General features: G+C 36.5%; 5 protein-coding genes, 1 non-coding gene and 2 pseudogenes across 7 annotated transcripts; 6 read left to right on the top strand and 2 right to left on the bottom strand.

The window, feature by feature from the left end:
• The first annotated feature begins 1,053 nt into the window (after positions 1-1,053).
• Positions 1,054-4,410, top strand: LOC143617676 (putative trehalose-phosphate phosphatase F). Of its 2 annotated transcripts, none has more exons than XM_077090158.1 (10): positions 1,054-1,153; positions 1,239-1,704; positions 1,781-1,921; positions 2,487-2,684; positions 2,762-2,920; positions 3,013-3,090; positions 3,175-3,244; positions 3,851-3,921; positions 4,006-4,098; positions 4,202-4,410. In XM_077090158.1, exons 2-10 carry the CDS (start codon positions 1,414-1,416, stop codon positions 4,256-4,258), a joined length of 1,158 nt encoding a protein of 385 aa, XP_076946273.1. In that variant the 5' UTR covers positions 1,054-1,153; positions 1,239-1,413; the 3' UTR covers positions 4,259-4,410. The 2 variants fall into 2 exon arrangements, with proteins under 2 accessions (XP_076946273.1, XP_076946274.1); XM_077090159.1 differs by lacking the exon at positions 1,054-1,153 and having other exon boundaries at positions 1,248-1,332; positions 1,409-1,704.
• A 3,796-nt stretch (positions 4,411-8,206) lies between these two features.
• Positions 8,207-11,410, top strand: LOC143617672 (thylakoid lumenal protein TL20.3, chloroplastic-like). Its single transcript, XM_077090154.1, has 7 exons — positions 8,207-8,323; positions 8,412-8,592; positions 8,679-8,708; positions 9,644-9,750; positions 9,932-9,966; positions 10,104-10,232; positions 11,131-11,410. The coding sequence occupies exons 1-7, from the start codon at positions 8,215-8,217 to the stop codon at positions 11,320-11,322; spliced, it is 783 nt and encodes a 260-aa protein (XP_076946269.1). The 5' UTR covers positions 8,207-8,214; the 3' UTR covers positions 11,323-11,410.
• Positions 11,411-13,031: 1,621 nt separating this feature from the next.
• On the bottom strand, positions 13,032-14,896 carry LOC143617673 (NAC domain-containing protein 7-like). The gene is made up of 3 exons (XM_077090155.1): positions 14,725-14,896; positions 14,127-14,398; positions 13,032-13,559 (listed from the first exon to the last, which is right to left on the bottom strand). Exons 1-3 carry the CDS (start codon positions 14,882-14,884, stop codon positions 13,032-13,034), a joined length of 960 nt encoding a protein of 319 aa, XP_076946270.1. The 5' UTR covers positions 14,885-14,896.
• Positions 14,897-34,469: 19,573 nt separating this feature from the next.
• LOC143617675 (non-specific lipid transfer protein GPI-anchored 7-like) lies at positions 34,470-36,525 on the top strand. The gene is made up of 3 exons (XM_077090157.1): positions 34,470-34,804; positions 35,155-35,199; positions 36,313-36,525. Exons 1-3 carry the CDS (start codon positions 34,492-34,494, stop codon positions 36,402-36,404), a joined length of 450 nt encoding a protein of 149 aa, XP_076946272.1. The 5' UTR covers positions 34,470-34,491; the 3' UTR covers positions 36,405-36,525.
• Positions 36,526-45,254: 8,729 nt separating this feature from the next.
• LOC143617679 (WAT1-related protein At1g09380-like) lies at positions 45,255-48,101 on the top strand (annotated as a pseudogene).
• A 6,490-nt stretch (positions 48,102-54,591) lies between these two features.
• LOC143617678 (MYB-like transcription factor ODO1 pseudogene) lies at positions 54,592-56,980 on the top strand (annotated as a pseudogene).
• A 145-nt stretch (positions 56,981-57,125) lies between these two features.
• LOC143617670 (uncharacterized) lies at positions 57,126-60,792 on the top strand. The gene is made up of 3 exons (XM_077090152.1): positions 57,126-57,175; positions 60,090-60,201; positions 60,253-60,792. Exons 1-3 carry the CDS (start codon positions 57,126-57,128, stop codon positions 60,790-60,792), a joined length of 702 nt encoding a protein of 233 aa, XP_076946267.1.
• Positions 60,793-61,667: 875 nt separating this feature from the next.
• TRNAA-AGC (transfer RNA alanine (anticodon AGC)) lies at positions 61,668-61,740 on the bottom strand. Its single transcript has one exon. It is a non-coding gene; the product is annotated as a tRNA-Ala (tRNA).
• Between the last annotated feature and the right edge of the window lie 9,696 nt (positions 61,741-71,436).

The following is a 71,436-nucleotide window of genomic DNA, read 5'->3' on the forward strand; positions in this document are numbered from 1 at the left end:
ATAATAATAATTATTATTGTAATTATTAATTGTCTTTTCAAGTTTCAACTCACATATGATAGCACAGTAGATCCATGAAGAAATTACAGGTTTCCTACTTTATAGGGTCCACATCAGGGTCATGTGACAAGTGTGAAGACACTGTTTAACATTAAAGTGTTTGGTAGTTAATTCTTATGTGAAACAATTAAAAAAAGTATTGTTTCAAGCTTTAACAATTGTTTTCTGGTTAGTTATATCATGTTTAATTGAATAAACTTCTAAAACAAGGCGCTGGATGTGGATCTTTTAGCTGAGCAGACTGTTGTTTATATTATTAATGGAATCTTTGGATCCACTTCTAACACAATATTTAAAGTACAAAACATGTCTTTAATTCTAATTATTAATTCTTAAAACTCTTTTATTAAGGTTGTCTTCTGGATAAGGTTTCTAGATCAAGACAGTTCTGTTGTATTCTCTCTCTATTGTTTTGAAGAATTTTGAAATTGAAGTTAAGCAAAATCTTATTCTTTTGAAGCAAAGAGGGTACATGGTTTTGTGATTAAAAATATCTCCTTTTTTTTATATAATCTTGAAGTTTTTTAGTTTGTAATGAAAGATAATATCCTTTCACATGACTCATATTTTGAACCCACTTGGGAATCTTTTTATCATCATAAAATACTAAGAATTTGAAAGAATAATATCTTGAACTTGCATCTAATTTTACTTTGAAGTATATATATTATACAAAGCCCAAAGATTGGACTTTTATTGATCTAAAATGTATAAAAATAAAGAAATTTGGAGTTGGTACTTGGTACATCATTATGTAGCCAGTTTATATGCAAAGCATATGAATTTTATAGGTAATGATTGGATTATGACATCTTATTTAGTTTAAAGTACTTCCATATTCAGTTCCTTTCATTGTTCTGATGCTATTAAACCCAACTTTTACTTTCTGAAGCACTAACTTTGTGCTCAATGTAATAATTGTAACATTGTTTTCTGGTTAACTGTATTATGATGTTAAATATTCATGTTTTAGTAATATAAATATAAATACTTTCCCTATTGTATTTGTCTCTCAGGAAGGAGTACAATTGAAGTCCCTGGAGTTTGAAGAGCAAACATATTCCTTATTTAATGCTTCACCTCTGAAAATGATGTATGTCAAGTTCCAATTTCATTAACTTTTTTAAAATTTATTGTAACAAAATTCCCAATTATATAATATGAATTCTGCATTGCAGATTTCAGGAAGCTTGTGTTTAATGGAAAGCTCTACCAACACGAGTGACAAGAAAACGTTGAAGAGGTGGTTTTTTATCGATAAAAGGGTTGGGTAAAAAGTGATTCAAATCTAATATTTTGTTTTGATTTTGTTATTATTTATATAATAATAATAATAATCATCATCATCATCATATGGATTTGAAGCCAAAAAATGGTTCACCTGTTCTTACCGATCCTGCGATTATAAACAAATCTAGATTAGGGATTCATTCAAGTATGCTGCCTTATTCACAATCAGGCCCTTCATTCTCATCAAGTATTTTAACAGCTCCAAGAAAGAAGCCCATAAAGCTTGATGATGTTCGATCCAACGGTTGGCTTGATGCGATGCATTCTTCATCGCCTCCTCGTAAGAAAATAGTTAAAGATTTTGGGGTGGAAAGTGCATCTGATGACAGTGATGTAGTTTATAATGCTTGGATGGTATGCTTAATAGTTAAAAAAAAATCTCTAGTAGTGTATAAGTATGTAACATGTATATGTATGCTTAATGTTTCAGGTGAAGTACCCGTCGGCTCTTAACTCGTTTGAGCATATTGTTAGTCATGCAAAGGGTAAGAAGGTAGTGATCTTCCTAGACTATGACGGTACACTCTCGCCGATTGTGGATGACCCGGATCGTGCGTTTATGTCTGCTGATGTAAGCATTTAAATTACTTAATAATGTTAGACACACTTTATTTATCTTTAAATGTAACAAAACCTTCAAGGGGGGTGGCACAATAGTAGTTGTAGAGGTGTCAAACTTGTAAAAGGTTGACGGATTTCAGATTAGCATGTCGAATTCTCCAACCTGATCTGGCCCGATTAACCGAATCTGTCAAACAGGTTGATGGGCAGTAATCAAGTTGTAAATATTTTTATTGGGTTGGTGGTTTGAGTTCTTTAATTAATTAAATTAGATAAATATCTCAACCTGAAAACTACCCATTTAAGTAAACACGATCCGGTTAGTTACTTGTGCAAAAACATCAATAATAACCCGGTCAGACTTCTAATCATGTAACTCGAAGACGACCTGTTTGAAATATGTCAAGCAGGTTGATAGGTAATTATTTAATTATAAATGTTTTCAATTTTTCATTGGGTTGGTGGGTTGTAATGGATGTGCTAAACGGATGTCAACTTAAAAACAATCCGTTAACCCAAACACAGCCTGCCAAAAACATATATATCAAAAATTGAAAACGTCATATATTTTCCAGATGCGATCTGCCGTAAAAAGTGTTGCTGAGTATTTTCCGACAACAATGATTAGCGGAAGAAGCCGTGATAAGGTTCACGAGTTAGTCGGACTTAACGAACTCTATTACGCTGGTAGTCACGGTATGGACATTATGTTCCCTCTTCAGGACACATCATCTATTCACCATTCAAGTTACATCAGATCTACTGACAAACAGGTACTAATTGCATCATTTAAATTCCTCTTTTTAATAAAATAATACACTTTTACTCAAATTCATTAAATATTATATAGGGAAAGGAAGTAAACTTGTTCCAGCCTGCTAGAGAATTTATACCAATGATTGATGAGGTTTTTAGAACCCTTGTTGATGTTACTAAGGATATTCCCGGTGCAAAAGTTGAAAATCACAAATTTTGTACCTCTGTACATTACCGTAACGTAGAAGAAAAGGTTAGCGCGTTTAATAATATTAAAAAGTTTATGATGGTTTGGTTTATGGTTAATGAATAATGGCAGTTTAATTATTATTAAACTGATTGCAGAGTTGGCCTACGGTTGCACAACATGTTCATGATGTGTTGAAAGGTTATCCTCGGTTGAAACTAACTCATGGACGGAAGGTATGCGTTGTAGATTACTTGTGTGTCCAGTAAGGTTCGATGCTGTAAAAGAAAATAAACGTTTGTGATTATGATTGTTAACAGGTTTTAGAGGTCCGTCCTGTAATTGATTGGGATAAAGGAAAAGCTGTTGAGTTCCTTCTTGAATCTCTTGGTATGCGCTAGTTTTAGTTTATTTGTATCTCAAGCTGTTTTTTAGCTAAGTCAAATATACGGCTGTGAATTGTGTCGGGTTGAATCGTTTAACCTGAACAGGACCCGTATTTTTATTCGTGTCAAGTTTTAATCCTGACTCATGCACACTTAAAGTTGTGTAACCGAGACACGACCGTCTAGCCAGTTTATTTGATGTTGGAAACGTATTAGTTGGTTTGTTGGGCTATAATAATGTTTTAAATGGGTTAACAGGTTGACATGGTTAGTTAAAACGAGTTAAATAGGCCGACCTGTTAAGTTAAAACGAGTTAAACCTGTCTAGTTAAACGGGCTAAAAAGGACGATTGGTTTAGTTAAATGGGTTTAAAAGGCCGACCTGTTTAGTTAAATGGGTAAACCGGTCAACCCAAAGGTGGTCCGTTTATTAAATGGGCTAAATGACAACATGATCCGTTTAACCCATATATCAAGCTGTAAATGTATTAGTTGAGCTGGTGGGCTGTCAAAAGTGGGTTAAACGGGTCAACTGGTCGGCCATATTTTTAAACGGGGTTAAACGAGCTAGATACAACACAAAACTTAACTAAATATAATATATAAACAGGGCTAAGCAATAGTGATGACGTGCTTCCGATTTATCTCGGGGATGACAGAACAGATGAGGATGCATTCAAGGTACACTCAATTATATAACAGATGTTTAAACATAATTCATTTCAAATTACTGTTTTGACTTTATGGTTGACCTTGAACGTCTAGGTTTTGAGAGAATCAAACCGTGGATACGGGATTTTGGTATCTTCTATACCCAAAGAAAGCAAAGCCTTTTTATCTCTACGCGACACTTTGGAGGTTCGGTTATTGTACTTGTTTGACCCATTTTGACTTTTTAGTCAACTTCTTGACCGGGCTTTGTTTTACGCTTTATATTTATTTACTTGAATTTTTGTTTCAGGTTTCGGAGTTTCTTAAGAGTTTGGTGAAATGGAAGGAAGAAGTAGATAAGGAGTAAAGAGGGTGTTTGAATATGGGTTAATATGTTAAGATATGGGGTTTGGAGAATAAGTGGGAACTGCAGGCTTGTTTTCTAGTAATGCATGCTCGCGCTTATGTTCTTTTAAGTTGATTACGAGTCGTGAAAGCGATTTCGGTTTTTATGTATTTATGTGGTTTGGTCTATAGACCTTAGTTATGTTCTTGCTTTTGGAGTTCTCCTTGTATTTTGACTATGTTATGGATATGTTTCTATTGATTTTGACTAAGTTATATCTTGTTTGGATTAGTGCAACAATTACGTTTAGTCTTTTAATTTTAAAAGTTTAAATAAGGCATAAATTCAATTAGTAATGCAAAATCGTGAGTTATGACATAATCTTCGAGAAGTGGGCTATTAGGATGATTTTATGTTTGTTTGATTTGTTCATTTGAGTCCACGCAACAACCTACGGGTAACTAGGTGTCTTAATTCCATCGCTGTCTTAACTCCATCGCCATCACCATTGTGTTCACTGATTGTGTTGTCGTCATTGATTGCCATAAAACAAATATAATGAGTGGTTTAGTTTTGACAAAATTAATTTCTTTTCTTTTTATTGAATTATGTTTTGAATATGAATATTGGTAACAGTGAGAAGTTGTACATGATCGATATGTTATCATGTTTTAGTAAAATATCGAGCAAAAGTTTTGTTAGATTCATAACTAACTTATATTTTTTTTTAGAATGACGACTTTCATAGCTTATATTGAGATATTCATTTTTTTAATTGAGTGTTTGTGTTCATTTTTTTAATTAGGAGCATGAGGTAACGAAATATATATATATATACATCATATAAATCTTAATTTTAAATAAAAATATAAATTAGATAACCTTAGTTGCTAAAAATATCTAGTTCACATGACATTTTAAGCACAAGTTGTGCTATTTAAAATCGAGTTAAGTACTTCGTCTAGAATAATCTCAATTCTCAACAAATTATATTCTTTGAGATTTAAATAATAAAAGTCCACATGCTTTTTGATATTATAATATGACATGTTAAAATCACTTGTTTAAAAAATTATTTACAATATGTCGATTCATATTCTTTTATCTACTTGCTTATTTTGTATTTAAACAAATCTAAACAGTTTATATTCCATTTAAAATTTCTAATAGAAAATACGTAAGTTTTATTATATTTTCTTGTTCTTTATAAATCATGTGTATTAATTTAATACACACTAAGAAGATTTCCAAACTAAAAAAGCCATGTGTACTTGTGAATTATCAAACAATACCCAACACTCCAACACACATGTTTATGCAAACTGAGAAACGATATAACAATACGTCCCCGGCAACGGCGTCATTTTGACGTAGGCTGTCGCGGTCTAGTCAAACAATCAATTAAAAATACTTAAATACCTATAATAAGTACGGGTAAGTAAGGTCGTCTCCACTGGAACTCAAGGAAAGTGCTAATTTAATATTACTAAATTAATTATTAACTAAGGCGGACAGACGACGTCAAGTGGTTTTTAAAAAAGATTAATTAAAACTAAACAATTACTTAGAAAACTTTGTAAACAATATTAATAAAAAGCATTCATTCTAGGTTCGGTTAATGTGATATTTCAACTTAATCCCAGATTCAATTATCTTGATTACGCAATAATTACTAAACCTAGTAGTTTGATTATGATGCCAAACGATACCCTAACCGAATTGATGACACAATTGAACTCGGTTTACCTAATTACCAACTTATGTTTGTTAAAACCAATTAAGATACAATATTTGATGATAACTAGTCCAATGACACAAGAGCTTAAACCCTAAATGTTAATGAACACAACCAAACAAGTGAGGTATTAATTAATAATCCCAAACACAAATTGCTTAAATAATCAATTAAGAATTAAGCAAGACTAAGGCAATAACTCAATCAAGCTCATAAACATTAAGCATATGAATCTGGTCAGAAGTTAAAATACACAAAAACCTAGCCTAGAACGAACACGGGATAGCCGAGATCGACATATCGATTAAATGACTTATCTTGATGAACATGCAAACCCGAGATGAACCGGAAGCCTTGGAATGGTGGAAAATCGTCCTAAGCAGCCTCTTTTGCCTCTGGAAGTCGTAATAATCCGAATAGGGAGGTTAAGGGGTTTATATAAAGCAAACCCTAATTTTTGCGGACTTTGAGCATCTTCGCGTATTGCGAAGATGTTCTGGCTTGCTTCTTCGCGTATCGCGAAGGACAAAATAGTCGGGCTCTGTTCCTGCAACTTCGCGTATCGCGAAGATGCACTTTTCAGCAGAAAAATCCTTTAATTCACTTTAATGCCTCGTAATGCGTGCACTTCCAATCTTTCACTTCTAAGCCTTCATTCCAAGCCTGTAAATACCCTCGTTAAGCTCCATAACTTCCAAGTTCCTGAAAACACATAACAATGCTTGAAGTACCAATGTTCGTTCATTTATTTAACTAAAATAAATTAATTAATATATGTAAATAACTAACTTTTACCCAACCATCAGTGGCCCCATTCAAAGTTTGTGTTGACTTAATCAACTTAGGAGTGCAAACGAGTAATTAGTTCCTTGAGACCGACTCTTTAAAAGCTTTAGTAGAATGAAGCCATGATTCAAGGCAAATCACGTGTTTGTCATATGTGATTTGTATGCATAACTTAGATGAATTAAATGCTCAGCTTATATGCTTCTTTCTAAATAAGATTATTTTCATATCACAATCAAGAACTGCTAAAACTAAAGTTAAGACTGATGCGGATGTTGATACTTTCTTCATTTTCATCCATAACACAAGAATTAAGGTTGATGAAATTTGGCAAATGCACCACAAAGCACATGGATGATTTGAAACCGTAGCAAATTTAAATTCAAATTAAGAACACCTAAGTCTATCGTTAAAGATTGAATCAAATATCCGTATCATTCGAAAATTATTGATTAACATTAACAATTATTTTAGTTGAAAAGTATCAACGCTCGGACGAGCAACCGAAACAAACCAACCATAAGACATATTGTAACAACGAGAGATTTGAACCTTTTGAGAACATCAAATATTGTCTCCTAAACTACACTCTTATGTTTTTCAAAAATTTGTAAATAGTTTAAACTGAAAAGTTACATGTAATCAAACTGAGTCTCACAATTTGTAAGCTACTCTTTTACTGCCTATAAATATAGTATACTTGTATCTAGAAGTAACACAATTCAAATTTTTAATACTTTCTTTTGTGTTTTTTAATTTATATTAGGACAACTTCATATAATAGTAATCAACTTTAAAAAATGTTTCAATTAAGTTACTCAACTTTCATGTTTAATTAAATTAAAGGTTTTAACATGTTTTTTTTAGATTTTTGCTTTTTTGTTTCACAAAGTAAATCCTTTTATCTTTTTTTTATGTTGACGCTAAGTGGCGACGTAAATTTTATTTTCATTTATAAATTTTAATATAATTAACGTTTTTTTAATTTTTTTAAATTTAATTTCATATATCGCAAATTCAGACCCCCGCATCTTATCCTTCATTTCTTTCTTGACGCACAAAAAAATCTGTGAGACTTGATATGAAGATTAATAACCCGATTTGGGAAAAAGATGCAGTAGTGACCTAATTGAAACACTTTTGAAAGTTGGTTCCTATTCTATTAGATTTACCCTTTTATACATATGCTAACCGGATGAAGTTATTCATTTAGTTTGGTTTCAGTACCGTTACAAATCTAACAGATTGAATTCGTGTCACTTTTAATCATAAGTTATACATCTACCAATACTATTCTTGTCGGTTACAAATTCAATTTTTAGTTTAGCACCGGTACCATAACAAACTTAACCGACCCCAATGAAATTTATGCCGGCGGTATCACGTGCTTCTCACGCTGCCCTAATCCATTTCTGTTACACCTCCATCATCCGTAGGTCCGTACACACAACAGATAATGGCGCTCACTTCAGCTTCATCACTACCAATCAAAACCCTAACACACAATCCTCCATCAAAATCCATAACATGCCGTTTAAATCCACACAATTCGATCTCTACCAAAGGTATTCCAATTCAATTCTTCTTCCTAAACGAAACTGAATCTCAATTGTTGAAAGCATGCTTGATTGATCTTCAGGTGTGATTTTTCAGATAATACCAACCGTTCGAAGCCGAAGAACTGGAAGGCTCTGGTGTCCACTGCATTGGCAGCTGCCGTGATTACGTTCAGTTCCGATATGTCTGCTTTGGCCGATCTTAATAAGTTTGAGGCGGATGTTCGTGGTGAGTTCGGTATCGGATCCGCTGCTCAGTTCGGTTCGGCTGACCTTAGGTTAGAGCTTTGAAAGTTGTTAGTATGAAATGTGTTATTTTGATTGAGTGAATGGTTAATTGAAATGTGTGTGGTTTTCTTTTCAGGAAAGCAGTTCATGTTAATGAGAATTTCAGGTAATTTGTTGAATTTGGGGATTGTTTGTACATTGAATATTTAAGTTCTGTGATGATGTTAAATAATTAGAGATAAGAAAGATTAAGAAGAAGATGTAATGTCATTTGTTTGTTGAAATGACTGTTAGTTGAGCTTAAAACAGCCAATTTGGCAAACAGTTGGCTGTATTTTTATTTTAAAAGAAGGATTTCTAATGGTTAAAATGGCTGAATTTTCTATTGAGCGTAAAACACGCAAATTTGGCAAATAATTGGCTGATTTTTCATTAAAAAAGAAAAATTTATGGAGGTTTATATGGCTATGAAGTGTGAATTTTCTATTGAGCAAAAAACAAGCCCATTTGGCACATAATTGGCTGATTTTTTGTTCAACAAGAAGAATTTATGGAGGTTGATATGACTATGAAGTGTGAATTTTCTATTGAGCAAAAAACAAGCCCATTTGGCACATTTGGCACATAATTGGCTGATATTTTATTTTCAAAAAGAAGAATTTGTGGAGGTTGGAATGGCTATGAAGTATGAATTTTCTATTGAGCATAAAACAAGCCAGTCCGGCACATGATTGGCTGATATTTTGTTCAAAAAGAAGAGTTTATGGAGGTTGCAATGGCTATGAAGTGTGAATTTTCTATTGAGCATAAAACAAGCCCATTAGACACATAATTGGCTGATTTTTCATTAAAAAGGAAAAATTTATGGAGGTTGATATGACTATGAAATATGAATTTTCTATTGATCATAAAACAAGCCAATTTGACACATGATTGTTTTTTTTTTTTCAAAAAGAATTTATGGAGGTTGGAATGGCTATGAAGTAAACAAGCCAATTTGGCAAATAATTTGCTGAATTTTCATTCAGTTTCTTTCATAAAAAAGAAGAATTTCTTTTTAATCTTTTGTTTATGCTTACTTGAAGAAAATGTATGTCACAGGAGAGCAAATTTCACATCTGCTGATATGAGAGAATCGGATTTTAGCGGGTCAACGTTCAATGGTGCATATCTTGAGAAAGCAGTAGCCTACAAAGCAAATTTTACAGGTAAGAAAAACTTCATCCCTCAAAACAGTTTGATATATCAATATTGTTTTCAAGAAACAAATTTCAAACAAAAGTTATATCATTAGTAATTCTAACAAATGAATAATTAAAATCAGCCTATTAGACAAAAACTCGTGTACTCCATGATATCTAATTAAAGTCTTGATCATGTTTGCTACAAGGGCGGATTTGAGTGATACGCTGATGGATCGCATGGTAACCCCCTGCCTATACTTTGGCAGCATGAAATTATATTTCTATAAAACTTCAAATACAATCACAAACATTTATATTGTATAAACCTTGGTTTGTCTAATATTCTTTTTATTTCTGGTTTCTGGTTGTGGCACTAGGTCTTAAATGAAGCAAATCTCACAAATGCCATCCTTGTAAGAACAGTTCTCACCCGTAGTGATCTTGGACGCGCTGTTATTGAAGGTGCTGACTTTAGTGATGCTGTTTTGGATCTTCCTCAAAAACAGGTCAATTCTCAAACTGATTATGTGATTAATTTATAATTGTCATTATAAGCAAATCTAATACTTCGATAGTTGCAATTATTTGACATAGTTTATTTCTTTGGATTAATATTTTGATACATCTGATTATTTGACTTCATGGGTGGAACTAGAGGGTCGGGTGATTATGATTATGGGTATACGTAATACCTTTGGGCTTCTAATCGGTGCATGTTTGCGGGTTGACAGGTCGAACCGGAACACGACTTGAACCTGAATTGGGCTCGTTTAACCTGAAAAGAAGTTATATTTAACTTCTTTTACATATCAATACTCCGAAATTCTAAATTTATATTATTTTATATTTTAGAAGCAATGCGCTTAAACTATGGCAATTTATTTTTAAAGTTCTTAATTTGTCATTAAAGTTGCTAAAATGGTTTAACTTATTATATAAAACACATTTTAGAAAGACTGAAAAATTAAGTTAGTGAGTTAAAGGGGTCAAACCGTGAACCCGTCATGTTAACACGAAAACAACCAGTTTAAGTAAATGTGTTTGCAGGATCGACCAGTAGCCGACCAAAACCATTTAGAGTTTAGACTAACGCAAACCCGCAAATTTCGTGTTAGGTTTGTGTCATGCCAGAAACTCACACCTTAGTATACATGATATAATTTAATTTGGTGGTTATGTTTATAAAAATGTTGGTCAAAATGGCCATTCATATGAGTTTCCTGGGCTCGTTGACTTTAGTATTCAACGTTTGTATATTTCATGTAGTTTGACACTTTGACCTTTAAATTTTCTATAGAGTAAATTAGTTGACTCGAACCTAAAAAAAGTTTATCGTGACTCATGTTGAAAAGTTTTGATTCTCTCACTATGTCACGGTTTCAAGTAATCTTTGGATACTTGTAGGCTCTTTGCAAGTATGCAAGTGGAACAAATCCAACAACAGGAGTTAGCACACGAACAAGTTTAGGGTGTGGAAACAGCAGGCGTAATGCCTACGGTAGCCCTTCTTCCCCATTGTTAAGTGCTCCACCACCAAAACTTCTAGATCGTGATGGATTTTGCGATGATGCCTCTGGACTCTGTGATGTGAAGTAATTAATCAATTACTTCACTAAAATATCATGTATATTAATAATATTCAACACAAATTACAAATGCATACACATGGATGTTGTAACTTATAAATGATGATCAGTATATTATATTACCTTCTTAAGCCCTATAAGACTAGCATCTGAAGGTGGCTAGCTACCAAGTTAGACCAAGGAAGTCAAATCACACTAGATCACCTAAGATGGATATTGTGAATCATGTATAAGACAGTTCTACAAAGAATGAGAATGTGTACGTTTCCCGTGAAAAACAAAGCTCTAATTTTGTGGGTTTAAGCAAATCAAGGATTAGGTTGAAGTGTTGCAACTCATCATAAAAGATTACAGTCGGTGGTTATAAATTTTGCAAGTTAATCAATAATAGCAATTACAAATCTCTAATGGAAACTTTAGGCATGATTTGATAGACCTAAACCTCTCCGAAAACATGGTTGAGGATAGGAATTCGTGGAGAAGTAGAATTAAAGTTAAGGATTTTTAGAGAGAATTGAATACCTTAGGGCTTAGACTTAACTTATTTAGGTCACATACCATAATGGTATTTCCCTTACATATATTATTATTATTAGCTTTTAAATAGCTGTTAAACTGTGATCTTAATATTAATATTATTATAATTAGTAGTAGTTTTTATATAACTGTTAAACTTTGATTTCCTTTATTTTGCTTCATTCACATGTACTTAGAGCCGAGGGTCTCTCTGGAAGCCACCTCTCTATTCCTTTGGATAGAGGTACGGTGTGCCTACATCCCACCCTCCCCAGACCCTACTTATAGCTTTGCTGTCGGTGGGATTTTACTGGGCATGATTGATTGATTGATTGATATATAATGGAAACTTTATCATGTTAATATCAGTAACTTTATCACTGATAATCTATTTGCCATTGATGATCCTAGTTGCTACTTATCTTAGTTAGCGTTCGAAGGAACATTTCCATGCAACTCAATTTTTATCGGCCATGCATATAAGAAACAAATTCCAGGGGGTTATCATTGCCCCTTTGACCTCACCAAGAGGCGATGCTCCTTGGAATCCCCTATGATGGTTTAGGGGTTCGCTTCATAGAACCATAGAGGTTCCTAGGTAAAATAAAATCATAATAGTCTTGAATAAGTGTGCGCATACTTCACCCTTCTTATCTCATTACAATGTTTATTCTTATTTCTTTTTTTTAATCTTAAGTGAATTAAGTTATACTAAAATGACACGATACTTGTTACACTAAAATCACCAGCTGAACGGAGGATCAGGGATCTACCGGTGACCCTAAGTAAGTGTTAACCGGCTAACCGCCTAATCAGGTACAAATTTTCCATAAGTTGCTATTCAATGAAGTAAGTTTTCTGGATCATGTATCTTCTTGTACTCTTATTTCTTGTGTGTGCAACATCAATGTAATACTAATTAAATATCCTCAATGAGCATACAGATTACAGACAGTGTAAAATATTAAAGAAGCAAATAATCTAGAGAAGTAGTGTTATTAATTTAAAACAGAAACAAAACATCAAGCTTAAGCTTTTGAGCTGCAACAAAGACAAAGGATGCATTCATTAAGCACTTCCATTCCTTTGTTAATTAGTCTTAACAAACCAAACAATCAAAGTACACACAGGCATACATTAGAGATGTGTTATATGAATTACATACATTTGTATCTACTTAACAATGCACCGACAGTTAGTTGATTACTTCCAAAGATCAACCTGGGAAGTAGATGTGGATATTGAAGCACATTCTGAGGCCGTTTCATCCCTCTTAGACTCGCTTAAAAGCAGGTGCATATGCTCAGTCATAGAAGGTTCTTGATCATTAGTAAGCTGTGAAGCGACAAATTTATCAAGTAACCGCCAATCGGTCACTTCATCAGGTTCACCACCGTTACCGTAAAGCATGTTGATGTTCTGCTGCAGAGTTGTGGGCTGAAAATTGGCAGTGGGAGGATGTTGAATGCTGGGAGATTCTAGTTGAGGAAGTTGAAGGAAGGGGTGATCTTGAAGCAAGTTGTAATGCAACTGATCGAGCTCGGATTTGGTGGAGAAATTGTGATGGTATGAACTATTTGAAGTGTATGGGTGGGCTAACCTTCTTGGTGATTCAAAATTTGGCATGAATGAGACTTGATCATCAAACCAGCACAACGAATCTTGTTCATCCGTCCTACGTACAGTCGGTATTCGTTTCTTGAATGCCCTGCATACAACCCATCCTTCTTCCTGATGCAAACAAGACCATTACTTCACTCATTACTGTAAATTAGTAACCTCTTGATTTTGAAAATAAGTACCAAGAAAAATAAAGAAAAAAGCCAAATTAAAGCAGCATCACTTTTGAACATGTTTTCTTTCAAGACAGGAAAATGATAACAGACATTACATGATCAAAAGCTCAATAAAAGCTTCATGTTTGCCTAAAACTAGAACCAGGTTAATTATAAACATTTATATACATGTCAGCTTTGTTTTTGAGATTATATATAAAAATTGCTTAAATTCCTCCTAATGAACATTAAGACCATATTAAGTTCGTAACGAAATTTATGCCCAATACACCGGCAACTCCCATCATATGAAATGGGTTCAATGTCCAGTTATGAAATCCTTGAAAAAAGAGGATAAATCGAAATATAGCTGCTACACCAAAACTAGGTGCAAAGAACCAACTAGACTGACCTAATGGATAAATCTGGAATACAGAAACAAAAACGGAAATTGGACTAGAGAATGCGATTGCGTTTACAAAAGAAAGCAACGGGCGTTACAAAAAAATATGTGAAAGCTTGCCTGAGTAGTGTTATTTTCATTTGTTTCTAGTCTGTACTCATGCATGAGCCAATCTGATTTTTCTCCATTCGGTGCTCGTCCTTTGTAGAACACCAAGGTCTTTCTCATGCCAACTAAATTATGCTTGGAGTAAATGCCCTTGTCTCTTCCCGTGGCTTTCCAAAAGCCCGCTTTTGTGGCTCTATTCGTGCGATTTCCGGTTGGGTACTTTCTATCCTTGTAGCTAAAGAAATACCAGTCATTTTGCTCATCAGTTCCTAGCTTGCATAAATCTGTTCAATAATAGAAAATGTTTAAAAAAAACTACACAAGGGTTTACTTTGGGGTCAGAAAATTTGCACAATCAGTTGATACCAGTCGTAGCTAACAACACAGCGTATCAACTGATTGTGCAAATTTTCAGTAACCACCACTAGAAAACCGGGTATTTGCAGCCATATTCTATTTTTAATGCTACTTATACGAGTTATATCTTTTCATGTATCTGCAACCGGATCTCATATACAAAAAATTATAGTTTCAGTTGCTAATTTGTGACCCTTTTCGTTCGGTTTTCTATTAGTGAACCGCCAAATTGGTAGATGGTGAACTAAAGCACCTTGAAGGTCCCACGGTTCAATCCTGTAGAGATCAATGTCTTTGATAACATTAAGATCAATACTTTTTGATGCAATCTTCTTCCTGAGGTAGTAATCTACAAGTTCTTCATCTGTTGGGTAGAATCTAAAACCAGGTGGAACATGTGGGAAGTTATTCATATTCTGCAACTTTAATATGATGGTTGAAAACCTGCAATTCAGAATATGCACTATCAATTTTCAGTGGTTGAAATATATAATCTTGCATTGAGTTTTAAAAAGAGCAGAAATAACATGACACAGAAGCAAAATGAAGTATGAAAACTACCAATCTACAACAGTCTCTAGCTTAACCATGCATGCCAGAATTTAGTTAACAAAATAACTCAAACCAAGAAAGAATATCTAGGCACAAATTAATGAAAAGAAGATGTAGTAGAGGGCAGACATAAAAATGCTAACCTTCAACATCATGTTGAACCGGTATTCAAACACACAGGTTTACAACCAAGAACATATATAGAAGACACTAAGAACAATAATCTCGATCTTCTATAATCAAATAGGGTTCATCCACCCTTTATCGTTTACAGGCATCGGATATATATACAAACGCGATGGTCCAACGCAACAATGACACAACCCTACGTTCCAATTTACAATCTTTACATAATTAAACACTCCCTATTAGTAAATACATAATAGACACTAAACATACTTTCTAATATATACATAGCAGAATCTAAACTTTATATCAAACTTTGATAACACAGTTAAGGCTAACACATTATGTTGAAAACAAAAATAATTTCCTGATTGTCCCTCGATCAACAAGGAAAAATGAATGTGTGTGTATATGCATCTACACACACACAGACACACATACGTATACGTGTGTGTCTATGCTTAATGCAACTAATGTTTTGTGTCAAGAAGAAGAAATGCAATGCATCATTGTATGGTGCTCTTAAAGCTTTCACAATTTCTACTGGTCACCAATAAATCTTAACATAGAAGCTCAACAAGAAACTTTGTATGCAATAGAAGTAAATATCATGTGACAAATGAACAAGCAAGAATTATTTGCCATGCAATTCACATAAAAAACCTATCAAGGTAAAACTAGTTAGTGTTCCTTTTCTTTTCTTTGGAAGTTAGTACTCAAGTATTCTACCACTCTACAAAAGTGAAAATTGCAAAATATACAAGAACTTTACTTTGTGAACATGGAAATATTATTCAGATTTATACATGCACATATATAGCATGCACATTTAACTAAAATAGGTTCTTGCAATTAAAAGGAAGGCAAAATTTGTTTTTGCTCATAGAGATATTATAGCAAGAAGATCAATAACTAATAAGTTAGAAATCTGATCACAACTTTACAAACTTGTTAAAATGAACAAGATATATACAAGAATATCAAAGAAACCTTGGAAGTGGTGTTCTTGGTTCCAACTGATTTTGTTCTTAATATTGTAAGAAGCTGAAAAAAGGGTTTTGATATCTTTTTGCACTCACAACAAAATGATCACAAAACCCTATTGAGTATATGCAGAGTGAAAGAATGAAGACGATGTTTGTCACTTTTGATTTATAAGGTTTATTGCGTGTGGAGGAAGATGAAGCTGGATTGTCGGAAAAGCTTGCAGAAGATGATGATGCGGCGGTAAGATACTGAACCACCCACCACCAGCAACTGATGTTGACGTGCCACACTGATATTTATAAAGATATATATATATATGCAACTAGATTTTTAATCTTTTTTGTGCCACTTTCTTTCTTTCTTTATCATTCAGATATTTATGTTGCCAGGAAGAGAGAGAAGGATGAGTGAGGTTTAAGAATGCGATGGCATGGGATCACTAAAGAATCCCCACACCCACACATGCATGTACCCGACCAAAAAGAATGTTCAACAAGACTTCCTGTTTTGGGGTCTTTCACTTTAAATTAACATTACAAAAACACTTAAAAACATATATATATATATATTCAGTTTTCACTTCATAAAATCATAACTCTTTAGAAACACTCAAAACTCAACCAATAAGAAATCCTAAAAACACTTAAAAACATTATTGTATCATCACCATCTTTTACGTTTAATAAAATATTATTATTTTTTTATCCACTTCCCAACCCCCCACCTAGCCTCACCATCTGCAAAAGGGCCCACTCCAACTTATTTTTTATGGTTTTGGGGAAGAACTTCTTTTAAAACATCTCCTGAAAATAACTCCAACAATAAAGAAAAACAAAAAAAAAAAAAAACTCTAAAAACATCTTATTTTGAATGCTCTAATATCTAGTACTAGTGTAGGGCTACCCCCAAAGCTTTTACATCTTTTAAAGTTTAATTTTTCATTTGAATTATAATTTTATTTGTTTAAGTTTTTAATATATATGATACTAGCTAGCTTATAAATCCGTGTATTTTATACGGGATTTATTAAATGTTAAAAAACAAATAAGATCCGTTATTTGAAATAAAGGAACAAATTAAAGGTAAAACAAAAATGAAATATATAATACAAACAATAAGAAGTCTAAAATCTCAAATTTATAAATTTGAATAAATCTTTTTATATCTGTTTTATTACAATTATTCCCATTGTCATCCAATATTAATAATAATTTTAGACTATGTCTACTAATTACCCTAAACAATGCAACATATAGTGTCCATGGGAAAAAAAATGGAATCGAATGAACAAACTAACCCTAGAAAAGATTGTTCTTGGCTATCTTCTACTTGTTTAACTTTCATATTTCTATTTGCTTGATCTTTAATCAATATTTATATTTAAGTTTCTGACTATTTTATAACCCAATTGTCAAAATAGTTTTGACCCATGGACCATAGATAACTAGGATGAGTGAGATAATCGATTAGAAGAGAAAATTGACTATTTTATAATCGCTACAATGATTTTGCCTGATGGCATATGAATAATTAAGATGAATGAGATGAAAGATTAAAAGATTATAAGAGAAAATTAGGCTAAAATTAATGTGTGCTTGGTACCTAAGCCTCATTATGCTACTTTATAATTAGTAGAGGTTTTGCGCAACCAATGGAGAAGGAGGGGCGTTTCCTCCCTCAGTAGAGACACTTCATTATTCAAGATTACGTCAAGAATTATCATCTTTGATTTTCAGAGTCTTGATTTTCTAAATAGTTTAGTTTGTTAGGTTCTTTATATGATTTCAATGAGATTCATCTTTTTGCTTGAATCGTTTTTGTTTTTGTTAGGGTTTTCTAAGTAAATAACAGCAATAATAATCATATATAGTTGAAGATATCTTGTATGTGTTTTGAGTTTTTTTTTCTTGTTCAGTTACATCCAAAGAAGTTTCCAATATATATAATTTGGTAGCTGTAAAGTACCCTAAAAATATAAAGAGTACGACAAAATTGTGTATAGTATCAATGATTAAGCTAAGGTAATTGATGGCTACAAAGCAAGTTGATATCCATTGACGCTGTGTACGTTCCCGAGTTTAGTTAACGAAACAAAGAAATCCCTTTCTTCTCCTTTTCCTCTTTTCTTTCTTTTTTTTTTCAATTCTTTCCGAAATGAAAAGAAAGATTTTTCTTTACTTTTCTTCTTTCTTTCTCCTCCTTTTCTTTCCTTTCCCCCCTTTAATAAATCTTGGGAACACAACTTGATGTTTCTTTCCTTTTAAAAAAAACTTAGGAACACATCAATTCTTTTCTTTCCTTTCATTTCTTTTTCTTTCTCCCCTTTAACAAGACTCAGGAACACACTTATTCATTCGAATTTTTCGTCTATTTCTGTCTTGTTTTCTAGATTCAAGGCCTAAGAAATCACAAATCAAAAATAGTGAATAGATTCATAGGTTTGATAACTTGTAATAGAACTGATGCGTGAGAGAAATATTAGATTACATAAAGTCGACGAACGAGATGGATTCATTAACAATTCACAGATGAAAAAATGACCAAAAAAAAAAGCATTAACTCCTCTTTTATATCTTGCATTATGTCAAGGAGGGGAAAAGAAGGTAATAGTCACTCATTGTTATGCTTTTTATAGTTCCACTATGTTTTTCAAACCTCAATATTATTTTTTATATAAATAATACAATAAAATTAAGAGAACCTTTTTAGATGCAACTCGAAAATAACATAATAACTATATTAAAAAGCAAATTTAAGTGTGTTAAACTGAGGTGCATTTAACACCGTGTGGTAATCGTTATAAAGATGTGATAACATATAACAGTGTGTCACCCTCTCGTGTTAACTCTGTCAAAATTTTAGGTTTTATGCTTGAGACGTGAAGTATCATAGTCTCTTAACACTTTTCTCATATCTTCAACGTTATTGAACATAACCAACACTTATATATATTTAAACAAAGTATGGCGAAGCGCATCATAATGAATTAATAACACAAAATATTGAAAATTTTAGATGATTCGGACTTGTTGTATTTATTGTTTTAACCATGATATGATATTAAAGAAAGTTTTACAAAAATTTATAAAAATTATTAGTTTTTATATCCATATATGATTTTGATTTGTCGTTTATTTAATATTTCATAAGACTACCCTTTATTAAATTAATTTATATTAGTGAACTTTTTCCAAAAGTAAAAGCATTGATTAACTAATCCGCACGCATAGCCAAATCGCACTAACTTATCAACCACATTGGTTATTAACAAGAGTAAACGTGGCAACCTGGAGTATCCTTGGACCACGACTGTTGTCAACATCCTGCGGTTTTAAACACAAACAACAATTAACTAAATTACACGTGTCGGCCAGCTAGGTTGGTCAAGGTCTGGGTCCCACAGAAGTGACTCAAAATGAAAAGATTGTCAGCTTTTACTTACGTGTCCAAACAAAGGCCACATGGGACATGTTTAAATTTGGATTGTATATTTGTATACATGAGTAACGACCGGTTTCACCGATCTATGATAAGCCTGTTAAAATCGGCAAATCAAATGTTTAAATCTAACTTATGTCGGGATTTTCAAACCTATTATTTATGTGAGTTTTCAATATATAACCATATAAATCTAAAGTAATTTACCGTTCATTTGTTATAGTTTCTCTTGCGTGAGGTTCAACCCTTTAATGCATTTTTTTGTGGCATGGTGGTGAGGCATGTTGGTTGATGGCCACGTCTCGGGTTCGAAGTAAGAAATCATACTAAACTTCATTACAGACCGGAGGGAATGGACACCGCCTAGCGCCCTCCCTACCATCAAGTAGAGATTGCCGCAACATTGTTGTGTCCATATCTCACCACCACTTAAGTAAACCAGCGGAAAAGACGGACATTTAGACAGACAATTTCTATCTTTTACAAATTTATATATAAATAATATGGAAATATTATTTTATTATATTACGTTAGAATGTGCGAATAAACTATTGCGGAGCTCAACTTTAAGAATTTTATCACACCGTAGTTTTATGAGAGTGGCTAACATTGTAAATGGAAATCTAATAGCTACATGTAATTTACATATAAAACTTAAAATCTGTTTAGAAACCTTTCAACAATAAATCAGGTTTTAAAAACTAAAAAAGAAAACTATGTCAAGAAATGAAAGAAAACTATGTTAAATTCTTGTGTTCATTTCTTGATTTTTTGTTCTGTAATAATTGAACTATTAACCCCATGTTCTACACACTAATAATCCTATCATCCCGTCAAAGTGAGATTAATGACACCCACATTTTTATTTATCTGGTTTCTAGAATTTTACTGTTTTATGTAAGTTTACCACATAAGTATATAACACCATCAACCTCTTTTACATTTTCCCTTTATTTGAAAACCTCTTTCACATGTTTTCCCTTTTTTGAAAAAGTGATCATACAAGTTGGATATTATTGTTTCCAAAAACTGTAGACCTGTATGATGGGTTGTTTTTTTTTTTTTTTTTACAATAATAATATATTTGGAATGTTATAAATACATGTTGTATATGTAATGTATGTCTACTTTGAAAAGAGAATGGAGTAAAGCTTAGTCAACTATGAATACAATGTGGGGCATACTTTTCTTACTATATAATTTTTATTTTTCCCCATATTTTTATTGTGCAATAATCTACATCAAGATAGGTGACATCCTACCGAATCGTTCACAACCGTTTCGGTAAATCTAAAGATCATATTTAAAAAATGTACAGAAAAAGATCCAGATCTTATTCTTTCTTTTTCATTTATATAATTTTGTGTATTTCTAAAGTTGATTTTCTTTAAATAGTTTCCTTTGAAATTTGAAGGATTGGAATGGAATGGAATGGAATGGATTGGATTGGATTGGATTGGATATGTAAGTATAGTATGTATACCGTATATGGATGTATGAATAACATACAATACTAACAATATTATATTTGGACATTTATCTAGTTATCATCTTCTTTATATAGCATACAAATAATACAAAATAGTTTTAATAAGAAATCATCGAATTAAACACTTCGACATTGTTTTATAAACATCGAGTTCTTGAACCAATTAAAACTCAACACCTCGACATTAGTAGCACAGTAGACTAATTTACACGTGTTAGCTTAATGAAAATGTGACAATGATACAATGTCTTCCTTTAGTTTATACATCTTATGTACAATATCTGCTACAACAAATCCTTCAGGTGATTGTTTCACATATATTCGTCATCTAATTCCTAGCAAGAATGCAACTTTCACATTTATTTGGTATATCACCGGTAAGAGCAATCAACAACCTAATAGCACTTGAGTAATTAATATATCAAAGTAGTAAATACCTTCTCCCTATCTAAAGGCTTGGATAGTTAATCTGACTTTAGACTTATCTATGGTGCCGGGCTTCTTCATATAGATCCATTTACAAACTAAAGGATTCAACTAGACAGTAGATCTATTAGTGTATAACTGTATGTGTGTTTTTCTACATAACACAATTCATCTCATCTTGTGTTGCTTCTTTATAAAAAGCAACATCACGTATGCTATAGCTTCACTTTTGGTTCTTGGATCCTCCTCAATGTTATTACAATATTGATAAGATTCAATTTCATATATATCTTGATTTAGCTACTCTAACTCTAATACTTCTTTTAGGTTTGTTAGTAGTAATAGATGTCTCATTGGTAGCAATAGGGTTACTAGTTACTACCATTGCACTGCTAGATGTTTTAGATTCCTTCAAATCAGGAATCATGTCATTTGGTCTAGGGGGTGTTAGGGATTGCTTACTTTACCTACTTATAACTTATTGACTTATTGAAAAGTAATAAGACGTTTGGGTTTGCTTTTGGTATGAGAATGATAAGTTAATTAGTTACACTTTTGCAACTTATTAATTTATTGAAAAATTATAAAGAGTTTTTATAAAAAATCCCAAACACCCCCTAAGGTTGTTCACTATGGTGGTGGGGCTTTAAAGCCCCTCCACAGTGTCACGTCATCATCACGTGAGCACCGGGGGCTTTAAAGACCCAAGCTATGATGCCCCTCTATGGTTTGCAGCCCCAGTGGCTTCTAAAGCATTTATTTATTTATTTAGTTAAAAAACACAATAGAATATAGAATAAATAATAATATAATAATACTAAAATTAAAATTTAAACTAAAATAAAAAAATAATGAAAACATAACAACTTAAATTAATCAAAATATAACTAATATTCGTCGTCGTTCTCTTCATCTTTGTTCTCGTTTGCATAATTGACCATTACCTTTCTTTTCATTTTTCCTCCAAAAAAGCCCGCGTGGTCGGATCTAAATGCGATAGATCCTTTACGAGGAACTTGAAATCCTTGTCTCGCCGCCGCTCCAATTGAATTTTTTTTTCTTTCATCATGCATCATTTTGTATCCCGCATGCATCATTTTTCTTTCTTCGTGCATTTTTGTGATTTCATCTTTTGAGTCTTTTTTAGCCTTGCCAATCTCGGATAGTTTAAGCTCAAAGTTGTTAAAACGCGAGCTCACTTAGAAACTCATCAAGGATGTCGTTCTAGACGAAGATCCTCCACCTCTCGTCGCCGCCTTGGCTTCATCTCTTCTTACCGGACGTGGTAACACATCCAGTTCATCAAAAACAAAATCGGGATCAAGCTCGCTTAAGTTTAATTGACAACAGCATTCGAAGTGGCTTGAGACGCTAATTGATCAGCCGAAGTAAGCATTGTCTTTGACCGTTTGGACGGTTGTGATGAAAATGACTGGACGGGCACCCACTTTGGTGAGCTCGTGCATTGTCTCCAAGCTTCCATCATATTAAATTTCCATTATATTCAACCTTGTATCGTTCATACTGCTTTTTCTCCTATTGGTTGCAATGTAGTTGTAAATGTTGGAGAAGTTGGTTATTTTTTTGCGTTTTGTCTTCCATTTGTTGTGGACGGAATGGTCCTTGCGGTATAAACCTCAACCCACTGTAGCAACACATATACTATCCAAAACTCAGAGGCATATTTATCGTCACTTTTGTAGATTATTATCAATACATGGACCCGAACCCAACCCAGGTATGACCAATACTTGATTTTCTAATACCTGGTAATCCCCGAATACGCTTCCATACCTGAAACCTGTAACACCCCGACCAAAGGCGGATTATACATCGGGGCGCCACATATTGCTTCATTACTCGCGACACTATTGGTGTCAATATTTATTAATACACATTTTATCGCGCACGCGCAGCGGGGAAAATAAAGAACATAAATCAAACATAAATCAATATATTATAAATTATAACATTCGAACAACATTAACTTGTCTTGATACATTTTAATTCTAGGTCCAAAAGTAAAAACTTCCTACGTGTCCACAAGCTCCAAAACAGCTACTGCAAACCTGAACATGTGTTAAAATAAACGTCAAACACTTGCGTGTTGGTGAGAAATCAAGTTTAATACAATACATAGATAACAATAAATCTGCGCGCAACATGTGTATGTCTGGTTTTCAACAAGGGTGTAATCTGATTGGGACCAACTCTAAGATTCATAAGACTGCCAGTGCTCACAATTGAGCTCACAAACAAGACTAACTGTGCATGTGTAAACAAAAGAGAAAATCATAAACGAATGTTCTCCCGTGTTCATCTAATGGTACCATGAAAACTGCGGAATAGACCGACAAGACGGTTAATGATCCACACATACAAATAACAGCCAAGTCTACGTCCTCAACACATGGGATACTGCGCGACTAAAGTTCATAAACAAGTTTAAGACTCTAAGTTTGTATGAACACATGAACATCCCAAAACATTAAAAGCAAAAAGGGATTAGGTACGAGATTACTCACTTGATAAACGATGCGGTGTAAGATAAAGCAAGAACCAACTTTAAACAAGCACAAGTTAACCTATAAATAAGATTATTGTTTTAATGATTTGTTTCAAGTCTTGATTATAAGTTAGCATAATTAATAAGTAAATTATTTTATATATATATATTACCAGAAAACAGAGCAGAACAGGGAGGAAGACGGAGGCAAGAGAGGAGGCGGCAGAGGAAAAACAACGGCAAGGAGCAAGAGAGAACAGGAGAGTGTAAGTGTTTTGTGTGTGTAGTGTTATGAAAATAGTACTATATATAGGTAAACCCTAGGGGACACAAACCCTAGAAAAGATCTCCAAAAGTAAAAGAAAAGATATCAACAGTAAAAAGTTCTGAAAAGTAAAGATATCAAAAGATATGGTAGCAGGGAAAAAGAGAAAAAGGCTGACAGGATTCAGAAAAAGGCATGGGAGAGGACAGATAAAGTACTGGTCAAGCATGGCAAAAGCAGATTCTCAAAAGATTATGTCAGTCACTTTTTCTGTCAACCAATGGGGTTGGTGCGCATGCTGCGCCGAAAGTAACTTTTCAGACATAAAGCAGATTAGGTCAACAGCTCAAAAGATAAGACAACACAAAAGCAAACGGCTAGATTTAAACAGAAAACTCGAAGGATTCAGCGCGAGAAGGCTAAGGCGCGAAGGCAGACACAGAAGGTCAAGAGAGCGCGAGCGCGAAGGCAGACAGAACCAACCTTAACGCGTCGCGGAAAGAACTACATTTCTAAGCGTGCCGCGGGAAGAATCACATTTCTTAGCGCGCCGCGGGAGGAACTAAAATTCCTAGCGCGCCGCGGGAAGAACTATAATTCTTCGCGCGTCGAGGGATGAACTACGATTCTTAGCGCGCTGCGAGAACTACAAATCCTTAGCGCGTCGCGGGAAGAACTTCCGTTCTTAGCGCGCTGCGAGAAGAATTTCAATTCTTAACGCGCTGCGAGAAGAGTTCGTCTCGCGTATCGCTGAAACAGGTGGTCTTCACGCAGGATTCCTTGTAAGGGAGTCTGGCGCGTGGAGCTGCGCAGACAACCTTAGGCGGGAAGGAACAAAGGACAAGCAAAGAGTTAGAAGAAAAAGAGGGAAACAAGGCGGAAAGAGAGGAAAAAGTATATTATTATTATTAAAAGTAAAATATAAGTATAAATAAATATTAAATCATAAAAGAAAGAGATCGGATAAGAGAAACGGGTACCTGGGTCGGGTCGGATCGGGGCAGATGTTACAGTCTCCCCTACTTTAAGAAATTTCGTCCCGAAATTTATCTCGAAGTAGGTTGCGCAGAGAACAGGTGCGGGTACTTGATCTTCATTTGATCTTCCCTTTCCCATGTAAACTCGGCTCCGCGCTTGGACTCCCAGCGAATTTTCACGATAGGGATACGACTGCGCTTGGTTTGCTTTACCTCGCGATCCATAATCTCAACAGGCTTCTCAATGAAATGCATAGTTTCATCAACTTGAACTTCATCAAGTGGAATGTGAAGGTTCTCGTCAGCTAAACACTTCTTGAGATTGGATACATGGAACGTTGGATGCACATTACTGAGCGCGGGCGGCAGGTCAAGTCTGTAGGCAACTTTTCCCACACGCGCGAGAATCTTGAATGGTCCAACATATCGAGGAGCAAGCTTACCTTTCTTCCCAAAGCGGACAACACCTTTCCAGGGCGACACTTTGAGGAGAACAAGATCACCAACTTGAAATTCGAGAGGCTTTCGCCTGCGATCTGCGTAACTCTTCTGTCGGCTTCTGGCAGTCAGCAGATGATCACGGATCTTGGCGATTTTATCTGTTGTCTCTTGAACAAGTTCGGGTCCTGTGATTTGAGTTTCACCCACTTCGCTCCAACAAATCGGGGAGCGGCACTTACGACCGTAAAGTGCTTCAAATGGGGCCATACCGATACTGGAATGATAGCTGTTATTATAAGAGAACTCGATCAAAGGCAGGTGCGAATCCCAATTACCTCCAAAATCAAGAACACAAGATCGGAGCATATCCTCAAGAGTTTGAATAGTTCGCTCAGACTGACCGTCAGTCTGAGGATGATATGCCGTACTCATGTCCAAGCGAGTTCCTAGCGCAGATTGGAGAGATTTCCAAAAGCGAGATATAAAACGGCCATCGCGATCGGATATGATGCTCAAAGGAGTACCATGACGGCAAACAATTTCCTTGACATACAGCTGCGCGAGTTGCTCAACACGGTAGTTTTCACGAATGGGCAGGAAGTGAGCAGACTTAGTCAAACGATCCACTATTACCCAAATGCTATCATGTTTACTTGTTGTCAAAGGTAACTTGGTAATAAAGTCCATTGCTACACATTCCCATTTCCACGTAGGAATTTCTGGTTGTTCGAGCAAACCAGATGGGCGTTGGTGTTCAGCTTTCACTTTAGAACAAGTCAGACATCTAGCTACGAACACAGCAATATCCTTCTTCATACCGGGCCACCAATAAGTTATGCGCAAATCCTTGTACATCTTATCAGCGCCAGGATGAATAGAATACCGAGATTTGTGCGCTTCACTCAGGATATCAGCGCGAAGATTCTCATCAAAGGGAATCCAGATGCGATTGAGATAGCAGAGAATTCCACTCAGATTAGGGACAAAAAGTGCTTCCGCGCCACACGCTAACTCGGCGCGAAGGTTACCATTACTGATGGATGCGCGCTGCGCGTCACGAATACGCGATTCAAGGTTGCTTTGAATCGGCGCGAAGTGAAGCTGCGTGCGCGGCAAAATACAGTTAAGCTGGCAGGGTTTTCGGCTGAGCGCATCGGCTACCACATTAGCCTTACCAGGATGATACCGGATCTCACAATCGTAATCGCTGATGAGTTCGTTCCATCGGCGTTGTCTCATGTTAAGTTCCTTTTGATCAAAGATATGCTGAAGGCTTTTATGGTCAGTGTAGAGGATACACTTAGTACCATAAAGGTAGTGTCTCCAGATCTTCAAGGCAAATACAACTGCACCAAGTTCGAGATCGTGAGTTGTATAATTCTTTTCATGAACCTTGAGTTGCCTTGATGCGTAAGCGATAACCTTGCCTCGTTGCATAAGAACACAACCGAGACCTTGGTTGGATGCATCGCAATACACGACAAAATCATCATTACCCTCAGGTAGCGCAAGAACAGGAGCTTCACACAACAAACGCTTGAGCGTTAGAAAGGCTTCTTCTTGCTTCGAGCCCCAAATATACGGTTTACCTTTGTGCGTTAGAGCTGTTAAAGGCAAAGCGATCTTCGAGAAGTTCGAAATGAATCGCCGGTAGTAACCAGCTAAGCCCAGAAAGGAACGGATCTCAGAAGGAGAGGATGGCGTAATCCAGTTCTTGATTGCTTCAATCTTGGATGGGTCGACATGAATACCCATCTTGTTTACAACATGACCAAGAAACTGTACTTCATCAGACCAGAATTCACACTTGGAAAGCTTAGCATAGAGCTGCTCGGTTCGGAGCTTTTGCAATACCAATCGGAGATGTTGCTCATGCTCGGCCTTGGTCTTAGAATACACCAGAACATCATCGATAAACACAATCACGAATTTATCCAAGAAAGGCCTACACACCCGATTCATTAGATCCATGAAAACGGCGGGTGCATTGGTTAAACCGAAGGACATGACCAAGAATTCAAAATGGCCATAACGAGTTCGAAAAGCAGTCTTCGGAACATCTTCATCGCGGATGCGCAACTGGTGATAGCCAGAGCGGAGATCAATCTTCGAGAAACAAGAGGCACCTTGGAGTTGATCAAAGAGGTCGTCAATACGCGGTAAGGGATACCGGTTTTTAATGGTGAGTTTGTTCAACTCGCGGTAATCAATACACATGCGAAACGATCCATCTTTCTTTTTAACGAACAACACCGGAGCACCCCAGGGCGAAGAGCTAGGGCGGATGAATCCTTTAGCAGTCAACTCTTGAAGTTGGCTTGCCAATTCTTGCATCTCAGCGGGTGCAAGACGATAAGGAGATTTAGCTACGGGGGAAGCACCAGGGACAAGATCGATACGGAACTCGACTTCACGAGCGGGAGGGATACCAGGAAGATCATCAGGAAAAACTTCAGGGAAATCACGCACAACAGGGATATCGCGAAGCTTCTTTCCTTCATCGGGTTTAACCACATGGGCTAGAAATGCAATACACTTCTTCCGCATGAGTCTTTGGGCTTCGGCGCAAGACATAAGTTTAAGACCACTGGAGGGTTTTTCGCCGTAAATATGAAGATCACCATTTTCTCGAGGTATGCGAATCAATTTCTTGGCGCAAATAACTTCGGCGCGATTCTTCGAGAGCCAGTCCATACCAATGATAACATCAAAGCTTCCAAGAGGCATGGGGATGAGGTCGATTAGAAAATCGTTTTCGTTAAGGTTAAGCGTACAATCTTTAATCACTGAGTTTATTAAAACAGTTTCACCATTAGCCAATTCAACTGAAAAATCTTCTTTTAAGTCATCGCGCGGTCGCGCAAGCTTCTGCTCGAAGGCGCGAGAAATAAAACTTCGATCGGCGCCAGTATCAAAAAGTACAGAAGCATAAAATCCGTTAAGCAAAAATGTACCATTAACTACGTCATTATTCGCTAGCGCTTGGTGCGCGGTTATGTTAAAAGCTCGTCCACGCGTCACTTGGTTCGAAATCTGGTTCACCGGATTCGCTTGTGTGATTTGCACTTGTAGTCTCGGGCACGCGTTCCGGAAATGACTGGGATCACCGCAGTTAAAGCACGATCTGGGTCGTGGGTTTTGGTAGATTGATTGTGGGTTCTGCGGGTAGACTGGTGGTGTTGGCGCAATTGGATTGGCGGGAAGGACTCTACAGTTCTCAGCAGTGTGACCAGCACGGCCACATCGATTACAAAGTCGACACGGGGTTTGGGTTAGGTGGTGAAATCTACAGGTTGGGCAAAAGGGATGGTTTCCTGTGTAAGGTTTCTTAGTTGGTGGGGCAGGGAGTGCTGGGTTGGTTAAGGCATAGTTGTGGACTACAGGAGTTGGGTAGGCTGACAGAGGGTTAGGCGCGTAAACTGGGGGTTGGTAAATGGGTTGCTGGACAATGGGCGTGTTGGTAAGCGCATAGGCCTTGCGCCTGCGCTTGAGGTTGTTACGGTTTGAGGGTTCTGGTTTGGTTTCTGTTGGTTCAGGGGCAGTTTTGGTAGGTTTGGTCTTCTCAGTTCCCCGCAGGAACAGGGTTCCTGCTCTGACATGGTTGTCGCTGAGCACAGCGGCCAACTCAATGGCGTCAGAGAGGGTAACTGGGTTTCTGGCCCATACAGAATCTTGAATTTCCATGGGGAGACCCCCAAGGAATTTCTCGATTGCTCGGCGTGAAGGGGTAACAAGGTGAGGGACCAGTAAGCTTAGCTCGTGGAAGCGCGTCGCGTACTCGCGCGCTTCGCCACTGTATTGCTTCAAGTTCCAGAATTCTTCCTCCAGGCGCTTAACTTCATTGGGAGGGCAGAATTCTCGCGTAAGAATTTCCTTGAATTCCTCCCATGTCATGCTAGAAGCAGCCTCTGCGCCACGCGCATGAGCTACTCCATTCCACCATGTAAGCGCTCTGGATTCCAGGACACTGGAAGCATATAGGGTTCGTCTGTCTGAGGGGCATTGGGTGTGGAGGAAAGTGTTTTCTATCTTCTCGAGCCATTGGAGCATCACGGTGGCTCCTCCAAGACCTGTGAACTTTGGAGGGTTACCCGCGTTAAAGGACTTAATGTTATAACTCGAGGTGTTGGTATTGTTTTGGCTCAAAGCTTGGGCTATTGCGGCGGCCATTTCCTGGGAACGTTGCTGTCTACGCATGCGCGAGGCTTCTCTTCTCTGAAATCGGCGAGATAGCGGAGGCATTCTATAAAAATTTTAATTTTAGTTAATATCTTGGTTTTAGCGCAAAGTTTTAATCTTATAAAGCTTGGTTTCACGGAGTTAGATGCTATCAAAAGTTAAAGTAAAATAAATGACCCTAATTGCAGACTTAATAAAGGTAACAAATTCGAATCAAGAATCGACAATTCATGTATCACCTGAAACCTGTAACACCCCGACCAAAGGCGGATTATACATCGGGGCGCCACATATTGCTTCATTACTCGCGACACTATTGGTGTCAATATTTATTAATACACATTTTATCGCGCACGCGCAGCGGGGAAAATAAAGAACATAAATCAAACATAAATCAATATATTATAAATTATAACATTCGAACAACATTAACTTGTCTTGATACATTTTAATTCTAGGTCCAAAAGTAAAAACTTCCTACGTGTCCACAAGCTCCAAAACAGCTACTGCAAACCTGAACATGTGTTAAAATAAACGTCAAACACTTGCGTGTTGGTGAGAAATCAAGTTTAATACAATACATAGATAACAATAAATCTGCGCGCAACATGTGTATGTCTGGTTTTCAACAAGGGTGTAATCTGATTGGGACCAACTCTAAGATTCATAAGACTGCCAGTGCTCACAATTGAGCTCACAAACAAGACTAACTGTGCATGTGTAAACAAAAGAGAAAATCATAAACGAATGTTCTCCCGTGTTCATCTAATGGTACCATGAAAACTGCGGAATAGACCGACAAGACGGTTAATGATCCACACATACAAATAACAGCCAAGTCTACGTCCTCAACACATGGGATACTGCGCGACTAAAGTTCATAAACAAGTTTAAGACTCTAAGTTTGTATGAACACATGAACATCCCAAAACATTAAAAGCAAAAAGGGATTAGGTACGAGATTACTCACTTGATAAACGATGCGGTGTAAGATAAAGCAAGAACCAACTTTAAACAAGCACAAGTTAACCTATAAATAAGATTATTGTTTTAATGATTTGTTTCAAGTCTTGATTATAAGTTAGCATAATTAATAAGTAAATTATTTTATATATATATATTACCAGAAAACAGAGCAGAACAGGGAGGAAGACGGAGGCAAGAGAGGAGGCGGCAGAGGAAAAACAACGGCAAGGAGCAAGAGAGAACAGGAGAGTGTAAGTGTTTTGTGTGTGTAGTGTTATGAAAATAGTACTATATATAGGTAAACCCTAGGGGACACAAACCCTAGAAAAGATCTCCAAAAGTAAAAGAAAAGATATCAACAGTAAAAAGTTCTGAAAAGTAAAGATATCAAAAGATATGGTAGCAGGGAAAAAGAGAAAAAGGCTGACAGGATTCAGAAAAAGGCATGGGAGAGGACAGATAAAGTACTGGTCAAGCATGGCAAAAGCAGATTCTCAAAAGATTATGTCAGTCACTTTTTCTGTCAACCAATGGGGTTGGTGCGCATGCTGCGCCGAAAGTAACTTTTCAGACATAAAGCAGATTAGGTCAACAGCTCAAAAGATAAGACAACACAAAAGCAAACGGCTAGATTTAAACAGAAAACTCGAAGGATTCAGCGCGAGAAGGCTAAGGCGCGAAGGCAGACACAGAAGGTCAAGAGAGCGCGAGCGCGAAGGCAGACAGAACCAACCTTAACGCGTCGCGGAAAGAACTACATTTCTAAGCGTGCCGCGGGAAGAATCACATTTCTTAGCGCGCCGCGGGAGGAACTAAAATTCCTAGCGCGCCGCGGGAAGAACTATAATTCTTCGCGCGTCGAGGGATGAACTACGATTCTTAGCGCGCTGCGAGAACTACAAATCCTTAGCGCGTCGCGGGAAGAACTTCCGTTCTTAGCGCGCTGCGAGAAGAATTTCAATTCTTAACGCGCTGCGAGAAGAGTTCGTCTCGCGTATCGCTGAAACAGGTGGTCTTCACGCAGGATTCCTTGTAAGGGAGTCTGGCGCGTGGAGCTGCGCAGACAACCTTAGGCGGGAAGGAACAAAGGACAAGCAAAGAGTTAGAAGAAAAAGAGGGAAACAAGGCGGAAAGAGAGGAAAAAGTATATTATTATTATTAAAAGTAAAATATAAGTATAAATAAATATTAAATCATAAAAGAAAGAGATCGGATAAGAGAAACGGGTACCTGGGTCGGGTCGGATCGGGGCAGATGTTACAAAACCAAGTATTAGAAAAACTCATTTTATGCACCTCTGCTTACGAATATCATTATGTATTATTGAGATTTATTTTAAAACCTAATTGTTCAAGTTCAATCTTTTCCTTTTAAAATGTGATATAAACGTTATAAGAAATATGAGTGGCATAATTATAAGTATATAAGTAAACATTATGTAGGGGAGGGATAATTTGAGAACCTTGTTAAGTTTTAAAAACTTAATAACTTAATTTTTAACCACACATTTAATTAAATAAATTAGATTATGTGGTTGAGATTAAATTTAATTAAAAAATTAAGTAGGAGAGAGAATAAAGATATATACTGATTACACTAATTTATACGTTCGTTACACCTATGTAAAAAGTCGGCTCGGTTCGTAAAAAATTCTGTAATCTTTTTACGTACATGTAACCTACATATATTACGTATATGTAAAAAAAATCACAAAAAAAAATGTTACATTGAGTTATTTCAAGTTCTTAAAACTCAAAGTGGTTATCAAAAGAAATCAATCCACGTTATGTATCACATTGTATAGTTTCTCTTAATCATATCATAATTAAAAATATTGAACCAGAAAACTAAGATTTAAAATAAAATTTATATAATCTATAATATATAAAAACGAAAACCCTAAAATCCAACGTCTCGCGATGTGGTCGTTCCCCCTTTTACGGAAGCCATTAGATTGCTTGATTTTTAAATTGAGACCTCTCATTGATTTAACCCAAATTCATGGGTATGGGTCTTAAAATCAGATAGCTCTTAAACGGGTTAAAACATCTCATTAAATTAAAAAATAATCTTACCAAATATTTGATGTGAAAATCCTATAAAATAGGGATATACTAACATTTAATATCCAATTTAAAAAGAAAAAGATATTATTTATAATTAATAAACAATTTTATAGTAAAAAACATAAGCGGGTCATGGGTCACCAAATCCAGATAGTTTTTAAACGAGTTATAACATATCATTTATTTATGAAGCCCTTTCATCATCAAACCCTAAGTATATTATTAACTTTCTTACAATAAAGAAAATTAAAATCCAAAAAATAAATATTAAAAAACAAAAAATGTAAAACAACCATTCTCTCAAGCAATCAAACTGCTTTATTTGTAAATGAAGGCTTCTCACATATTTGACCCGAATTCATGGGTAAAGCTCTCACAAAACCCAGATAGCTCTTAAACAGGTTATAACATCTCATTATATTAAAAATTAATCTAATCAAATATTTGATATGAAAATCTTATAAAATATGGATATACTAAAAATTAATATCCTATTTTATTAAAAAAATATATTTTTATAATTAAGAAACAATTCTATAATAAAGAAAATAAACGGGTAATGGGTATCACGAAACCCAGATAGCTTTTAAACCAGATTATAACATATCATTTATTTGTGAAACCATTTTATCATCAAACCTCAAGTATATTAATTATTAACTTTCTTACAATAAATAAAATTAAAATCCAAATATACATATATAAATATTAAAAACGAATAATGTAAAACAACCCCCGTAACACGGGGGGATATAATCTAGTAGAAATATATATCTTGTTACGAAAAGCAGCTTAAATGGACCACTCGTGAGTTCTGCCGCGTTTAAAAGAGCTCCATCCGAAATCTGCATTTACACCGCATTCTCGGGTTTAAAATACAAAAAAAAAGAAATGATAAAATTGGATAGGGGGAGAAAGGAAAAGAAATAATATATTTAAAAGATATTCTCGAGTTAAAATAAAAGAATATAAAAGAAAGTGTTAATTACATTCTTGAGTTAAATAGGAAGGAAAACATAGGAAAAAACATTGTAACTTTACAATCATGTCCTTATTATTGAGTTAGATAGGAAGGAAAAAATATGATAAATTAGTAATATGATACATGCTTATAAACTTTCCTTTCGAATCAGGCCATATTTGGTTGGAAAGTTTTGAAGGAAAAAAGCCATAACTTTTTTTTTCATTCCCTTTCTTTTCTTTTAATGAAAAAACTCAAGAATGAAAAAAGGAAAATTTTCTTATTTTTTCTTTTCCAAACTCTTAAATAAAAAACTCAAGAATGTAGTGTTAAAGAGATTAAAGAAAAGAAAGATAACAATATAGTTTACTAAAATATTCCCCAGGCTGAAGGAAAATATAAATAAAATTAAAGATTTTATTTGTTTCCGATATGTTTTATAAAATTCCTTTAATCGAGTAGTCTTTTTAATAATTTATTTATAAAAACAAAAAAAAAAGAAGCAAGAATCATGAAAAGGGACAAGCCAATTGTGCCAGCTAAAACCCCATAACTTTCAACAACCCCAACTAAATCTAGTGAACTCAACTCCTTTTTTAACTTCCAACAAGAATATGTTCATCCCCTTTAGACAAAACTCAATGGCACTTTATTCATATCCAACAGTAGTGTTTGCACTCCTGGTGATCACAATACTGATGCCGACCGCATACGCGCAAGCTCAAACGTGTGCATCAAAGCTAGTCCCTTGTGCCCCGTACCTTAACACCACCATAACGCCGCCTAACACTTGTTGTGATCCGATCAAGGAGACCGTGGCCACTGATCTACCGTGTTTGTGTAATTTGTATTCGAATCCAGATTTTTTGTCTGGACTTGGGATCAATATTAGTCAGGCTCTTCGGCTTCCTCGCTTGTGTGGAGTAAGTTCGGACACAAGCGTTTGTAAAAACGGTTAGTTTAATATTTTCTCTTTTAGTTGATGCAAGTTTTCTTGGGGGCTGTTTGGTAGCCTCTTAACAGTCATTAAAAGGCTACCTTTTAATGGTTGTCTCTTAACCATTCAGACTTAAGGCTATCTCTTAACCATTAAGAGGTGAGGTAGCCTCTTAATAACTGCTAAGAGGCTACCAAACTGCCCTTCGTTACCTAATGTGTGATTATGCTATGGGTGATTCGGTTCTAATGATCAGGATTGAATAATATTGGATTAGAGAAAGATATGAATTGATTATGATGAGGCATTGCTAGCTTCAATTGATGATGTGAATTAATTATTAGTGTAATAATATATTTTGATGCAGTTCATGCTCAAGCTCCAGGTGGATCTAGCACTAAACCTCCACCAGGTATTGCCAATTTGTCATGATCTCTTAGACTGTTTTAGCCGATAAGATAATCAGTTTGTTTTTAGTTATAGTTGGTTACATCAACCCGAACATTGATGTTTATTTATGTCATGTCATGCCAGACTAACACTCTAAAGTGGTGTCGGTTTCTAGTTGACCCATTTAACGTTTATTGCGTATCATTTCATCTAACACTAATGAAAGAAGAGAATCAAGAGTATTGGTAGCTAGAACTTATAATTAATGAATAAAGTTGTTTAACTTTTAGACCCAAAGTTAATTTCATATTTGAAATTGAAAAATCAAAATATTATACTTTAAATTTAACACATTTTAGCTGGTTAATTCGTTTATCAAATGGGTTGTGCTTGGATTAATCCATTTATTAAACATGTCAAGTTCAGGTTGATTTATTTTATGAAACGGGTTACATTAACTGATTTGCAACCTATTTGTTTTCATGTTATGTTTATATCATGTTTCTGATCACGTCAACATTTGCTACCTCTAATATATTCACTATCAACAGTTTTATTTTCACTTTTGGATAATTTAAAGTATAATTAGTCAATCTATTGGGGCTTCAAGTTGACTTGACACTTGGTTTATTTTCACCTTAGCTCCACCACAACCTTTTATAAAATAAAATTTTCAAATAAATACACATTATATTTCTATTTTACGACTGATACCATATTGATGCATACAGCATATTTCCATTGGTTAAATATTGAATTGTAAATGTTACACTATGTGTATATAGTATATACACACAATATCATGAAAGTTACTAAACTCTAGAGCCTATAGACGACCGGCGAGCCCAAATGTAGTCTCTACCAACAATTTGATTATTTTTGTTTCATGTTGTTCGTGTTTGTATTTTAGCTCGTGTCTGGAGTTGTCGCCTCTAGTGATAGTCAAAGATTTTGAACGTATGACCCAATTATTTAATTTTTTGTCTTTTTATTTTCGTTTATTTTAAGTATATTAGTCAATTTAGTGGTGGCTTCAATTTGACTAACTCGAATATGTGAAATATAAGGAAAAGGAAACGAGGCAGGTAGATTAATAAACCACATCACTCTCCTAATATAATTGTGTGTTTTGCAGCTAGTACTCCGAGTAGGAATGGTGCGGTTAAGATCGCTTCAAGTGAGGTTATTGGTTTGTTATTTATATCGGCTTCAATGATGTTATTATAATCCAGTTCATTCATTCGAGCATATCACATAAATATGATTCATTGTTATAATGGAATTCTTATTTGTATAATATCATCGTACAATTAATATTCATGATCGCATAATATCATTGTACCAAGTAAAGTTCAAGCCCATATACAAGTTCAAAATCGTTACTCGATGCCGATTAGTATTATCAAATACAAGAAAGTAAAGCTTTGTTAAGATTAAGCATGGACCACATCTAATTAACGGCTGTGGTTATTTTTTTATAGAAGGAACAAATTAGCATGTATTCTATAAAAAAACTAATTTATATAAACTTTGGTCAAACAAGAAAGTGTAGGTTTGTATCTTTTATAAGAAGATGTCCAACAGATTGGAGAACATGATATAACAATTCACAAACACAAAATCTTCTTGTTAATCACAATGATAAACTTCGTAAAACAAACAGATCTTTGATTTAAAGTAAACCGAAGATGGAATCAACAAAACGATCTAGGAAACAACTAACAAACTACAACATCAATTATCATTTTAGTGAATGATTATAATAGCTCAAGAACACAAAAGTGACGATCAAAATACAATTGGACGCCCTATATCGTAAAACCGAGAAGAGACCTATCTAACTGGAAAAATATCTCGAATATCCTTTTAAAGTATAGTTCTTCTAAGTTGCGGCCCATCACATACACACATCTTTAGCCCAATCTTCATATCCAACATGTTAAGCCCAAGCTACACTCACTTGAATCATAAGCCCATATTAGCAGCACTCCACTTAAGCCCAAAACCAGATTTTAACAAGAAAAGAAACAAAAGGAATTAATCAACAATTCACCAAAACAAACATACCAAAATAGTTGTTTATTAAACTGATATTCTATCTATCCTATTAAAACAAAATCATTATTCTGCATGTTATTCAACTAGAGCAATCAACTAAAATGTCAATTAATACTATTATCATTTATAGAATTACTAAGTTACAAAGGTAAGTTTAAATGTTGTATTAAATGAGATTTTTAAATATTTATGAATTATAAAATTTTATTTAACATTATTTATATCTTATGAATCTATAAGGTACGTTATTACGTATATTATTAAATTTTATTTTATTGTTTTAACCACCCATGTATTACACGGGCTATATCTTTACTATCTTATATATTTCAAGATAAATTCTTTTTTCTAAATTTCATATAGTTCTGGTAAGTTTTTGTTACTTATATTAGTAGAAGATCAGCCTTCCAAAAGTTTTTAAAATAGCTCTCAAATTTTAGTAGATGATTAAAATCATAAAGTGGAAACTATTTGCATAATACAAAGAATAATATCGATTTAAGAAATACAAAAATATGACAAGGCAGAAGATTTATCGTCTCCTCTTCTCTCATATTTGGCTCTTGATTTTGACTTGTATATATCTAAGATTTCGTCACACTTAGTGTTACTTATTAACCTCTTGCAAAACAACATGGGGGAATCAAACCACCTTTTAAAACCCAATAAAAGGAGCCTTTGAGCAATTAGAAAGTTATGGTCAGTATCCCAAAAGTTCTTAAATGACAGGCTATATTTGATGGATAGTAGATCAAATTTGGTCTCAAGTTAGAGGTGTTGATGAAGTGCCCGTGACAAGCAGCGAAGGCAGCAACAACAAAAGTCATGTGTTGTGAGAATTTGCTCAAAGACAACAAAAAGGTAAAAAGCATTAATCATTGTTCCCGGAGGTATCAGTTTGGCGTAAAGCCACAAAAAAGAGTGTGCTTCGCTCATATAGTTTGCTTGAATTGAGGGAGAAGTCAAAGCCAATTGTAGGTCGTCAATTAAGCCATGAAAAAACCTAATAACATAGCCAGGTAGGATAAGTAGGGTATCGTATCCACTAGAAGCATGTGATTACTGATTAGTAAAACACGTCTTGTTTAACTGTAAACGCAAAAGTGGATTGAAGACTGGGTTAAACAAGAACTATAAACTAATTTTCCAAGCAACTTAAGAAGCAAGAAATACAAACGAGTTGAATGGTTATGAAAAAATAGTCACAATGAATTCTAGTTTCGGGTTTAGTTACCTAGTTGCAATTAAATTACACATTTAGTTAATCACTTAATTTATCCATCTGGCTCACTCAATAACTTGTGTCCTCCATCTATTTTTATTTGTAAACCTGCCAAAACACTTAATTTATCAATGTGATTTATCTTTCTTTCTCCAAGCAATTAACTCACTAAGTCACTGCAATTAGTTTTACCTTAGATAACTAAATTGTCATGAAGACCATTAAATTCCTCCCTTTTAACGTACACTATGTTTGACCTAACGTGACATGTGTGACTTGTGTTGGGCTTTTTAATTATGTTTAGAGAAGATGGCAGGCGAAACGTGTAGGAGCAGCAGGGTAGCATCGACGAGAGAACTCCCTCTAATGCACGTCAAGGGGGCAACAACAACTTCACCGTGTGTGACGAGCTCGTCTATAAGAGCCACATGGCCATGCTAGATTTCAATCTAGATGAATTTGTCTTGGGGGTACTTGGGGTGAGCTTTTAAAAACTGCTTATTTGATTTTTAAAAAGTAAAAGTTGTTTGTTAAGCTTCAGTTTAAAGCTTGAGAAGCTTTTTAGAATTGTTTTTGCTTTTCAAAAATCAATAAGCAGTTTTAAGAAGCTCAGCCAAAACACCCCCGTAGTTTGTATTATACTATTAATATAATTGTATAACTTGTTTGTCTTATTTTTTGGATCTAACAATTTTTATTTTCACAAGCAGTAACCATACTAAAGTTATGGTCCACGGTGTTATTGTAAAATGGAAAGGCATCTATGTTGCAGACAAAACTTCATGTTAAGCGTTTTCGTCTAATTAAATATTTAATGCTTGTTAGTGTATGTGCCTACTTAACTTTACGTTATTAACATTGACTGAGAGCATATATATGTTACAGTACAATTGGTAATCAAAACGTTAAAAGCTAAAGATAAGAAGAAAATAAGAACACAGACGAAGGAGATTAATCTCAAATCATTAGCTACTGGTTCCATTAGATTGGTGTGGTTTAAGTACAAAGTCATATTAGCAAACTATCAATTTGACCCCTACATTATTACATTTTGAGCCTTCTACTATTTGTACCGTAACAATATATGGACATAATATTGATGGAATCCCAAGTTCCCAACATATATAGCGGAGATAATTCATGATTTTTTAGTGCGGTACTGTGGTGACGCTATGAGGGATGCGTCTAGTGCTTGACAAACAACGAGATGGTCGTGATTTTAAGACCAAACGTGACTTAATCATCATGTTATACCCTCCATTGTAGATATCATCGATTTATTGGTGCAAGATTATCAAGATGGTTCGTACTACTTTAACTTTATTCTAATATACACATTTTTATACTAATTATAAGTACTTTTTGTTAAAGTTTTGAGACACCGACATAAAGAAGGCAAAGTTGAAAAGTGCTACCAAGTTCATAACACTGAGTAAGGGGAAGTCATCCTGACACATTGTGGTTGATCCGTTTGGCACAGCATCAAAGGAACTTTCTAATTTTTTTTAAACGTTCCCTAACATTTGTATTTGTTTAATAATTAATAACTTAACTTTCCATCACAGAGCACGGACGTGTTCTCCCTATCCTCGAGTTTTTTTAAAAGGACGCACACATTTAGAGATCGGTGAGGGGCTCGTCTTCGTTTGTGCCATAGTTCCCTTATGCAAAATCCCATGAAGTGAATATATGATTTTTTTTTAATCTAAAGCAGCTTTTTATACTATTACTCATTGTTTAAGGTTTAGTGTTAATGTTATGACACTCTTGGGTAGACATTATACACTAAATTGTTAATTAGCAAATGTATAGTGGATAATGGTATATTTGTAGCAATTATGTTATCGATTTTTTTATAAACTAATACTTTTTATTATTTTGTTTTGATTAACCGCATTACGTCATGATTTCTAATAGTCTATCATCTAACGGATCTGTTTAACTATGAAATTGATCGGTTTTATAGCAAGCAAATGTATTGCAAAGAAAAGTTTAATTGTAAAACCTTAAAAACATAGAAAGTAAAAATAAAAAATAAATAAAAAAAGGGTAAAAGTTCAAATATTAAAATAGTCTTAACCCTGTATCAAACTAGTTAATGTAATATTTTAAATTATCTTTAAACACTTAAAGTTTGGAGTAGGTTACCAAAAGCAAGAGATAATTTATCTTCCTGAATACTTAACCAGAATTAGACACCTTTTTATGAGCCCCACGGTTGGATTTTGAAATACGGGTGGTCGATTACTTCAAAAAGCACTTGCAATATTTTTCTCTATACCAAACCCCCCATTTTCAACATCTTTTTCTATTAAAGTACAAATGTCAATTTCTTTAGATTCATGTCATCATTGATCACATAGTTGATCAAATATCTCCCATTTCTAAAAGTGCACTCAACAACTAGTTTGAATTCAATAACAAAGTCTTGAGATATTAAGGTTTTAACTACCCTAAACTAAAACTTTGCGACCAAACATAATTACTCTTATTACCGTGTTAAGTTGATCATCCGAATCACGATTAGTAGTGTGACTTGTTTAGAACCCATTGATTTCTTGATATTTATACAATATAAACGAATGTGATGTTTATGATTTTGGTGTCATTAGCTTATTTAATTGAGTGATCAAGATTTACTTGTATAGCAATTGAGAAATCATAGTAAATGAACACAAATGTTCATTTTCTAAATAAACGAAAATGAACATAAATATTTGTTCCGTTAAGTGTTTGTGTTCGTTTAAAAATAAATGAACGAGCACGAGCATGCCTTCGTTCATGTTCATTCGATTCGTTCACATGCTCTCATAATTCACATTGATAAATGTATCGGTCTCAATCTCTAGGCTCTATCAATTTTATTTGTGTTCGTAAACCGTTTGTGAACACATTTCATTTTCTTAATAAGCGAACACGAACATAAAATATCAGTCGGAAAGTGTTTGTGAACCGTTCGTGAACACATTATTTCCTTAACAAACGAACATGAACAAAACCTTGTTCGAGTTCATTAGATTCCTTTACAGCCCTACCGGTGACTAATCATCGAATCCCATGGAAAAATAACTCCCCAGATCCGGCACAAGCCTTTCTCCGGCTCCGGTCCATGTAGCCTTATATATTTAAGAATAAAGACGCGTGTACACACTAAATTACATATTTATTTCAAACTAGACTTGAACCCTAAAAATCACTTGGTTGATGGACAACATAGTAGGTACCGATATTATCGATATCGAATACTCGATATCGATGTTAAAACGAGGATTTCGGTACTGAAATGAGTAGTACCGGTATCGAAACCAGGTTTTTAAGAAAGTTGGGATCGGTATCAACCAATACCAACGCCGGTGTTTACTGAATTTTTCCTACGGTACCGGTACCGAACCAGTACCGTACTAGTATCGAAACAAAAATTTTCGATACCAAGCTCATCCCTACAACATAGTAATGCATTGGATACAGCTGGCCCAAAGGCTTGTTGGTAAGCCGATAGTTATTTGTCGGCTCGGAAGCTTCACAATCATCTTAAAATAGTTGAGGAAATTACTACATTAGCCCACTTGAATGACTTGATTAATTTCTCATCCTTTTTTGTAGTTTACTCCTATTATAGATTCTTAATTCTTTAAAGTTTCAAGAATGTTGAATAAGATATTCTAACTTACAATTAGCGAAGCAAATAATTTGCAAGACAAAGAGTATCTAATTTAAAATCTTGATTATCTGATATATTTCTTTCTCTCTTTACGTCTGGAGTTTTGTGAAATACCATCATTGAATATAACATGGATCGCTCGATCAATGAACACATGAGCTATCAGGCTACTTGCGCAACTGAAGTAGCTAGAGAGATTATACACACACACACAAGATTTTCGGTCATCAAATAAAAATTTATTAAAACTTGTTAATTGGTATAACATACGAGAGCAATTGTGTATCTTATTTAGTTTTTTTGACATTATAATATTTTTTAAGGATTTCGATCAAAGCTTTCGGGTTCTCAAAACTTTTGATGAAGAATCTTTTGAGTTCAACGGTTTATTCTTGAAACCATTTGTTCAATTGTTTGCGCCATCGTTTGTATCAGTGTGTGATTTAAATAAAAAGAAACACTAGATAGGAGAGAAAACAAAACAATGAGAAAAAAAAATTGAATAAAAGAAAACGATATTTTTAAACAATTTATTTATTAAATAATTTACAACAGAGATAAAAAGTCAACCATTCCACAGGGTGAGAAAATAGCTGGTTTAAACTGTGAAATATCAGGTCAATAATTCTCATTGGTTTACTATTTACATCATAAGTCTATAACATCTTAATCTATAAATGCAATTATTATTTACTACTACTAAAAAATAAATGACAAGTTCAACTAACTAAAAGTTATTATCTAATGGTTAGTTATCACATTCTCAATAAATGCAACTCTAGTAATTTTTTACTTTAACTATTTAGAAAAAAGAATTATTAATTTTAGATGACAATCTAACAAAAATATTTAAACAAAAGTATTGTTGAATAGAAAAAACATATATATACATATAACATAAAAATATAGCAACTAATCATTGCTAGCTTTAATGATTTTTTACAGATGTAAAAGAAAACAAATTAAAATATATAAAAAGTTTATATATATCACACCAAACAAGCTAGGTTGTCATTAAAAAAATTAAATACTTTTTATACATATCTATAAGGAGAAAAGAGTTTATTATAAAGTTACACTTAAGTGCCTTTTTTGATAAATCTTTTTAAACAAAAAAAATGAAACTTAACCACGTTTGCTTGACTAATACTTAGGCGATTGAACATAATTAAAAAAGAGAGTGTAATAAAAGTAATGTAGATAATGGTTGATTGAATTTAAAAAAAAAAACTCTAATATATTGACTAAAAATACAATACAAATTTATCAAAACCATTTTATTAAAAAAAACAAAAATCGAGTCACAGTGTTACACAATTTTATTAATTATTTTTACACCAAAAATTAAACAAAAAGTTTGAAGTATAGTGAACAGATTTGTGTTTTAACAAAATGTGATGATTTCATTAACTAAACGTAGTTTCATTAATGGTATAAGTTTCTAGTCAAACCTGATCAAATAAACCAAAAATTGTGATTGGCTTGTTATAATAAACTCATTTAATGTTATAGACTATGGTGCAAATGAAAATAGACTATGATGAGGGGTTTTAGGAGCGGAAGGCTACAAAATAAGGACGACTTTTAACATGTGGTATCATGTTGGCAAATGAACGATGTTTTTTTATGAGTATGGTGTTGTAGCCCAAAAATCCTCCCTTTCCCCAGGCTTGCCATTGATCTATTTAATAAAATGATAATATTCTTCTAACCTTCACCAGCGACAAGTTCTTGTCGCCCCCTACCCCGGGGGGGGGGGGGGGGGGGGCTGTTGCCGCCTAATACCGCCCCACTGCGGCTTGTCTAAAATTCCCAAAATTTGTTCCCTCTAATTTTTGTTTCCAGAATTGTCCCTACATATCGTGTCGCCGACGTGTGTATTAGCAAACCAATCATTGAAAGACGCGTGGTCGGATTAGTCGTCAACGATGTGTTATCTAGGCTATCCCGTCACTGACAATATGTTGTCCCTAACCACTAGCGAAGCTTACTTTGGGGGGGGGGGGGGGTCCCCCCCCCCATGGTTTTTTCACGTAGTAGTGTAAATTTACCTGTTTTCGTCTGACATTTTTTATGCGTAGTGTAAATTTAGGCATTTTCGGCCGAAAATTTGAGTCCGGCCCTCCATCGTTTGTGAACTTTAATTTGTATACATTTTGAGCTCCCCCCCAGTGTTTTAACCTATCGCGTTGTCAGACTGCTCTTTAAATATATTTAGTTGCCCCCTATTATGTTAGTAGCAGATCACGTTGTCTTGCCCTTATGTTAGTAGATCACGTCATCTTTGTCTTTTGCTAGTAACAGATCTTCTATTAACATAAAGCCAAGACAACGTGATCTACTACTAACATAAGATGAAGATGACATAATCTACTAATGTAAAACGAAGAAGGCGTGATCTACTACTAATATAATTAGGGGGGTGGGGCTAGATATAATTAAATATTAAAGAGCAGCCCAACGACTTGATAGGTTAGGGACAACTACCGTTGGCGACAGGATAGCCTGAATAACATATCGTCGAGACTAATTCTGGCCATGCGTCTTTCTGTGATTGGTTTGCTAACACGTCGCCGAAATTATATCAAATAGGCCGCCGGCTACACGTTAAGTTGGAGGCAATTCCAGAAACAAAATTGGAGGGTGCAAATATGAAATCTCTTTCTATTAACGGGACCTTCTCATTTGCATTTGAAGTTTCTTTCAAAACCTTGCTCTAATCGATGAATTAGTAATAACTTCAAAATTTAATTAGGATGTCTATTAATTTTTAACACCGAGTATTAAATTAGCAGCACACATATTAAGGAAGGGTGTTAATTACTGCAGAAAGGAATTAATTTTTGCATGTTTTTATGATCTAACTGATACACATATTCATGTGGTCAAGCTAGCCAGGTAGTTGTGTAGACATTAATTGACGGTAGAATGATGCAAGTGATTTCAGAAATGTTGACATTTGGCATTGTAGCATGCAAGTTTGTTGGCACAAGTTTGTCTTAACTAAAAAAAGCCAAAAGCATTTATATAAGCTAGTTAGTCATATTGGTGATGACTACATTCATTCATTTCGTATTTTCATTCATTCATTCAGAAAGAAAGAAAGTGATAACAATTAACAAAGTAGCAGGTAACAATGATGCAAGATTTGTTGCCTGTGCTGTTGATGGTACTTGTACAGTTTGAGTATGCAGGTATGAACATCTTCTCCAAGCTGGCAATGGATTCCGGGATGAATCCTTACATCCATGTGGCTTATCGTCAAATCTTTGCCTCTCTTGTTATTGTCCCTTGGGCTTATTTCATAGAAAGGTATATATTTCCCATTTTCTTTATTAATATTCTTCTGGTTTTCTTCATGGCCGTTTTAATCTTTCTTAATCTTTCTGGAGGCCTAAAACACACAACAATTTAGAGGCAATTTTCATAAGAAAAATTGTATCCGTAATTATCAAGGTCGTCCTGGCCCTAAGAATACAAATAATATTTAGAGTCTGGGACATGTCAAATACGGGCTCGAGAATATAAAAAAATAACAAATCTTTCCGACTTCTGCGAGCGTCAGTCTCTAGTATAGTGGCTTTGTGACCGTACAACATATATAAGTTGTAAAGGACTGCCTTTTTTTCTTTTTTATTTTGTTAAATGTTAATGGCTATTGGGTTTAAATCATTTAATGAGCTTATTAATTAAAGACTTAAAGTGGGTTTATTTTCTCAAACGAGCCTAAAAATTTGTTTCTTCAAATGTATATATAAAAAATAAATTTTTTCTTTTTAAAAAAACCTTGGTCCTATGGGAACCTGTGCCTTTGGTAGTCACTCTACTCGCCCTCCCCATGGCTGACCATGATAATTATAGACCACGAACCATATTGTGAAACAATCTCAAAACCAAAATTATCTATATATAATTTGTTACCTTTTAAATTTAGAGACTCTAGAAAAGTGAGTGCCTGTCATTGCTTTATTTCACTCTCCCTGAGCCACCCTACTCTTCTGTTTCGCATAGTGCTTATCGATTAGAATGTTGAAGAACTAGCGTTTATTGAAGAAGCTATAGAGTCGATTACAAAAAGTACCAGTGAAACAACACCGAATGTTGTAAACATTATATAACAAATCCGTAATGCTAATTTGGAAAATCCATATAAATGTGATAAAAAAGTTAAACTCGATAAAAATGAGACGACAAATTTTGTTGCAGGGGGAAAAGACCTCCAATGACGTTGCCGATTTTCATCCAAATTTTCGTCTGCTCATTGTTTGGGTAAGCTTACACACCACAACTATAATATAAATTCATTTTTAGAAAATTAATTTATGTGCATGCCTGCAGGTTGGCACTGAACCCGATCACATACTTTGTTGGTTTGAAGTACACGACACCAACCATTGGGTGTGCGCTATCGAATCTACTGCCAGGGATCACTTTTGTCATTGCCGTTGCAGTCAGGTAATAGCTAACTCTTAAGGTGTTGTTTAAGGTCAAGGAAAGAATGGTTTTGTACTTTTGTTTAATGATTTGATCTGTTTGTTGGATAGACAAGAAAGCGCAAAGCTGAAGACATTAGGTGGACAAGCGAAGTTGATAGGAACATTACTTGGGGTAGGGGGTGCCATGGTATTGGCTTTGTACCATGGGCCTTTCGTACCAATCCGCGGATCAAATATTCATTTAAAGATTGCTGCGGACCATGCTGGCCACACGCACGGGAGTCTTCTCGGACCTTTTCTGGTCATCGTCAGTGCTTTGACATGGTCAATTTGGTTCATTATCCAAGTAAGTCAAGCCAGTCGCGCGCCTACATATCTATCAAATTGAGAAATCAAATTAACTAATTTTGTTAACAAAATTCAGGCCAGAATGGGCGACAAGTATCCTGCTCCCCAATCAATCTCAGCTTTGATGTTGCTCATGGGCACAGTGCAATGCTGCCTAATTTGGTGTAATCATGGAGCCACACGCAAGTGAGTGGTCATTGTTTCCAGGCATCAGGGCGTTGGCTAGTGTATATGCGGTATGTACATTCTCTCTCTCTCTCTCTCTTGCTAGGTTTTATGAAGGCCAGGGCCGTCTCCGAAAATCATTATAAGTTTTTTGACCGAAGAGAAAATTTTTTTTGAGTTTTAAATAAAAGGGTTTTTATTGGGTTTAAACAATTAAATTTTTAAAAGAGATTACTTGGTTATGATTTGGGTTGTACAAAAACTTTTTTTTTAAATAAAACATAGGCTTATATTAGTTAAGTAATTGAGCTTAAATATTAAGAATACATATTATTTTTTCAAAAAAAAAAATTATAAGTTTTTTTAAGAAAAAAAATTCGAGGCTACTGGGTGATTAGGTCGGGGTCTGTAGACCAGCCGACCCTCCTTCAAAGCCGGCCTTGTGAGGCCTTTTAGGCTTATTTTGGTTTGGTGTGGAAGCCATATTGTTTAACTTTCTTGTTCCCTAAGCTAGCGGTTTAAGCTACTCCGTATAATTGTTCTCTATATATATAAACTCCATTATTAAGCCAATAAAAGAAAATTCATAACCGGAGCGCCTGGACACTGGTCCTGGTGCTTTGATGGTTTGACCGAACCACATACATATATTATATAGATGGTGTATAATTAATATGCAAGACGATGGATGTTTGCAGGGAGTTGCGTGTTCCGGGATAGGTGTTTGCATGATGTCATGGTGTATCCGTGTGTAGCCCCTTGTTGTTGGTTATTGTTGCAGCACTGAGTTGGGCATTTTTACGTGAGAAATTATTCCTTGGAACGTAAGTACAATTTTCAAAACTTATATACCTTATCATTCAAGATTATAATGCATGCTCGTTATTGTTGAATTTAATATATATTTATTGAACAGGGTGTTGGGGTCGGTGCTTATTGTGATAGGACTCTACACTGTATTATGGGGAAAGAGCCAGGAAATTGAACCTCAACCGGAATTACAAGATGCAAAGGAAGATATTGAGATGCATTGATGATATTTATGTTTAAGTAAAACAAGCTAGAAATTGAATAATGATTATGCAACTCCTGGCTATAAAATTACAAAGAGCAGTTGTAGTTGTAATTGTGTCTTGCAATGTTCAAATTGCATGCTACTTTATCATTGGCGTCGGCCTCACGATCGACCAGTATTTATCGGTTCAAGAAATGCGAGCAGTAGCCTCAGGGTCCATTATTTAAGTTTTGGGAGATTTTGTATGATATTCACATTAGACTTTGGAAAACTATATTTTCAAGACTTTCAAGAAGGCTTTCCTTTTTTAAAACAAACTAATATATCGGTGAGATAAAAACAGTTTTTGTGTTCATACAATCACACATACTTTCAAACAATAAACACAATTCAATCTTTTAGTTACCTCCATTTCGAGAAGCACAAAAAAACAACTTTTAGTTTGTTGTTTTCTATAAAATCTCTCCACATGGCCATTTTAAGAGTAATATAGTATTTTTGACAATGTTTACTTTAGAAAATAGTTACAAAGATGACTCAATACAACTTTGTTAATTTATAATATAATTACACATAAACCCTTAATCTTTACCTATTTATTTGACAAATTCATTTAGAATTGTGATTTCTTCTAGATCTTTCAAGATATTGTGTTTAAAAAAAACGAACTTACCGTTGCAACGTGCTAATTTTTGTTGACGTTTCAATGTAAATTTTGTTTTATTTTGACGTGTTTGTTATAATGTACAAGCCAATTAAACGTAAGACTACAACTAAAATATGTAATTATGAACCTAAAATATAATTACAAACTTAACCTTCAACTATACTCAACTTTTGTAAATTTAATTAATAATTACCCTTCCATCCTCTTAAGTTTATCCATGTATTCATCTATATTCTTTTTCTTTGTTTTTTATTTTTATCATTGAATATAATAAGTTTTTAATAAATTTCAAACGTACAATTACGGCGTGTTTATTTTTGTCGACATTTCAATGTAAGATTTACTGAATCTTGATGCGCATGTTATAACCAAAATGATTTCCTGTCATTTAAAAAAAGTATCAATTTTGGTTCAAGTCGTTTTGATCATTTTTTTTAAAATACTTTTATTGTTTTCGGGTAAACGATTGAGGACTCTGCCAGGTTAAAATATGTTCGAGTTATAATAGGATGTAAGCCAAATGAATTAGGTCATTATAAAAAAGTTTAAAATTATGTTCAGGTCAAAACATGCATTAAGTAAAATGAGTTCGTGTCATTTAAAAAAAGCTGTCAACTTTGGTTTCGGTTAAAACACGTTATAAGCATAATGAGTTCAAGTCATCTTAAAAAAATGGTTTTGGTTTGCATCAAAACAATTATATGCAAAAGTGAATTCAGATCATTTAAAAAAGTATCAAACTTGGCTCTAGGTGGACATTATATCTTTGATCATTTATGAAGGTTTCAAAAAATTTCCCAAATAAACGTGACTATCATAGTAGTTTGGTTCAGGTCAAAAAACCCAGCAAAATGAGTTTTGATCATTTTTTAAAATATTTTTATTGTTTCGGGTCAACAATCGAGGACTTTGATTGTTTTGGGTCAATGATCGAGGACTTTGATAGGTCAAAATGCGTTCGAGTTATAACGGAATGTAAGCCAAATGAGTTTAGGTTATTATAAGAAAATTAAAAGTTTTGTTCAAATCAAGATAGGTAATAAGTAAAATGAGTTTGGGACATTTAAAAAAACTGTCGACTTTGGTTATGGTTAAAATATGTTATAAGCATAATGAGCTCAAGTCATCTTTATAAAAATTGGGTTTTGGTTTGTGTCAAAACAATTATATGCAAATGAATTTCGGTCATTTAAAGAAAGTGTCAATTTTGGCTCTGGATGGACATTACATCTTTGGTGGTTTATGAAGGTTTCAAAAGACTTCCCAAATAACCGTGATTACCATTATAGATTTGGTTCAAGTCAAAATGCTCAACAAAATGAGTTTCGATCATTTTTAAACTACCGGGCCACGGGTATAACATTAGGTTTTTAGGATTCGTATAATAATTGTAATGTACAAAAAGCTACATTCATTTTTTGAAAAAAAACGTATCGTATCATATGTTTAAAAGGTTGTAATTACTAAAAATCTACTTAAACATATTGTCGTTACCGTAGTATGGCACAAGTATACTACTTGTATAAACAAATTTAGTTGGTTTATAAAATAATAAAATATATAATTGTAGGTTATATATGTGTAAGTTGTTTTACCAATACATGCATTTGCAACGGTTAAATTGTTTTACCAATAGTCCAATACATGTGTTTACGAAGATTAAAAAAATATATATTTATTTTTGCTTGAATTAATAGGAAGGTGAAGAAACCGAGGACAGAATTACAAATTTTGTCCTTTAAAAAAAGCCAAATTACGGTTCGTGTCTTTTTTTAAGTTTCTTTGCAGGCGGTGTCCTTTAAACAATTTTTTCCTTCACGTTACGTCCTTTACGCTAACTGGGTTAGAAAAACTCAGTTAAATACCCTCACGTGAGACGCATGTGAGGGCATATTGGTCTTTTCAACTATACCTGCACATTTATAACACCAACCCTCTCCTTTCTCTCTTCTTTCCATTCAACCCACCAATCATTATCACTTCCAATTCCCCACCAATCATCATCACTTCTAATTCCCCACCGCCGCCGTCAACCACCCATCTCCAACCACCACCACCCCCTCCTCCACCACCTCCTTTCCATCTCACAAACCGCCGCCAAATTTTCCGTTCACAAACGCAAACAATCCCCATCACCCGAACCCGACCCATCCTCTTCCAAAACCCGTATCCGAAAACCCAATTCACCTGACCCACCCATACCCAAAACCCCCAATCGGATCCGGCCACCACCACCACCGGAATCTTTCACCTCTACCTCCACCACCACCGGATCCGGCCACCTCCAACCCATCCACTACCGCTGTTTTGAATAGCCATGGCAAATAATCACCCACACACGTATTATAAGAAGAACAAGCAGTAGGAATTAGGGTTTCGATTTGTCCCAGATCTAGTGGAGAGAAAAAACATCCCAAATCTAGCGAACAAGAAGGATGGTTGTTGTTAATTAGGGTTAAGAATCCTGTCGTCTTCCTCGCCGGAGAAGAAGACCGGAGATGGTGCTGCCGTCTTCCTCGCCGGAGAAGAAGACCGGAGATGGTGTTGTCGTCTTCCTCGCCGGAGCGGAATGGCCTCATCGGCTTGTTTCCAGGAGATGGTGCCGGATTTAAGAAGAAGTGGTGGTGTTGGTGTTGGTGTGGAGAGAGAGAGAGAGAGAGAGAGAGAGAGAGAGAGAAGATGGGAAGAGAGAGAGAGAGAGAATCATTTTAATATATATTAGACAAATTACAAGCGAAAAGACAAAAATGCCCTCACATGCGCCTCACGTGAGGGTATTTAACTGAGTTTTTTTAACCCAGTTAGCGTAAAGGACATAACGTGTAGGAAAAAAATGTTTAAAGGATACCGCCTGCAAGGAAACTTAAAAAATGACACGAACCGTAATTTGGCTTTTTTTAAAGGAAAAATTTGTAATTGGGTCGAAACTGAGATATCAAATAGATTTGGGACCAAATTAATGAAGTTACATATGCTGGTAGGAAGTGAGAAACACGAAATCTTATGCTTACGTGGTAAGGACACGTAAACGTCATGATGACGGAAGCACGACGTAACAGCGGCGAAAGAGTACAATTACAGTTTTAAGCTTTTTTCTTTTTCTTTTTTAATATCGTGCACTATGACGCCATTTAAAAAAATATATAAAATATATATCAGAAACAGGATCAAATGCATTTTATTCTTAACATAAAAACAGTGAGAACCAATTTGCTGTTATTATTAGGTTTATTTTTATAGGTATTTTGTGTTATTTTTTTGATTGTATTTGCTAATTTTCGATTATGAGACGTTATAAGTATTTGCTGATTTATATTTTGTTGTTATTCTTATATTTTTTCTTTGACAGAATTACAAATTTTGTCCTTTAAAAAAAGCCAAATTACGGTTCGTGTCCTTTTTTTAGTTTCTTTGCAGGCGGTGTTCTTTAAACATTTTTTTCTTACACATTATGTCCTTTACGCTAATTGGGTTAGAAAAACTCAGTTAAATACCCTCACGTGAGGCGCATGTGAGGGCATTTTTATCTTTTCGTCTGTACCTGCAAATTTATAACTCCTTCCCCTCATTTCTCTCTTCTTTCTCTCTCTACGCCACCACCATCACCACACCATCACCATACCACAACCACTCCGACCACCATACCATGACTCACTCCGGCCACCATACCCTGACCCATTTCTAAACCTTAACAACAGAAACAAAACTAAATCAAATACCCCGTGCCTATATGCTAATTCTTGAAATTAACTTAGGGCTTTGATAATTTAGATGGTTATGAAGAATACCCAGAAACAATCTGAGACAACTCATCATCGTGATGCTCGATTTTTAAAGCCACGTCATCCATATCGAAAGCCACGACGACTTTAGATTTCCGGTGTTTGATTTTGTGATCTGGGTCGGTGTTAGATTTCTGGAGAAAGCCAAGGCGGCAGAGATACCGGCGGTGGCGGCGATGGAATGGAATGGAATCTGCACGATTTTTAGTGGGTTGGAGTGTTGTAGAGGATGATGGGCTAGACACGATTTTTCCGGCAAGGGTTTCAGATCTTGGCAAATTGAAGACGTCCGTGAAGGGGCAAATTGACCGGAAGATGGATCTGGGTTTGTGGGTTCTCCGGCGAGTTGGATCTGGGTTTGTGGGTTCTAAGCCGTTTGGTGTTGCAGGTTGGCCGGGATAAACGGTGGTCGGATCTAATGGTGGTCACAGAGATGGTGACACTTGTTGGTGGGGATAAGCGGTGGTGATGTTGGGTGTTGCAGCCTTGCAGGTAGTGGCGGTGGTGATGGTGGCCGGGAGAGTGGTGGAAGAATGAAAGAGTTTGGAGGTGGAATGGAGATGAAGATGGAGATGGGTTGGAGAGAGAGAGAGAGAGAGTTTATTTTATAAATATGAATTATTAATATATATTAAATTATTTTGAACTACTTCGTTGAAAAGACCAAAATGCCCTCACATGCGCCTCACGTGAGGGTATTTAACTGGGTTTTTCTAACCCAGTTAGCGTAAAGGACATAACGTGTTGGAAAAAAATGTTTAAAGGACAAAAAACTAAAAAAAGGACACGAACCATAATTTGGCTTTTTTTAAAGGACAAATTTTGTAATTATGTCTTTTTCTTTTGCTGTTATAAGTATTTGCTGGTATTATTTTGTTCTTGATTTTGATTCTTTTGTTGTAATTTTTAGGTTTTTTTCTTTGTTATTATAAATAATTGTTTATGTAAATTGGTATTGTGGTTGGTATTGTTTCTTACGTTCTCATTTTTTTATAAATTAGTATTATTTTCTACGTTCTCATGTTAAGTCTAAAATGCACATAAACCTTCCCTATATATATCGTGCCCTATGGATTATTATTCTTTTTCACATAAGAGTGCTTATTTTAGTTAAGTTTCTTTAGTGTTCTACAAAAGTTATTCACACTTTTTTGCAACAAAAGAAATTCAAGTTTATTCTTCCAATCTTATAATTTAATTCTTTATGAAAATTTATTTCCCTTCTATTTTTAAATGGTTAAACTATGATTTTTCTTCATAAAAGACAGAGTATTTTGCATATTAATTAGTATTTAAGTTTCTTTAGTGTTCTTCAAAAGTTTTTCACACTTTTTAGGAACAAAAATAACTCAAGTTATAATATTGTTCAAATATATAATTCTTTTCTTTATATAAAAAGTTATTTTCCTTTTATTTTAAGTAAACTATAAAAGAAAAATATATTAACATAAAATTTACAACTTACATATAATTGTTTTATACTCCCATTTATATATTTTCTGTTTGTAAAATAGTAATTTTAAAGTTCTATCATGCCAAAAATAAATAAATAAACAAATTCATGTAATCGTATTTGTGTCAACCTACAAATATATATATTCATGTAGTGTTCGGGTTCATATGGTTAACACAATTTTCAAGTTCATACCATGCCAGGGTTAGTGCCTCATTGGACACGACAACCATGAACACGTCTTGTTTAACACCTTATATGATAACCTTGATTATATAATTAGCAATTCATCAAAATACTTAAAATTAAATAACGTGACATGATATGAAATTATGTATCGTTTCTTTGAGGCCTCAAACGTGGCCCTTTGTGTATATGTTACAAGTTACCACCCGAACCAATAAGTTGCAGTTCACCTATACCTTTCATAAATCGATGGTGGACCGGTGGACCCTGCTAGCTCCTTCTCTCTCTATATATAGATACATATACATATGGGAACTATATATATATATATAAGTCGGTGCATGGTTGCATATCTGAAAGTGGCGGGTGTGTTTTGAATAAAAATAATATTATGTATTAATTATTTTGTGAATTAATAAAGATGGGAAGACAGCCTTGTTGTGACAAACTAGGGGTGAAGAAAGGGCCGTGGACTGCGGAGGAAGATAATAAACTTATCAACTTTATACTAACCAACGGCCAGTGTTGTTGGCGTGCGGTCCCCAAGCTCGCTGGACTCACGCGTTGTGGGAAGAGTTGTCGCCTCCGTTGGACCAACTACCTTCGGCCCGACTTGAAGCGCGGTCTACTCAGTGAGTCTGAAGAGCAGCTCGTTATTGATCTCCATGCTCGTCTTGGCAATAGGTATTGAATCTTGTGTTTTATATTGGTTTACCAAACAGCTTAACCAATAACTGATATGTCACATATAAACTTTAATTTTGATTTTAATATCTTAAATTATTACTTAGTTATAATAATTTAATGTGATATTTGAGACTTAGAGCATTCTAACCTTTTCTTATATATATTTATGGGAGTTTTGTAAATTATATGTATGGTTATATATGTGATTGACTGGTCATTGTGAATAAATGAGAGAGGATGTTATACGAGAAAGTTAGATATAGTTTTCTATTATTTATATAGTATGATTTCTAATATTTTATCAAAATGGTTATGAGTGGAGGAGAGAGAAAAATAATAGTAAATGTATAAAATAGTATTATTTAATTGAAAATATAAATATAATGATTTTTAGTATAATCATATAAATATGATAGGGAATAGGCAAAGAATGATCTTACATCTTCTTTTATATGATTTTCACTCGATTTCGCTCATTAAGAATGCATTTTTCTCATTTCACGTATAATCATTCATGTGAGCGAAATCAATATAAATTTATGATAATCTTATATGTGCGTAAGGTTACTCTTTATATTATTAAGATCCAGCAATCTATTCTTTTTTAAATATATTAAAAATTCTAGAATTACATGTGACAAGGATGGTCTTAAGTTCTTAACCAAAAAAAAAAAAGAAAAGGCTGCCTTTTGCAAATATACAAATTTTACAAATAAAAGAAATAAAAAAATTATTGAAAGTAAGGCTAATGATGCACATAGATAATTGTATAAGCTTTACCTATGGCCGACATGTTTCATAGTAAAGCTACGAAGGAGATTTTTTAGTACCCGACTATTGAGAAGTCGTAATTCAGAAATTTTAAATATTTTATAAAAAGGGAAAACCTTTGATGGTCCTTTTATCTTTTCAATGATTTTCAAAGTATATTATATTTTATTTTTATTACCAACAGGTCAAAAAGATAAATTAGTTGTACGACTGGGTTTAATATAGAACCGTGACAATGAAAAAGACTAATTGATTTACTACATATAATAAGGCTTTGGTTATTTATACATCCTTTGACTTATTCACACACTCTTTTAAAAGGGGTTTCATACGATCGTATAACCTCTATACGATCGTATGTAGGGTGTGTGAGTTTCGAGAGGGTGTGCAAATGTCATATCGTTATAATAATCGTTATTTTTCTTTGACATATTTATACACATAATATGAAAACTGGTGATTTAAAGTACTTTTTCTTTTTTTTATATAGAACTTTGAAAATCTTTCTTTTTAACATGCAAGTCCGAAGTGTTTTTCTTTTAACACATCTTCTGTTTTCTCATCACTTAATTTTGAACCTTTATTCCCCTGATTACCTGCATGACCTCTTGAATACCAACGATCCATCACAAGTTATGTTGACTAGTAGGGTATTGACATGATAACGATTTCTCATGGTTAGCAAACTGAAAAAGAAAAGGCACATAATGTTGTATATCATAAGAATTTATGCATTTATGCAAACATAGAGAACTAAACTTTTTTCGTCTTTTAGGTGGTCCAAAATCGCAGCAAGATTGCCTGGACGAACAGATAATGAGATAAAAAATCATTGGAACACGCATATAAAGAAAAAACTCATTAAGAGAGGAATTGATCCTGTAACTCATGAACCACTTCAAAAGGATCATCAAGACACTGAGACGACCTCTTCTCGTGAAGAACAATCCACACAATTTGAAAGAAACAACCATTCCCCGCCAGTGGAAACCCCAACCGCCACCGGAAGCTCGTCTTCACATGAAAATTGTTCAACTTTTAGTGGTGAACCTGAAATATCGTTCGAAAGCCTTTGCGAAGATGAGAAGTTACTAAGCTACCTCTTAGGTGGTGATGAGCCGCCACTAATTGATACAACAAGATGGGAGTTACCAAACAATGAGCAAGACTTCAATCATGATATTGTCGCCTTTGCATCATGGGATGATTGCGCTACACGACTATGGGATGGTCAAGATTTTGGACTTCATGATTTTTGGATTGATCGTTTCAACGAAGCTGAGATGGGTGTCTTCGACTTCCTCGAAACAAGCAACAAACAACAAAAAAGAAGTTATTATGATCCAAAATGATAAGATCATAAGATTATGTTGTTCTACGACCTCCTTGGCTCACATGTCCAATGAGTTTATAAAACAATACTTGTCCCAATGAAGAACCATATTGTTGGCATAGATTTTTCGCCGTGTTATTAGAGTTACCACAAGCCATGTTTTGATGGTAGAAGAGAACTCAAGTCTTAATGGAGATTTCTCACCATCTGTTAGGTAAGTTATCACTGCAAGCCAAAAGTTTAGTTACTTAGAGAAGGGTAAAACGGGAATAAGTGCGAAATATCAAGAACTTGAGTGTCTTTGTAAGTAAGGAAAGTTCATGTATATGTGTTTCTGTTGATAAACAATAGTACATTTTTATCATCACAATATTAGTTTGTCTCTTGACATATTTTTATATTCCTATATATATTTGGTTTTTATTGGACTCTATCGATGATTACTAACATATATATCTTATTTGTATTTTCCTGGATGATACTTATTTCAAAATAGTAGTGGACTGCTGACAAGTGACAAATATATGATTCTTCCACCTTGCCCGAGGCCAAGCCCACCTCACACTAAACGCAATATAATTATTTTCATAGAAAACTAAATTGCACATTTACATTTTACAGACTCATATTCAATCCTTGATATGTTGTTTGAGTGTCTAAAAATTAATAAAATGAGTGGTTATGTGTAGGGATGCAAACGTGTTGAGTTGCTTGTGCTCGGATCGACAAAAAGGACAAAAAAAAACTCGTTTAGTTATCGTGGGCTAGCTCGAGCCTTGTAAGAGAAGCTCATTTAGGCTCATCGAACCTTTATGAGCCTTGTGTATTTTTAAGTTTGACCTCTTTTGCACTTATATGCAGTGTTGTCAAAATTGGGCCGGGACGGGGATTAATTGAGATTAATAGCTAGGCGCCCCTAGGCTGATTAATTTTTAGCTAATCGGTCCATTAATCGTTAGTTGGACCTAGTCGTTCCAAACCAGACCAAATTGTCCTTTTTTATTTTTCTTAATCTTTATTTTATTTTTTTAAATTTCTTTTGGAAGGCAATAAAACCTTGGTTATAACCTGTTAATCAAGTTATTGTTTTTTTTTCACATTGATTTGTAATGTTTACATCAATTTGGTGATGTTTAATTATACTATGTGAATTTTGACAAACTTTTGAGTGTAATTTTTCAAAATTGTGTGTGTAATTTAAAAAATTAGATATAAAAACTTCAATATGATTAATCCCGATTAATCATTTGTCACTACCCAGCCTCAATTAATGCTTAGCGATTTCTGTAACATTGCTTATATGTATTAGTTTCACACTACATAGCCGAGCATAGGCTTGTTTAACGCCATAAGAGTTTTTCTCAAAAATTATAAAAATAATTAAAAACATATATAAATAAATAGTAAATGAACTTAAACAAACAACTTACGAATTAATCTCGAGCCTAGTCATTTACACCCCTGCTTATAATAGGTATGATAGAGAGGGCTAGAAAGATTAATGTAAGAGATTTTAGTAAAATAAAAGAAAAAAAACACCTCTAAATTTCTTTATTCACAAGTCACAACTTATATATACAGACGCAATCTTCTCTTTTTTCTCTTATTTACAGCTTATACAAACTCTAAATTTACAAACGTTCGACGGTTTCTTGGCTAATCTCTGTACGTGTTCAGTGAGATCTTATCTAATCTGTATATATATGATTACCTTTGTCTTGTGATATATGCTTGCGAATCTAGGGTTAACCATAATGGGTCTTTGATTATTTAGGGCTTCCACATATATGTCTTCTTTTTTTCTCTTTGTTTAATTTAATGCTTGTTAAAGTTTGGTTTCCTCAATAGTTCGTAAATGTATTAATGCAAATTTTATTGTTTTTGCTTCATCTGGTTCCACTTGATAGTTGAAAGCTTTTAGTTCGTTTTTTCCGTCAATTTGACATGTTTCGTGCTTCGTTTTTGATACATAAATAGGTATGTTTGTTGCATGTAGCATCAAACTATGCTTTATGATTAGATTTTGAATAAGCAAGAAGATATTGTAGTACAAATGTGTGATTACTGACTATTGATATGCATTATCTAGTTTTGAGTTGTATGGAAGCCTAGAACAGTAAGACTAGTTTTTCCAGGGTGCATAGTGTTGGGATCGGGTTGCTCTGATTATCAGAGTAAACGATTTGTAGCGGAAAAGAACTAGTAATCAATTCAAATCATGGTTGCAAAAGTCGTTAGGCGGTCGACTGGGGAGTTGCGAGTACTCGGTCTAGGCGGAGAGTACTCGAGGAGTACATGGACGTGGTAAATTATAAAGAAACTAATTTTTGGGAGCTTATATATATGTCAAGTATCATAAATCTACTAATGTTTATAAAAAAAATTATCTACTAATATTTATAAAAAAAATTATGTGGATATCAATATAGATAAAAAAGATACGTCTTTAAGTACTAAAGATTCTAAATTTTGAAAATCGTTAATCAAAAAAATGACAGTCATTCTTTAATATTATAGAAATATGAATTATGTTAATTTTTTTAATGTCAAAATCGTCTCGAGTTGACTGACTAGATCCAATTGTGGCGGAGGTTGACCACTTTTGATCGATTCCGAGTAATTAGGCGGAGTTAAAGAAAGCCACCTCGGCACCATACCTAGTAGTGATTACTCGGTGAGTACTTGGCGCCTAGACGGGAGTTTTACAACCATGATTCAAATACAATAATGAAGAGCTAGTGGTGCTGATGACGCTTCATTTAAATTGCTTGTAAAATAGTTTTTGAGTTGTTAGTTTCATCTACAGATGGCAGTTTCGACCCATTAACTTACGCATGGGTTGATTCAGGGATGTTTTTATCTCAATTTAATCAAATTGGTAAATACAAAAAGTATTAGCGAAAAAGGAAACGAGTGAAGTATATTTGATGCATAAAACCTTCTAATTCATTTATTTGAAAATGGTTAGATTATTTTTAAAAATTTTAACTTTTGTAATCATACTTTGACTCTCTAATATGTACTTGCAAAAAGTTAAATGTTTTGACTTGTTACCCGACCCAACAACTTGCCCATTGGTACCACCTGTAGTATCACCTTCAGAACATGCTTATGTGTTGTTTCTGCAGCGACTTGCGGTTTACATCACGACTTTTGTCAATATCTTTATTACTTGTTCCAGTTTATGTTAGCAAGTCAAAAGCTTGCTGCATTTCGTGTGTTCTTGATAAGTCAAAAGCTGTATGATCTGCAATGGGTCTAATGTGTCTAAAATTCTGTAAATCATTTCAGGAAGCGGTCTCGAAAGCTATGGATGATGCATATACCATTCAAATCAGTAGCAACTTAGTCAAACAGCTAGCCGCTGATACCGTCATTGACAAAGTCAAGAAAGAAAGAAAACCAAAACCAAAAACACCAAAAACTCCCCAACAAAACCAAATTCATGAGGACTCCCAAACCTTAAAAGGCGGCCACCCTGCCAACGGATGGCCGCCAATGTACCTCCCAACACCACCACCTACATTGCCTGTTAATGCTGAGGTGGACGCCATCCGGTCGGTTCTTCAAGAAAGTGAAAGGGTCATGGAAAAAGTTGAAAAGAAAGAAAGTGAGATGGTGACTGAAGTAACACAAAAGGCGAAAGAGCTTCATGATAAAGAGTTTAAACTTCCACAACCAAAACGTATGCCTTGTTGGGATGATTTAAAAGCGTGCTTGGATTGCTATAGAGAAAATATTAAGGACACGTTAAAATGCAGTGCGCGGGTTAAGAACTTTGCTGATTGTGCTCGCACCATAAGGCAGCAGTTTGGTTCATCAAATAAATAAAATGTTATAACACACGGTTTTGCTGGTTTTAGTTAGATGATTTGGAATAACTCAAAGTTGCTATAGAGGAATAGTTGAATTGCTGGAACATAATATGAGTTGGATGCTATTGTTGGCTGATTAATCCATTTTTGTTGCTTTTTTCTTAAAGATATTAAGGGTTTTTTTTTTTGTTATCTTACAGTTATATGCTCATGGGATTGTAATAGTTGCTACATGACCTTAAACACCCAATTCAGATTGTTTATATGGCGGAGATGGTTGTATGGAGTACAGGTGTTTATGGTTCAGTTTTGATCGCTAGTGTTTAAAGTGTTAGTAACAGTCTTTAGTATCTTTAATAGCTTCAACCCAAAACCAAACCATTACAAACAAAAATACATGAACTACGACACATGTATGGGGAATTGGTAAATGCATACTTTACTACACAAATTATGACGCGGTCAAAAATCAATCATCACGACGATTGTTTAAACATAACTTTACTCGCTTCCTTTCCTAAAAACAACTCAAAAACAGTTTTGCAATGTGCAAAACATTGCTAGCTTTAATAATCAATGGACAAAATGATAAAGTAGATGTTTCATTGCTTTCGACATGCCATTTAAGTAATATGTAGCACATTATGATGATGTATCGTACGTTGATGCTTAACTTTGATGCATAGAGTTAGAGAACGAGTCACACGGACTTAAAGCCATTATATTTTTAAGTAATACGTATATTGTTACCTCGTAACAACAATCACCAAACTCTTGAAATCTGACTACATATCCACCCACAGCAATATTAAAGCAATCAGACTTAAAATAGTGATGATTAGTGATTTGTTCCGTTGTTAAAAGTTATACCTAAAAATTATTTAAGAAAATTGGAGATGCGGGGTATCGATCCCCGTACCTCTCACATGCTAAGCGAGCGCTCTACCATCTGAGCTACATCCCCTTTGTGTTATTTAATCATAAACAAACTTATTCATACTTCTTTTGTTACATTTAATTAGTTTTAACTTATAAATAAATGAGATCAATTTGTTGCTGGAAAATATTAGAAAATTAACAGACTAAAACTGCTGATTTTAGTTGGTCGTTTATAGTGAACTTTACTATCATCAAATAAAACTCGACCATCTTTCGAGGACAAAAAATATGAGTAGGAGAAGATGGCGAAGATCTCCCGAGAGCACTAAAAAAAGCATAATTCATAGTTTTGTTTTTGAGTAATTTGCGTCAAACCTCTACTAAAACCAACATCATTAACCAGAATACGATCTCAGATCTCTGAAGGGGTAGGCGCCAGGTGGTTGCTAGTATGCTCTGATTTAATGTTTAAAGCGAGAACATGCATTTTGCTTAGGTTAAAAAATGGGAGACTTTAAGCTTAACTAATTAAAGTGAAACAAAACTTTAGAATAAAATTACTACAACCAATTACAAGGGATTTAAGCAAATCAATAGGAATCAAAGCAACATCATATTTAATATTCAAGTTTGATATCATGGGCTATTCTTTGTCATACCATATGTTCACGATAGAGTCTCTTAGTTAGATTCACATGTTTATTCGTTCAAAAATACAAAGAGAGATCGAGATTTATTCTTTGAAGAAACACTAAGTGAACCCTGGACAGATTACAGATAATCTGGGGGTTAAGTAATGTTTCCCACGGATGAGATCTAGCTGAGAAGGTTGTTCTTCAGGAGACCTGCAAAACAGACACCGTAAGCTCGTCACTGAGAAGGGGGGGTTCCTCCTTGTGACCACCCTCCGGCGTGAGAATCAGACTAGATTGCTCTGAATATAAGAGTATATTAAGAGATTGCTAGATAAGATTGAGATATCAGATGATGTCCTTACCATTCCAAGGTGTTGGAGTATTTATAGCCGAAGGTAGGTTTCCAAGCAGGTACAGCCGGCTGAATAGTATTCCTGTTCTACCAACAGTGGACGTATGCACAGACCATGCTGGTTGGTGGATAGGTTACGGCAAACAGTAACAAGGTCGGCTGTATACTGTTCCTTTACTGCCGGCTGCGCACTGTTCCACCAACTGTAGGCTGCGCACGTCCCCTCGTAAGGGTTGGTGAGTAGGCAGCGGCTAATAGTGACAAACAGTACTAGAGGGTGCTCCTCCTCGTATTGTTGTCGGTGAGCTGTCACCCTGTGATTAGTTCATGGGCTGCTCTGGTCAAACTGTCTTGTTCCGTCCATACCTTAGTAGGTATAGTACGAAAGACCTTCCAGAAGCATACGGACTGGCTCATTTAGGCGGTAGTGTTCCCGCCTTGCTCATTCCTTCATGTGACAACTGAACGAATGCCTTGTGCGTGTAGCCTTGCTGTTAGTGCGGGTAGCCTTCCCTGATGGCTTGTATCCGCAACTGCGGGAACAGGCGGGGTACTTCACCATTGGGAGGCTTTTCCTGCGGGTACAGCTGGCGTACTGCGCGTAAGGTTCTTTAAGCATGGTGGGTCCTGCTGGAGCAGTTGGTCATCGCGCAGACGTCCCTGTTCAAGGTGAGTCTTCCGTCCATACCTTAGTAGGTATAGTACGAAAGACCTTCCAGAAGCATACGGACTGGCTCATTTAGGCGGTAGTGTTCCCGCCTTGCTCATTCCTTCATGTGACAACTGAACGAATGCCTTGTGCGTGTAGCCTTGCTGTTAGTGCGGGTAGCCTTCCCTGATGGCTTGTATCCGCAGCTGCGGGAACAGGCGGGGTACTTCACCATTGGGAGGCTTTCCCTGCGGGTACAGCTGGCGTACTGCGCGTAAGGTTCTTTGAGCATGGTGGGTCCTGCTGGAGCAGTTGGTCATCGCGCAGACGTCCCTGTTCAAGGTGAGTCTTGCGGGTCCAACTGGGCTCTGCTGGGACCTACCTCTTCAAGTCCCCCCAGTCCAATGTTCTTCTCATGAATTATTAATAAGTGAGGTGAGCTTTTGGACTTAGCAAGGGGTTTTGAAAAGGGTTTAGTTTTTCGGTTTTCCGTGGTGATTCATCCCGCGGTTTTCCTGATGTCACGCAGAAATTCCCGACTTTTCTGCTTGACCTTTGGGCGTGAAGCGGGTAAGTTTGTAACCTCCTCGCGCGTCAGGAGTGTTGAGTCCCAATTGTGTGGATTCTCCATGAGGTTTTGGTGGTTTTCGACATAGTGATCATTTATGCTAAAACCATCAATTCCATTTTGGAGTTTCAAACAATGTAGTTCTCGATGTTCCCGTCGTGCGGGAATGTTATTCACGTTTCCGCAAGCATGGCCCAGAAGATCCTTCTTGGTTTGAATTCCCTGCAGAGTGCCAAGTATGTGAAGGGTTTTGCCTTGACACTGTACCCGCACTCGCCTTACGGTTACTTTACTTCCAAGGTATTCTTGGCGTCAATTCCCTGCGGGTGCTAAGTATGTGAAGGGTTTTGCCTTGACACTGTACCCGCACCCGTCTGATGGTTACTTGGTTGCCAAGTTATTCTTGGCTTCAATTCCCTGCGGGTGTTAGGTATGTGAAGGGTTTTGCCTTAACACTGTACCCGCACCCGTCTTACGGTTACTTGGTTGCCAAGGTAAGGGGTATTTTCCCGCTCACTTTTGAATCTTTTTGAATTTTGAATTTTTTGAAATTCGAAGAGTTGGTGGAAAGATAGGAACAGTCCAAACATCTGAAACGTCGTGCGACGGTTTCTTCTGACTGTGTCAGGACGTGCAGGAAGTTATGGCGACGTGACAGTACATGGTCATTCCAGACGCTTTTTCAGGCGCGTGGGCGCGATTTTTCGGGCGCGTGGCCGCGAAATTAATGGTGTGCGTCCTGTCAACAGCTGTTGCCAGCTTGCTTTTTGCCACGTGTCATAGTTTCATTGCACCTTCGTTTTCTCTCTCTTCCGCATTAATTTCATCGCATTAATTGCGATTAGTATATAAAGGGGGAGAGGGTTATTTGTAATCCACACTTTCACTCTTCTTCATCTTCTTTGCGATTTCCGGCGAATACTTATCCTTTTCAGGCAAGCATTCTCCCGAAATCGTTTTCTTCTTTTACAAGATGTCTCGTGATATCGATTCCACAGCTGACGACAGGAGTACTGCTGGTGAGTGCCAGTGTGCTCTTCCTGGCGATCTGTACCGGTATGTTGTCAGGAAGTTCATGCTCGAGTCTCTCGAGCCTGAGTTTCCTGAACCCCATCAGACGGTGTACGATGCCCCCCGAGGCAAGATCGGGGTTTATGCAGCATTCTTTGTCTATGGGAATCTTAGGTTCCCATTGACAAAGTTTGTTTACCGTGTCCTTGAGAGGCATGGTGTTCACTTGACCGAGTTGCACCCCATGGCGATCGCCAAGATTCGCCATTTTGAGTGGGTGTGCCGGATACTGGGCATTGAGCCCTATGTTGACCGCCTGATGACCTTCTACACTTGGAGGTGCATCCAGGGGTGGTACACGTTGACAACCCGGATTAAGGGTTTGAAGATCTGTGCGACCGAGCGCAGTCTTCGCGCGTGGAAGAGGGAGTTTTTCTTCATATCCGCCCGCGCCATCCCCATTGCTATGAAATTCAAGAATGGGCAGGCACTTCCCAGCCTTCACGCTTCCAGCTACCAGGAGGAGGAATGGTTTGCCCAGATATCTCGGGTCCAATCTCCGGTTTACCGGTTTGCGGAGTCCGGGATGGTAATGCTGGGGATGAGCCGGGTGTGGAAGGAGGCTGATGCGCGCAAGATTCCGATCGTCCTCGAATACGGTTCGAACTCTGTTCCTTACGGTATGCCTTTTTCCCTTTTGTTTATTTTGAATTTCTTCTAACTTTTTTCCTGTTTATTTCAGAGGGGAATGACCTGCAGTCGCTCCTGAACCCGCGGGAGGCTGACGGTCCCGCACGGATGGGTACTCGTGCTCTAGATGAGAACGAGTTGCCCATCCTCGAACAAACGGCGGATCGGTTCGTGGAGGTCTATCCGCTAGGCCATGAGATCCTCAGTGCCCGTCGGCCAGGTAAGGCGCTCTTCGCCCCTCGACCTCTCAATGCTGAAACCTCTGCTGGAATTCCTCTAATCGTATGTTCTGATGAGGAATCCGCAAATGGTCCTCCGCTGGTGCGGAAGAAGAAGGCTGCCGGCGGGAAGGGAAAGGAGAAGGTGGCCTCCACTGCCGATCCGGTGGCTCTGTCTGACTCGGAGACTGAGAGCGAAGAGGTGGCGGGGAATCCCGGTGGTGGTAAGACCACAGCTCCGGAGGTTGCGACTGTCACCTCCTGAGAGCCAAAGAAGACGACGGTGACCGGCGCAAAGAGGCCGGCTCCATCGGGTCCGTCCCCGCCTCTCCGTACCTTTAGGCTCAAGAAAACCCGTAAGTACAACTTTCTTTTAGCTTTTATCTTCATAGCTTTATCTGTTTTAACACTTTTCTTCTTTACGCAGGCGTGGATGTTGGCGCATTCCAGGGTGAAGTGCCTAGTAGTACCTCTCCGCCAATGACGGTAGGCTTGGTCAGCCTACCTGAGGCGTCGACCCAGGCGCCTGCGCCTGCTTCCGCTGGATCAGTTGCTCACTCCTTTGAGCCGACTGTTCCAGCCGAGATGACGTCACCGCCGGCTGTGAGTGCGATTTTTACAGCATCCTTCACAGAGCCGGCGGTTACGATTGCTAACTGCTTTTTGTTTTTTGCAGTGTCGGATTCCAATGAAGTGTATGTTCCACGATGGAACAACCCTTCGTACCCCTGTGGAGTGCGTGGAATGGGCTCGCCACGCTGCTCCCCATGGTGCGTTGGGGGAAGCCATGGCTAGCTACCAGGAGGGTAGGCTAACCAACGAGCTTCGGGTTCTCCATGCCCGGATGCAGCCGCGCGTCGAGCTGCTTTGTCGTGAAAACGACAAGTTGAAAGCAGCTCGCGCCAAGGAAGTATCTCAAGCGCGGGCTCTTCGGGAGGAGAACCAACAGCTGTCCGCAGCTGCCGCAGAGAAGGAGAAGGCCTTCAAGGCCCTCGAGGTTGAGGTTCAAGCGCGACTCGAGGCCCGCTCCAAGGCTGCCCAAGCTGTTAACGAACAGCTTCGGCTGGCTAAGGAGACTGCGAGGAACGCAACCGAGAGGGCCACCAAGGCTGAAGCCGTTGCTGAGCCTTTACGCGTGGAGAATGAGGAGCTCAAGGCCAAATTAGAGGCTCTCCAACGTGCTCATGATGCCTTGGCGATGGAAGATGCCAAGAAGCTCCAGGAGATCTTGGACCAGAGGGGCGTGCTTGACCATACCGAACGGAAGCTTAAGGGCGTCGAAGAGGCTGCCGCAAAGGAAGTGCTACTTGCCAACCTTAACAAAAGCGAAGCCGAACGCGCCTGCACCCAAGCTCAAGCCGCCCTTCAAGAAGCTCTGGTTGCCAAGGAATGGCTTCTTCGAGAAGCATTGTCTCAGGTAAGTCTATCTTCATGTCTTCACGCTTTTCTTTGTAAATAGGGTGTTGACACTTGTATATTTTCTTATGTAGGTTGTGCATCGGGTCTTCTCAGAGACATCTTACGACGATGCTATGAGCGCAGCCCTCAATGCTTCTCACGAGGATGGGGAACGGGTCGGCTTCCTGCTTGGTCTAGGGTTTGTTGAGAAAGGCGTCCCGCCATCCAACTTCCCTTTGTACAATGTAGATACTGAAGCCATATATGACCAAGCAGTAAATCAATACGCCGCCTTCTCGCATCCGGTGGTGGAGAAGGTGAATGAAGTTGCTGCTGCTGATGACGGGCTAACTATCCTTAAGGCTTTCCTTGAACAGCCACGCTCTACTGACGGCGCTGGTCCAAGTGGAAGTGGCCCTGAAGCCTGATCCTGAAGATCCCTTCCCGCTGCTAGGATAGATTTAGTTTGTATAGATTTTACTTTCTTGTAGGCGGGTAGTTACCCGGCCATTCTTGTAACGAATATTTATGAAATGTAAATCTTTGTGCGGCTAAGACCGCTTGATTCATTGGATTCCTTGCTTTATAAACGTTATATGACTTACATACTTTAGTTTAAATTAGCAATTTTCCAAGTGTTTAGAATAAGTTAACCTTTGAACGTGGTAGATAGGTGTGAAGTTTTGCTTCCTCTTCCGTGATTGTGCGGGTAGGACCGTCACTTGCACGTAGTAGGATGGCTAAACTTTACCATCTGACCTGCGTGTAGGTTTTCCTCATCTTTGAGGATAAGTTAACCTTTGAACGTGGTAAATAATAGGTGTGAAGTTTTGCTTCCTTTTTCGTGATTGTGCGGGTATGACCGTCACTTGCACTTAGTAAGATGGCTAAACTTTACCCATATCTGACCTGCGTGTAGGTTTTCCTTATTTTTTTTTTTTTTTTTTTTTTTTTTTTAGGATAACCTTTGAACGTGGTAGATGATAGATTGAAGTTTTGCTTCCTTGTTCGTGATTGTGCGGGTAAGACCGTCACTTGCACTTACAAGGATGGCTAAACTTTACTTACATCATACCTGCGTGTAGGTTTCCCTTATTGTGTTTATGCGGGTTTTGCCGCCTTCCACACGTAACGACTTACTTCTTCCCGTTTATGCGGTGAATACCGGCACCAGTGGGAAGTTCATAAGTATAAAGGTAAACACATTATGAAAGGAGAATCATTTCCATTAGAAGTGGCTCTAGGCCTTTTCTTTACAAGTTTTGGAATTGATCTACATATAACATTTGCGTAATTGAGCTCCATTCCATGTTCTTGGGATGGGAGTGCCATCGAGCCTTTCGAGCCGGTATGCGCCCTTTCCCAGGACTTCTTTGATAATGTATGGCCCTTCCCAGACCGGGGCCAGCTTTCCCGGGCGCTCTTGGTTTGAAGCCTCGTTGTTACGCAGTATGTAGTCTCCTATATTGAAGTTGCAGAGTTTTACCCGCGTGTTGTAGTACTTTTGCATTTGTCGTTTGTAGTTCTCTTCACGCACTGCGGCTAAGTCTCTGCGTTCCTCGGTTAGCATAAGATCCAACCGTCTTTCCGCATCATTGTCTTCTGGCTGACTCAAGACCCTTGGTGAGGGTAGACCAATTTCGACCGGGACCATGGCTTCAGTGCCATAAGTGAGGCTGAACGGGGTTTCTCCCGTACTGGCCTTTTTCAGCGTTCTGTTTGCCCAAAGGACGTGCGGAAGCTCGTCCACCCAGCCGGATCTGTGTTCCGATAGTCTCTTCTTGATGCCTTCGACGATGCTCTTATTTGCTCTTTCCACCTCACCATTACCTTGCAGGTGTGCCACTGAGGTAAAGGTGTGGGTGATTTGAAGTTCTTTTAGCCACTGTTGTAGCTTCTTGTCAGCAAAGTTGGTGCCGTTATCGCTCACCCAATTCTGTGGAAGTCCAAAACGACAAATAATAAATTCCCAAATAAATTTTTTGATATGTTTTGCGGTTGTTTGGGCTAAAGGTTTTGCTTCTATCCACTTGGTGAAGTAGTCGATGGCTACCACTAGGAACTGAACATTTCCTGCTGCTGTAGGAAATGGGCCTGTCACATCGATGGCCCACTTCTGAAATGGCCATGAAGAAGTGACTGGAACAAGTTCATTCTTCGGGCGGTGCGTGTTGGGTGCGTAAAGCTGGCAAGACCTGCATTTTCTGATGTATGCCAGTGCATCCGTATGCATCCCCGGCCAAAAGTATCCCGCGTTGTTTAGCTTGGCTACAACAGCGCGGGGACCTGCGTGTACTCCACAGATGCCTTCGTGTACTTCCCTTAGGAGGTAGTCAGCATCTTGGTTGTCCACGCATCTTAAGAGTGGGCCAAGAAAGTTACGTCTGTAAAGGATGTCATTGACGATTTGATAATTCAGTGCCTTACAGCGTAGTTTTCTTGCCTGTGTTTTGGATTCCGGTAGTGTACCTGTCGCAAGGTATTTTATTATTGGTGTCATCCACGTTTCCGTGCCGGTTTGGATGACACAAATTTCCTTGTGCGGGACCGAAGGTGTCTAGAGGAGTTCAATGCGGATATCCTTTCCTAGGTGGGTAAAGGCTAATGAAGCAAGCTTGCTTAACGCATCCGCAGATTTGTTTTCACTTCGCTTGACGTGTATGACTTTGCAGTCATTGAAATTGCGCATAAGGGATTTTGCTTGTGCGAGGTACAGGGCCATTGTGTCGTTCACGGCCGTGTACGTCCCGTTGATTTGATTGGCTACTAACATGGAATCCACGTGGGCTTCCAAGTTTTTCACTCCCATCTTACGCGCAATTCTCAGCCCAGCCAGGAATGCCTCATACTCGGCTTCGTTATTCGTACTTGGAAAATCCAGTCGAATAGCGTAGGTGTATTCTTGGCCCGCTGGGTTGGTTAGCTTTAGCCCCGCGCCTGAACCCTCGTTATTGGCTGCCCCATCAGTGTAGAGTCGCCAGACATCATTGATTACTTGTGCTGGAGAGGGTTGAGCCTCTTCCTGGCACTCTTTTTCCCGCGATGCAGGCACTTCTGCAATAAAGTCGGCCAGAACCTGGCCCTTTATGGCTGGTCTTGGCTTATACTTTATCGCGTATTCTCCCAACTCAATTGCCCATTTGGCTAGGCGTCCCGATAACTCGGGTTTGCCTAGAACGTTTGCAAGTTTGAAGTTGGAGAGTATGGTGATTGGGTGACCCTGGAAATATCGTCTTAACCTGCGTGAGGCGTGTAAAAGTGCTAAGACTAATTTTTCGAGGGTAGAGTACCGGGTTTCTACATCTGTTAGGATACGGCTGACATAATAGATTGGCATCTGGATGCCTTTTCGCTCTACTAGCAGGACTGCCCCGGTTGCTCTATCAGTTGCGGAAAGGTATAGGATTAACTCCTCTCCCGCTTCTGGTGCTGTGAGTGTTGGGAGTTCGATCAAGCGTGACCGAATCTCCTGAAAAGCTGCTTCCGCTTCTGGTGTCCAGCGGAAGTGCGTTTTTTTCAAACAGTTTCTCAACGTTGACACGAAGGGGAACGACTTATCCGCGTGGTTTGCCAAAAAGCGATTAAGTGCCACTAGTCGTCCGTTCAGTGTCTGAGCCTGTTTGATGGTAGTAGGTGATTCCATTTTGATAATGGCTTCGACCTTTTTAGGGTTCGCTCTGAAGCCATCTTTAGTGACGATGACCCCCAAGAACTTCCCTTCTTCCGCTCCAAAGGCACACTTGCTCGGGTTGAGCTTCATGTTTATCTTCCTGAGCGTGTTGAAAGTTTCTTCGATGTCTTTCAACATCGCTTCTGGGTCAGGGCTTTTGATGACCAAGTCATCCATGTAGACTTCCAAGTTCCTCCCAATTTGGGAATGAAACTCTTTGTCCATCAGGCGTTGGTATGTGGACCCGGCATTCTTAAGTCCGAATGGCATCATTTGATAACAAAATGTGCCATCGGGCGTCCGAAAAGCGGTTTTGTCCTGATCATCAACGGCCATGTGGATTTGATGGTACCCCTTATACGCGTCCAGGAAGCATTTAAGGCGGAATGGTGCCAACGAATCCACCTTAAGATCAATTTCGGGTAACGGATAACAATCTTTGGGGCATGCTTTGTTCAAATCCTTGAAATCTATGCACATGCTCCATTGTTTGTCATTCTTCGGTACCATAACGGGATTTGCAACCCAAGTTTGATATCTACTAACGCGTAAGATGCCTGCGTCAAGAAGTTCCTTGACTTGGGTTCTAC

Source organism: Bidens hawaiensis, unplaced genomic scaffold, assembly GCF_021521415.1.
Source record: "Bidens hawaiensis isolate Kalapana, Puna unplaced genomic scaffold, B.hawaiensis_p1.1 tig00056898_1, whole genome shotgun sequence".
Classification (NCBI taxonomy): domain Eukaryota; kingdom Viridiplantae; phylum Streptophyta; class Magnoliopsida; order Asterales; family Asteraceae; genus Bidens; species Bidens hawaiensis.

Coding starts and splice junctions, on each gene's coding strand:
- LOC143617676 (XM_077090159.1), top strand. CDS start 1,260: ATGGAAAGCTCTACCAACACGAGTGACAAGAAAACGTTGAAGAGGTGG. Junction 1,922..2,486: donor GTGCGTTTATGTCTGCTGAT/GTAAGCATTTAA, acceptor TATATTTTCCAG/ATGCGATCTGCCGTAAAAAG. Junction 2,921..3,012: donor ACCGTAACGTAGAAGAAAAG/GTTAGCGCGTTT, acceptor AACTGATTGCAG/AGTTGGCCTACGGTTGCACA.
- LOC143617672 (XM_077090154.1), top strand. CDS start 8,215: ATGGCGCTCACTTCAGCTTCATCACTACCAATCAAAACCCTAACACAC. Junction 8,709..9,643: donor CATGTTAATGAGAATTTCAG/GTAATTTGTTGA, acceptor TGTATGTCACAG/GAGAGCAAATTTCACATCTG. Junction 10,233..11,130: donor TGGATCTTCCTCAAAAACAG/GTCAATTCTCAA, acceptor GGATACTTGTAG/GCTCTTTGCAAGTATGCAAG.
- LOC143617673 (XM_077090155.1), bottom strand. CDS start 14,884: ATGAATAACTTCCCACATGTTCCACCTGGTTTTAGATTCTACCCAACA. Junction 14,399..14,724: donor TGAACCGTGGGACCTTCAAG/GTGCTTTAGTTC, acceptor ATTATTGAACAG/ATTTATGCAAGCTAGGAACT. Junction 13,560..14,126: donor ATGAAAATAACACTACTCAG/GCAAGCTTTCAC, acceptor TGTTTGCATCAG/GAAGAAGGATGGGTTGTATG.
- LOC143617675 (XM_077090157.1), top strand. CDS start 34,492: ATGGCACTTTATTCATATCCAACAGTAGTGTTTGCACTCCTGGTGATC. Junction 34,805..35,154: donor CACAAGCGTTTGTAAAAACG/GTTAGTTTAATA, acceptor ATTTTGATGCAG/TTCATGCTCAAGCTCCAGGT. Junction 35,200..36,312: donor TAGCACTAAACCTCCACCAG/GTATTGCCAATT, acceptor TGTGTTTTGCAG/CTAGTACTCCGAGTAGGAAT.
- LOC143617670 (XM_077090152.1), top strand. CDS start 57,126: ATGGTAGAAGAGAACTCAAGTCTTAATGGAGATTTCTCACCATCTGTT. Junction 57,176..60,089: donor GATTTCTCACCATCTGTTAG/GTAAGTTATCAC, acceptor TTGTTTCTGCAG/CGACTTGCGGTTTACATCAC. Junction 60,202..60,252: donor TTCTTGATAAGTCAAAAGCT/GTATGATCTGCA, acceptor AAATCATTTCAG/GAAGCGGTCTCGAAAGCTAT.